Raw genomic sequence first — 72,089 nt, 5'->3', positions numbered from 1 at the left:
TAGATATCAACAATTGTTATCAAAATGCTGAACCTCGATTGTACACCGTTATCCTAAATTACTTATATTCTAGTGTAGGATTAAAGAAATTATTGTCCAGTATTGCATCAAATCAGGGCTATTGTTAATGGAGCCAACATAAAGAATACCATAAAAGCGCCACTATGTTTGAAATGTGTATGCATGTGGCATTTTGTAGCGATTTGGCCTCAACGAGAAAAACAGCCTGTAAGTCGGCATTGTACATACTACAGACGCCTGCAAGACGGTGAATAAACACACTTTACAACATGATATGGAATATTGTTAAAAACATGTTGCTTTAATTTTATCCTACTGTCAGCTGACGTGTTTGTTAAACTATGTTTATAATTGGTAGTTCGATTGTATAATATCCATACATAGACTCAACCAGTATCAAAAACATCTTGGAGACTCGGAAGCGTTAACAGTTTGAGTTATGATGACTCTCCGCTCGTGCAGGTTCAAACTATTTTTTTTATAAAGTTGGAAATATAAAAATGATTGATAAAAATTAGTGCCTCGTTTGCGGTTGGGAAGTTAAAAGGCTTTTGAAAACAAGTCGACGGTCACATCATCAAATGGATAAAATTTGTGGTTGTATTTAACATACAACATACCTCCGTTGAATATTAATGTGTTCACATAATTGACATGATTTGTAAGTGACTTAAAAAAGGCACATGGATTTGACTTTATTAAGATTCAAAAATATTGTAAGGATGCGCTTGGCCATTGCATAACAGTATTAGTTGAAGGTAAGACAGTTAATGAAATGCGTCTAATAAGTGTTTTAGCTTTCCAGTTGTTGTGCATGTTTTGCCTTTTTATGCATGGAATCTGTGAAGAGAATACATTAAAAGTTCTGATCTGGTTTCAGCTAGATAACAACAATATTTACAATTGGTGGTTCAATTGTATAATATCCACATATGGACTCAACCAGTATCAAAAACACCTCTGATCTGGTTTCAGCTAGATAACATTTTTATAGGGATGTGGCCTCAACGAGAAAAACAGCCTGCAAGTCCGGGATTCTAGATACTACAGACACGGCAAGACAGTGAAAAAACACATTTTTAGTATGGTTTAAAATATTGTTAAAAACATGTTGCATTTATTTTTTTTCCTACTTTCAGCTGACGTGTTTTTTTTTTTAACTTTGTTCATAATCCGTGGTTCATTTGTTATTATCCACATATAAATCCAAACAGTATCAACCAAATCTTTGAGATTCGGAAGAATTATCAGTTTGAGTTATGATGATTTCCGCCCATGCAGGTTCAAACAATCTCATTTTCTTGGTTGAAGCTATAAAAATGATTAATTGAAATTAGTGTCTCCTTTACAGTTGGGAAGTGAAAAACTTTTTAAAACATATTTTGTAGAGCTTGTTATGAAGCCAACGGTCAGATCATAAAATTCATGTATTTAAATTTGTTGGTTGTATTCAACATACAATATTTACATTTTCTTTCTTTCCCCCTTGCATTTGAGTGATATTTACGCATAACACAGAAGACCCAATCAGCAAATTTGGTGCGTATGAATACAGCCTTCCTTTAGAATTTCACGAAAAACAATACTGACTCTCCACGAGACTTCACGCCAGATCACGACCCGATATTAACCTACGCTGAATAATATTTCATTGATGTAAATACATTTTATTAGTAAGATGAATTCAATTGATTAATTTCTTAGTAAACCAAAAGTATATTCATCAAACTACAGAATGAAAAATAAAATTCTTTTATAAATTATCAAATCTTTGTGCACTATTTTTGTCAGCATGATTCGGCTGTTCCAATGGCTCTTCCGTTAATTGCACATCACTGTTTGAATAAGGCAGAGATTTTAGAAAATAAATTATGTTTTCGGAAAGAGAATAAATGTTAAAAAACGTAATCCGTGGTTTAATTGTATAATTTCCACTAAAGACTCAACCTATATCAACAAAAGTTTTGAGACTCAGAAGTCATAACAGTTTGAGTTACTTTGCCTCTACAGTCAGGTTCAAACTATCTTGTTTTCTTAGTTCGAACCGTAAAGATGATGTTTAGAAAATAATGTCTATAATACGGATACGAAGTCAAAGACTTTTGAAAACATATTTGTAGAGCTTGTTATCAAGTCAACGGTCACATTAACAAATATTTAAATTTGAGGTTGTATTCAACATACAATATACTTCGGTTAAGTGTTACATCTGTCCTTATGATTGACTTCATTTTTGAGTGACTTAAAAAGGGCACCTGAATCTGACTTAATTATAACCTGGATGGAAAAATATCATGGAGATGCGCTTGGCCATTGGTTAACAGTTATATTTGAAAGTGAGTCTCTCTATTAAATGCTTGTAATAAGTGTTCTTGCTATCGTGCTTTTTTGTCTATTAATGCTATGAAATATGTCAAGGAAACACATTAAAACTCTGATCTGGGGTCAGCCAGGTAACACCAATTGTTACAAAAGCGCCGCCTTTCTACTGTACACCCTTATTCCCAATTTCTTTTATTTCAATGTATCAAATCTGGGCTATTGTTTATAGAAGCTACATAAGGTATATCATTAGGTCTATACTGTGCCTTTGCCATTTTCATAGACATGCAGCCTCAACAAGTAAAACAGCTTGCAAGTCTGGGATTGTACATACTACAAAAAACCAGCAAGACTGTGAAATAAAAACACACTTTACAACATTGAATAAAATATTGTTAAAAACATGTTTTTATCCTACTGTCAGCTGACAATGTCATGCTTTTTAACTATGTTAATAATCCGTAGTTCAATGGTATAATTTCCACAAACAAACTCAACCAGTATTAACAAAATCTTAGAGACTCGGAAGGGTTAACAGTTTGAGTTATGATGACTATCCACTCAGTTTCAAAATTTTATTATCGTAGTTGAAGCTGTAAAAATGATCGATAGAAATTAGTGTCTTATAGGCGCTACTGTATGGGGAATTTGTGTGCCTCCATGAAATGACTGTACCATAGGCGCCTTCAAGACAGTAAAAAAAACCACATTTTACAACACTGTATAAAGTACGGTTAAAAAAAATTTTATCGCAAGCTTAAATAACTTATTTACTTTGAAAAATAAAAGCTCCTAAAATCATTTAGAAAAAAAATCTAAATACAATTTTTTTCAAAACAGATTATTTATCTTTCAACGATATATTAGCTACTTTGAACACCGCAAAAAAATTTTACCTATAAAAATCATTTGTATTTTTAAAAAAATATTTTAACAAACAAATAGAAATAACCTATTTTCTAATCTTAAAAATATTGAAGACGAAAAAAATTGACGAGAATTTTTGTTGTAAAAATGGTAGAAAAAAAAAATGATAAATCAATGTTACAATTCCAAAACCAATTATTCATCAAGGTTTTAAATAAATCAATTAATTACTTATGAAATTAAAAACCATTAATCAACAGATTAATTTATTAGTCAATTGGACAAGTTTATAACAATACCAAGTTCAACAGTTTAAAGGAATAACACTTAAGAAATGTGCTTAGATGTCCTCTATGCATTTAAAGCACACTTGATCCGCTCCCGACGCAGCGTTTTAGATCTGACCCACATTCGAGTCGGATATGACGTGTTTTGTTTTGAAGTATATTTAGCAAACAACAATGAGCACAAATTTATCGATTAAGTCTTAGAGTCGGATAAAAAGATGCATTTTTTTTCACAGAAAATTAATAAGAATGATTAGAATACATGACATATTAACATAATAATTATCACATTTTCCTATGTATTCTGTTAATGATTTTTCGATGTTGTTAATTGCAAGAGTCACAATTAAATCACTCATAATAAGATATTTATGTTTATGTTGAGCGTTCGGCGTAGGTATGAAATTAAACACTAAATTAAATAATGTCAATGTGTTTATTCAACACACAGTTAAAAAGGCCCACAGTGGTTACTAGTTGACCACACATATTATGATTTTAATAATTCATTGCTGGTGATAATAAACATTTAAGGATTAAATGAAAATTTATCGTTTAGAAAATAGTTTAATGTTTTCATAGTGAAAATGTGTACTTAAAATAGAATTATCCTAACACCCCCCCCCCCCTCCAACGTGTTAATAAAGAATTAATAAATGGTCAGTCAGGAATAAGGCCGGAGTGGTTTTCTCCCTTCGTTTGCACCTATGTGATAGTTAAACTTAGGTGCAAAAATTCAGTAATAACTTCTAAGGACTTAGGTGCAAAGAAAATTGTATAAGCTAAATCATTTTTTTGTTAATTTTCTTTTTGTCCGAAATTCAGATGTTTTTTTCTTAAAATCTTCTTTTCTCCCGATGTCATCATGAATAATCTCTTAAAAGATACATTTTCCCTATGAAAACAACCATTGGCACCTATGTGACAACTCAGACGGTTTACACCTAAGTGACAAGATTCGGTTATATATATATATATATATATATATATATATATATATATATATATATATATATATATATATATATATATATATATATATATATATATATATATATATATATATATATATATATATATATATATATATATATCGTGCGATCACTTTTGTCTTCAGTCTGTACATTCATGATGATTTTGAACTTTGACAAAAACAAGTAAATCAACTGAGATATATTTGTTACATGATGAATTTCAAAGATATATTTTTCAGGAGTCATTTAGCAATTCTTCTAATTTAGATATCAAACTTTGAAGTTTGGATCTTTTTTTATATAATGATATAATTAATTTATGAAACGGATGCGATAGCTGCGGACTTAAACTGAATTGAAAACGTATTAAGTGAGTATATAACTTTTTGTAGTTGTTTATAATCGTGAATCATAAATGATGTCATCTTGGTGTACAAGCAGCAGGCAAAAATGGACAGGAAATTTGAGAATAGACAAATATATGGGCACTGAACGATATGTTGACAATGATCATTCATCACATGGTGTTTATATTGCATTTTGTTAAATATTTTTAGCTTAAGTATATATGATATACAAATCATGGCATGGGTTTTTTCTTCAGAAAATTAAGATGTAAACGCGTATCTTAGTGGCATTTTCCTGCAAATAATAAACAACATTTACAACTGCAAGAGTTCATCTGTTACAGTTTTTAGATTACAGACCCAAGACGTCCAATCTTAACTGTTTATGCCTGAGTTACAAAGGTTACATCATCAGAATACAATGTAACAAATTCATATCCAGACTTACAAATAAACATGATTACATACTTGGACGTACAAGTTAACATATGTCTTGCATTTTAAACACGATAAGACTTCCTAGTCTTACAAATGTTTAATGTATACAAACAACACCGCCAGCAACGGATATTCCTCGTTTCTATAACAATTCCGTATCATTTATTTGTACAGTATCTAAATTATAAAGTTTACTAAAATTAAGATTCTAATCATATCTAAAAGATGGTAAACAAACCCAAAAACAAAAAATTAGCCCTTTGTTCCAAGTATTTGCATACGAAATCGTGTCTAGAGACGCTCTACTGTGCTAATTGGCTACATAATCATATTTAAAGATTAACAGAACTTGTGAAAAATTGATTTGTATAACTATCTCTCTCTTTCTTCTCTTAAAGATTCTACGTAGTTTACAGTACAATGAACACATTGTGCATTTTTGCTCATGTGCTGTCTTAAACAAGATAATTGTTATTAAAATTATGACAATGAAAGTTCAAAAATTAATATGATGAGAAAACCCGATCAGAATAAACAAAATGATGTTGTAACACAAAAATATTCTTTATCGCATATGTCACCACAAATTCAAAAGGGGGAGTAAATTAAAAGAGATATACAGTCATGTGACGTTCAATAAAACTTTATAAGCCAAGTCTTCCTCTTTATTACACGCACATCCTTTTTTCTTGGATCAGTGTTGCATTCATGGTCGATGATTGTTGTAGACACAGAGACTAAAAGACTGTTACTAGTTCGTGTTTGTGCTTACCAACTTAGTAAATGTGATTAAGTTGCCCATTAAAAATAAAAATGTACTCAATATAACCACATCCGCTACAAAGAATATAGACGATGTTGTGAATATAAGTATCGAAGAAGGAATTGGAGATGATTCAACTTTTGAAGAAACTACTTTACGACTCCTGTATATTGAAACAACTTTTGAAAAAGTGTTTGCTTGTGCTACTTTTACTATTGCATTCTTTGGGGTCGTTGGGAATCTTGCTACAATATGTAAAATCATACGCGATCCCAAATTCCATACTCCGACATTCGCCGCGATCGGGCTGTTAGCTTCTGCAGATTTTCTGTCGGTCACATTCTTAAGTTTTATGAATTTGACAAACCTTCCGCTCTTTTGGCTTTTTGGTTATTTCATATCGGACATTGTTTATCTCAGTTCTTATCTTCATGTGTGTTTACTGTGCGCTGTAAGATATTTAATCACAGTGTACCCCCTATAAAGCAGACGACATATCATTGTAACAGCGGTGTGTTTGTGTTCACTCACAATATGAATATCAAGCGGAATAGGTTGGGTTGCCAAGAAACTGATGAAAATATTAGGTACAATAACTGTTGAAACGATTATTGTCGATACCTTTATACTGTTAATAGTTTGTTCTATAATTATCCTGTTACATGTAAAAAAAAATCAGAACATTACGAAATTCTCTTGCTGTAACAGATCAAACACAAAGAAGAATGAATATTGTTGTCACAGTGATCATTAGTATAATTATTATTTGTATTGTTTCGCTTGTCTAATATCGTAACCGATATTCTAGTTTTGATATTTGTATTTCGAGTGTCTTCTTCTCCATCATATGAAACACGTCTTTACAATTTCTATATTTATACTTTCATTGGATGCTTAAACTTTTCCTGTTACCCTTGTATACTATTTCTTTCACAAATTATCAAGAGCGTCTGATCTGATATTATATATCCTTGATCTGATCATTTAAAAGATATTGATTTACACAATATTGATCACTTTGTTTTTAAAATAAAATGAAATGATTGAGATATTTACCTTTCAAAAATAAATTTTTATAATATAATAAAAGAAAAGTAATTTTTTCCATAGGGAAAACAATAATCCTAATGGAATTTGAAATTTTCCTGTTGGAATACAAGAACTTCCAACAGGAATTTCAGTTCCGACAGGATTTGATAAAATCCGATAGGAGATATTAGTTTCCTATAGGAAAACTGCCTGTTTGAATCAAATTCCCACAGGAAATACCATTCTCCTACAGGAAATATAATTCCTCTAGGATTTTTAGAAAATATTATAGCATTGTCAATATTTCCTGTAGGAGAACATTTCACCTATGGGAATTATCATTTTCCTATTCGATATTAATTTTTAAAGGTAAATATCTCACCTGTCAGGTGAAACACACTAAAAACAAAAGTGGTAATATATTTTCTAGACAATGGTCTATCATATTGTATGCGCGGCTATGTTAAGGCTGTCCGAAGCTAAATAAATATCGAAAAATGATACTATTTTAATTATCGAAAAATGCTTTAACCGAGTGAGTTTCTTTAAACTTTTATTACATAAGTTAACAGTGGCATCCAACACTATATTTGATGTATTTTTGTGACGTCATATATTTTTCTTAAGCACGTGACGGGTGTATTCTAACACGGTAAATAATCTATAAAAATCGCATCGGCACAAGTGAATAATGACATTAAATCAAAAATATTTTTATGAGAAATCCTTCGATAGGTAATGTATTTTGCAGTTCTTGCTGGGGGTTCATATAAATATTTCCTTTATTTGAAATATTGTCAAAACATTTCGCACCGCCATCGAAATTAGGCACATTTTTACCTTTTAGGCTCGATTTACACAAAATCGGGTCAATCGGTAGGTTTCCCCCAGCAAGATTTACAGTGGTACTTATTTTCTCTCCCGATTTCACGTAAAATATACTTAGATTGATTTTATCTTTCACTTGTGCCAAGCCGTTTTTTATATGCACATACATATCACCATTCATTAGATTTCACGTAGCAGGAGGAGTCTCAAACTATTAGTTTATGAATAGTTATTTACCTATTACGAAGCTTTAAAACTGTTGTTTTTTTTATACTCCATATCGGTGATATTGAATTTAGTGTCACTAGTATTTACAACAGTGTCTATGTAAAGGAATGAAGCGGTTTTATAATGCACAATGAATATCACTTATTACGTTACGATACATTCCCTAATAACGATCGAAAGGAATGCAGATCGTGACGTCAAAGTTAACTATGACGTCATATCTTATGAAGTACAGACAAGTGACTTTCTACATATCGCTGTGAAATTAATCGGGCAGCCTTAACATAGCCGCGTGTATGAATTTTTCCGAAAATGCCTCTTAAGCGGATGCAAAAATGCCATCTTGGCACTGGCATAATTATCCGGCACAGTGTTACATAACTGTTTACTAGTTTAGATGAAACACCCAACAAAGTCTATCAAACATGTTTAAACAGGAATTGTTTGGACTCTTCCGGTGAGTACTGGAAGTGACGGTTGACAAAATAAAACCTGTTGAACACATTTTCAATCAAACGTCTATCATTTATTAAAAACAATCGTGTCTCAATCACTGACAGTGACTAAAATCTCACGAATTTTAATTCTTTGAATAGGAAATTACCTAAAATATATGATATATCTCACTGGAAGTAAAATATGTTTGCTTATATATCATTGTCTAATTAATTTTATAAGATTGTATACTGATATTTTCATTCCATGAAAAAAAAATATGACGGGAAATTGCCACGAATCAAACAAAATTATGTTAACAGTAATGCTTACTCACGGCTATCAAGGTTTGGTTGTTTAAGTCGTCAACGTTTTCGACATCTCGAGGAGTCATTAATTTTTTGTCTCTTGCAGGAAACGGACAAAAAGGAATGCTCAGTGAAAATGACAGTTAGTATTTTTTGAAGATTAGACAACTGTCCTTTATTAATTTTCAAATTTACTAAAACTGTTAAAGAAAAACTATTAAACTTTCAAACAACTTAATTTGTTTGAACCCTTCTGGTGAGCACCGGAAGTGACAGTTGATAAAATGAAAGCATTTAAACGCATTTTCTATCAAATGTCTATCATTCTTGTAAGTTTCGTATCTTTGTCACTTGCGCTTTCTGAGATCTTGGAGGTAAAATATTTGCTTTGAAAAACGCTATTTGAGATATTTGCGATATCTCATCGGAAGTAGATTTTTTTTGTTTATTTAACATTGGATAGATGACATATGTAAGAATTAGTACTTATACTTCAATTCTATAACAAATAAATTAAATGCAAACAAAAAATTAATTGCTTCTGGTGACGACCGGAAGTTATGACGAACATAACAAAATAATTTATAGACATCTACAAGTATAGGTCTATCATCCTAAAAAGTCTGAATGCTCAAGTCCTCAACATTTTTGAGATTTCAATGTCACAAGCTTTTGTCGTGGGAGAAGAAATTTTTGAAAAATGAAAAAAGCAAATGCAGAGATAATTATTTTCCATCATTCCTGCAAATTTCAAGAAAACTTGACCTCCTATCGATACCTGCCAGACCCTGACAAGTTTACAAGGTACGCAGAACAAAAAGCAAGTCTTCTGACAAATAGAGATTGTATTATGTCAGATTACATCGATTCAAGTATACAGGATAAACAAAATTCAGTGTTAAATTGTTGATATTAGACAGTCATTATTTTGAGAGGGTGATAATCTTTTCAACATTGTTTCTAATATGAAAGACAAGCTTTCTACTGAGACAGTGTTTGCAAACGCAGCCATTGCAGGATTTCCTTCGTTACAGAAAACAAAGCTGAATATATGTCATAATACCTTTATAATAGGACTTATGAAAATAAAGATACTTGTTTTGTAAACAACAAAACATGTTTGTCACAAAGTATGTAATTCATATGGTTTTAATATATCAATAAGAAAGCAAAACTTCTTTTGATACACGTCTTAATAAACATTGAAAATCAAAAGTGCAGTTTAGAATTCAACTAAGTGTTTACGAAACAAGACATTAATCGACAACAAATGATACATTAATACAATAAATTATATGTACACAGCATACATATCTAATAATATGTCGTCTTAAGAGCTATTTACACCTTCCTTTACAACTCTTATGATATATATACAGAAATTGCAGAAAAAATATGAATATAGCTAAAGTGTCGAAAGGTTATTTTTGTATAAATAAAAAAGAATATATGAGCGTAAAAAAAGGACTGTTCAAGCCAGAAATATCATGTGGAAGTTGAATATAAAAAAAAAAGTTATGCTATATGTGTCCCAAGTCCGATGCAAAAAGCATGCTTAGAAGAGTGTTTCAAAAAAAATATTAATTGTATTGCTGCATTATATAAATTAATTACAGAAATCAACGAAATGGAGATAGTCTGCCCCGCAACAAAGGCACTCGGTTCTACCGGGCATTATCTCCTGGTTTATCTCGTGCATCTTCAGGACAAGGTACATATGGCTGACCTACAGGTTTCAAATCTGAAACTGACGGAGTAAAGCACACCTGTTCCACAGAAGCAACCCTGTAAACTCGCTCAAAATTATTCCCCTCCTCCAGCTGATGATTCACTCCCACCACTCCATATCCATTGGCAGTGTGTGCGCCTTTCCTCATGCAACAACTCCCTGGCACCCTTTATCCCTCGCATTTCTCGTTGTATTTTTCGTTTTCAGATAAATAACAACAGATGACAATTTCACTAATTATGCATTTCCTTTGGAACTACTTCTTTTTAATGTCCTGACAAGTTGCAAAAAGGCTTTTTCTAGGGAGAAAGCTATAGATATATGTAATGAGCACATTTTCTTCTGAAGCAGTGCACTGTTATTCACACCAACATCATTTACATTTTGCTGCACCGAAGCTTGACATTTATTTATAGTTAAATCGAGCATTTTTAAAGCACATGTTGATTGTTATTTCTTAACAATCAAGTCAAGAAGTAACACACTATCCGGTTTCTAGATTTTATAATTAGCTGGATAATAATCTGGACAAAAATGTGACATTCAATAAAATTACGTAAAGAAATATCTTTTGTAAAATATAAAACCATTTTTACTACATCTGTTCGAAGCGTTATAATAATATAAGTAATGTGTACTCTTCATTCCCCCCGAAATATACCGATGATCAGACAATCAAGAAAAACAAGAAAATATACATCTAGACACAGAAGAATACAGTTGACTCAGAAAGAGTTAATTAGTTTTTTTTTTTAAATTTAATTTTTAACAGAAGAGATTGAGTTAAAAGTTTCATAAAAAAGCACGAATGTGTATATGTGTGCAGATGATATCCGGTTGTTTGACGTTCATGCTCCGAGTGACGATAAATTTGCTAGATAATATTCGTAATGTACACGTGTGCATCGATTAAAGATCAATAAAAATGATCCTTGAACTATTGTTCATGAATATTTTTGATTTTCTTTTATAAAGAATCTTGAAAGAACACCAAATGTACAAAACTCAATATCTTAGATTCCCGAAATTTGAGACAATCTTACACATACTTTGCATCTACTCACATCTCCCGTATCTCTACGTGCAGGTGTCACTACATTATATATATATATATATATATATATATATATATATATATATATATATATATATATATATATATATATATATATATGTATATGTATATATATATATATATATATATATATATATATATATATATATATATATATATATATATATATATATATATATATATATATATCATATATATATATTTATATATATATATATCATATATATATATATCATATATATATCATATATATATATATCATATATTCAACTGTCTGAGATAGTCAGACAATATAAAAATTGTTTTTCATCTGATAACAAAATCAGCCCCTGTCGTGGGCGGAATTATTTTGCCTAGCCATATTTTGACTTCAACAATTAGTTGTGAAAATTGTTGGTCTTGATTCACTTAGGTACCCTAAATGAATTAGCTACCCTACATTATTTGCAATGATTTCACGGTGTCCAAGTTGTTAATTTTTCTTGGTTAGCCATGAATACAACTATTTTCTGACATCATACCTCTTCTTGGCATGGACATAAGTACGTGCATTCTTTATTTGTTCTCCAAAATTGCATTTTCAGTTGACAGCTCGCAAAATGCCGTCTGACTTTATCTTTATTACGTTCTTTTTTTTTTGAAAACAAACCTTAATTTACTTACTAAATTATATTAATGCATATTGACATTATATTCATGTTGGGCCAGTTCATGCCTTGACATTTTCCTACGATGATGTAGTGGAGGAGAATTATATTGTAAAGTCTGGACAAGTCAGATTTATTTAGTCACATTTTTTGCTATTTTTGAAAAGAAGTAGGTACAGCTTCAATTTTATTTTCTCTGTTTTAAAATCAAATCATCACAACGATTTAAAATGTAACATTTATTAACACAAGAATATCAATGAATTAGGCATCTATGAATAATTATCCATTTCCACAAGGGTATAGTAAATGTTACCGATGATGAAACTCACGTGTATAGAGTTTTGAGCAATATTTTAACATATAAATATATCTAGAATAAAATTACCAATGGATTTTTTTTTACAATGTATAAAAGAAGTCACCTCAAGAATAAATTGTGACTTTACGACAAAAGTCGCACGATGTAATAGATACAAGGAAATTGAAACAAAAAGAGAGGAAAATTTACAAAAGAAAACCATTACATATTTTTTTTTGTTATTATACATTCATGTATAATTATGTAATAAAGACATCATTAAACATTTGTTTCATAAATAAAATACAATAATAATAGCCAATTAAATTCTAAAATGATTAAGTTTATTAAAAAAATAACAATAAATAGAAAAAGAGGCTTTAGGTGATGTGTACGCAAATTCGACGACAACGGATCATTTTGATATGGGGTTACAAATTTATTAGAGAAAACATGAATGTTTAGTGCATAAAAATGTAACGTTAATGCAAATAAGTATAAATGAAAAGAAGTAACAACTTATGGATTGTTTTGAATAAGACAGATTCATTATAAAATAATGTTACACTTCGTATTAAGTTTACGTAAGACAATTCATTATATTGTAGACTTATTGTAATCACGCATAACTTAAGGATGCATCGATACTTATAAATTAAGACATTTTGAAAATAAAATACAAAATGACTGCACCAGAGTAACATCTTTTGTGTTTCAACACATGTGAGGTGATGTCTGTAAGTTATGATTGAATTTTAACTGATAAGTTATAATTGTGAAATTATTTTTCCATAAACAAGCCCGAAGTAGCAAAACTGAGAGTAAAGTGGTGGACAAGTTTTGGTGGATCAAGGTCAGATGTAGTTTGCATCCAAATATATGCTTGCAATGAAAAAATTTGGAATGATTACGTAAAGAACAAATATATTAACTAGTAACTTATTTAGAGTACTCTCAGAAGTTAAAATTTAACAGATGTTGAAAAAATAAAATGTGCCATTCCGTTTCTTGGTTGTGCAGTTTTAGTTTTGATGGATAGAACGACCCCTGGTGAGAGAATGGGATAGAACTTTCCAGGACGGGGTAACCAATTACACGGCTAAATCTTCGGATTTATACTTTGGATAAGACAACTTTCGTTTAAATCTGCAAATAGATGCATACTCTTGCATGCATATTCTTAAAATTCAATACATCATTATACCACAAAAAATAGAAGTAAACTTTTGATATAACGTTGTAAACTATGATCAGATTGGGTTATGCATAAAACGAGACAATTGGTCTGAATTATGGGAGATGGGAGGGGTTGACACCCTTCCCAAATGTTTTTTAAACTTATTTTTTTCTGAAATCCTTATTTGGCACAGTGATAAAAATTACAATGTAATTGATATATTTACTATACATTTTTTACTGTTTTGTGGTGTTGTGTAAAATTCACCATTGTTTGGTTCACGACCCCGGAAGTCTCATCGGAAGTCTCATAAGGTTACCTGGGGTTGTGAATCCCAAACCATGGTATAATTAACACAACACCACAATACATTTAAATATGTATGTTATATATGTTTAAAGCTATGATTGAACTATGAAATGGTTCTTTTGATCCGATAGTATTTTTAATTGACATCGCTATACATTTGTCTTAACGCAAAATAAAAATATCCCATTGATGGCCCTAATGTCAACATTACTATCCTTGCATCATTTTCAGAAAATGTGCAAATGTTTGTCACCCGATGGACTAGCAGTAATGAGAAAAATGACAATATCAAACCGTAAACCATCTCAAAAATCTATAAAAGGAAATGCAAATTCAAATCAAAGCAACACGGACCTCCAAAAAGATAGAGGTAGGATCAGGTGCCTAAAAGGAGTGAGCATCCTCTGCTGGCCGGTCACACCCGCCGTGTGCTCTTTGTCGTAATCGGGAAAAAAACACGAAAAAGTCCCTGGACTGTAGATATATCGAGTCGACTTAAGAATGAAAATAATTCACTCATTGCAGTAAGACTGGTCAAATTGGCATGATGTTAAAAATTGATAAAGATAAACTTGGATATTGTGCCTTAAAACATCTTAAGCCATGCAGCAGACAAAATTTAAAAAAAAATATGTTTAACAGAAGACGACGTTGTTTCAGAGTTTTGGAGGTTTCATGGATTTTAATTTAGATTCATCGGACGAACCTGTGTCACTTTTGAAACCCCGTTAACGACGGTGATTGAAATTGATTCATGCAATTCCACCAAACACGAAGAAATGTATGCCAAAGCTGTCGAAGGACCCCCTTGATGCGCTGCTGGTGAAGTTATACCAGAAGTAGCGATGTTTACCGCGGAGAAGGCACCCGCGTCTCTTATTTGGAATGATATAGAAACAGAGAGAGATGGAATTTTTTTTTGTATAAGCCCAAATGCGGTGAAATTTTTGCAAAACATCACAGTTTCCTGATCGGTGGAATTTATTGTCATATTGCAATGAGTAAAATATTATGGCATTTTTGAAAGATTATTGAATGGTCGCTTAAATACTTACATTTATATTACGTACTATAGTGATACCCTGTTTTGTATTTAAAAGAAGGTGTTTTGCATTAAAATATGTTGTCATGAAATGCTGTTGCTGTAGATTTATTTTCACGATTTTCCATTATTCCATATTGATAGCTTCAGTAACCCATATCGGATAATTTCTATGCGTAGAGTTTTGACTTATTTATACACATGCGCCTTTAACTTACTAGGGACAATGGAAGCATCCTAGGTTGATTTGACTTAAAGCAATATGAGCTGTAATTTTTAGAATTTTAATTAGCTGCAAAAACCTCCTGGTATTATAAGTATGCATATAGATTAAACTTTAATAAGATTTTTAAAAACTCATTAATTTTTGTAACTGGATCGATTTATCATCTAAGAAATACATAACATATGAATATGTGTACAAGGCGACAATAATTCATTTTTGCTTCAATTAAGGCTTCTTTACGACCTTTTCCACCAAAATATTGCTAACAGAAATTTAAAAGCCATGATATATATAGTCTTTTTAGTAGAAAATAACATTTTCGTAATAAAACCCCATAAAAATTGCAGTTCATTTTGCTTTAAAGAACGAAATAAAGTGATACGACACTATAGATACCTCTTTTTATTGTTTTGAAGTAATATCAAAAGCATATTGCAAAAAAAATTAAGATTTGTTTCACCCCTTTCCGCTCCTTTAAATACCCAGCCATGCAGTACGTGTATTGACCCACTAATTAGTTTTTGTTCAAATATAAAAAAAAAAATCAATTCCCGCGCTTGTGCGGGATATTAGAGAGAGAGAGAGAGAGAGAGAGAGAGAGAGAGAGAGAACATAATTTTTGTGCTAATTATAATACTTAAATTGAAGGTTTACCACTGAAATCCAATTGTTATGCTTTAGGTTTCTATCGTCTGCCATTTAGCCGGGTTTTTGTTTCAGGATTCCAAGTGTTAGGCCTGTGAAATAGAATATTTCACACGATGCACCGCGTGCTACTTGGCCCCTCCTACATAATTAAGTTAGAAGAAAATTATCGAAAAGGAAAAATTTCAAATTTAATTTTTAAAAACAATTTTTAAATAAGTGTTCCTTTTTGTAACTTTTCAACAATTATTTCCCATCGACTTCGTGCTTTTACTCATGTACGGGATAACAGGGTTCCTATTCATCTCTGTAGTATTTATTCTTTGATAAATTCTTGCATGCAATATATTCATCAATTTTAACGTTGTGAATAACTAGGTATTTTATCGTGTCCTCTTTAAAACAATTATGTGAGTGAATAGGTAAATGACATGTATCATGGTAAGTAACAACAAATACTTTAATAACTAAAGTTTAAAAAAAACCTGTCAATTTATACACTCAGTCCATCGGACACATATACTAATTTCATTATTTGTACACTGTTCAAGAATATAATTCAATCAAATACCAGTGAGTACAGTATAGTACATGTTCATATATCGCTCAGTTTGATTACAGAAGTTAAAAAAAACCTATCAATTCATACACCCACTTCATCAAACACAGAGATTATTTTCATTTTAACCAAAAAGTTGCCAACATTTTGAAAAGCTTGCTAGATCACATGAATGCAGTACAACGCCCAACAAAATGATAAATATCACCACACTATGCATATCCAATATGTTACACAATGTTATTTCAGGTAAGAGGAGCGATGGCGAGTTAGTGACCAGTGTGCAGGAAAACATAGAATTAATATATGATTGAATAAAAATCGGTCTCAAATGATTTTAAAACAGTTTATTTCAAAACTTAATTTATTTCTCCTCTTGTCATTTCTGCATGTGTTTTTTTAAAGTATTTATTCACCAGCGGAATTTAATAAGCCACAATTATCATAAGTTTATGACTTAAGAAAAATGCTTGTCAATATAGCAACTGGCCGAAAATTAAGACACCGAATTCGGAAAAAAAGAACTAAGCCGGAACGATTTTCTTAGCAATTTTGAAATCTCCAGTAGTGGATATGATCATAAAATAGGGATATTAAGCTAGAATAAATTAAATATAATAAGATATTGATTTTCATTTAATATTTTCAATTCCACATCTGCTCTCTCAGAATTGAACCCTTATTCAATTTTAGAAATTTGAAATAGCATTTATTTAAAACGATGCAAGCGAAATGTAGAGTTTGCAGTTGTCTAGGCCATGAGAGGAATGATGTTTTAATCCAAAGATTATCTTGCCTAGTTTGTCAAAAGCGCATTGATCACGTAAGAACTTATTGATTATGTAAACTTGATTTTTAAAAAAATCTAAAACCATTCAGGGAGAGGGGATGGGGTGTAGTTATTTCTATAATATGAAAACGAATAACCTATGTGTTCAATTCCCTGTAATTTTAAAAGTGTAAAATTTTCTAATTTGAAAATACAGTGTCTAGGAGTGTTTCATTTTCGAATAAGTTTTTAATTCAATCTCGTAAACCGGTTAATTCTATACGAAAAACAATCAGAGGAAAACAAACACAAACTTAACCTAACAGAATTAGAACAAAAAAACATAAACACATTTTTTTTCAAAATGTTGGATCTTTCCATTATGCATTATATTTATTTGTCGAACAAAACCAAAGCAATGCTACATATTATAACAACATGTCAAACAAGTAAGCAGTGTGATTTTTCAGCTCAGGTTGAATTGATTTGTTAGAAAAAGCAGATCTTTACCTATAAATACTTATCATGCATGTGCCAATATAAGATGACGTTAATGATACATGCTCTCTGCTATATAATTCTATACAAGAGCTCTTTTGATCTACATATGCTAAAAAACTATATAAAAATTGACAACCGATTCCTCAAATTGACTGTCTAGATTATTCAAACATAACATTGTCGTTAAATAAGTTCAAAATCGTTTATTCCTTCGATCATTATATGTCATACATTCAATAAAAATAATATTCTGATCATTTATATAATAAGTTGATGACAGCCAAATCCCGCGATTTCTGAACAGTCCAGAAATTAATTCTCCACAAACATGAATAACTTCTACACTACATTTTTTGCGATTAATTCACAGAGACTCCAAGTTGTTAATTTTTCTTGGTTAGCCATGAATATCACTGTTTCTCGGCATTGCACCTCTTGTTGGCAGTGACATAGATACGTGCATTCCTTTTTCACAGAAATTTTATTTTCAGATAGCAGCTCACAAAATGCCACTTGACCGCTAAATCCACCCGAAGAACTTGCTGTGGATACCTTCGAACAAAACGATAGTGCATGGCTATTAATTAGGCGGAACGAATTTATGTAAGACAACTAAATGGAAATTTACACATTCTTTGTTAAAATTAAACAAGTTTTAAAAGTTAGAATTCACTATCTGAAAAAAATGTTAACATTTTTCTGTTACAAATATACAAGTTTTGAACATTAGAATTCACTATCTAAAATAAAATTGATATGAGGTAAAATGGAAAACGCTGAGTTACCGTATCGAATTTATACAATTATACAAAAACAGTTTGTCCAACATGTTGATTAACTTGTCAAATATTTAAAATTCTAAATTGATTTCCTATAATTTGAGATTATTCATGTAGATATTATAAATTGAAATATAAATTTACAAAACAAAAAAGTTTTAAAAGTATAAATTTATTGATTTTTAACGGATATTAAGGTGGCATGAGACACCTGATTGCAATAATGAGGATTAAAATACATTTGAATTAAAAGGCATTCACTCTTTTAAATGAAGAAGGGTTCAAACTTGATACTACAAAATTGTAGTCAATGCTCTAAAACATTGCGATACGTTGTTAGATGACAATTCCGGGGAAAAAAGTTTATGAAATGATGCTTGATTTTATTTCTTATTTTTATCAGAAGTACGTCATAATATGGAGGTGTCCCATGATACCTTGCATTTCATTGTGTACGATGAGGGAAAGCAAATATGGCGAGTAATTACATTTCTTAGAATGTACATTCTCGACCACGAAGAAATAAAGTTTACCATACTTCCTCATTTCCCACTGTTTAATAATGTTAAAGCTACAATTTATACATTGAAATGATGTCTGATAAACATGTTTGATAATTTGTTGTTATGGCAGAGAACAGAAAAAAAGATGCTGAAACAAGTTGTTCAATTTTTTTTTTAAATTTTAAAATAAAAAAACAAAGAGACTTGGCTGAGTTGTAAATTTTACTGACCTGTAAAATTTTCTGTCCATGCTTTTGGCATGCTATGTATTCTCCAATAATTGTAATATTGTATGTCGCAGGACTTATTTGCAACCATGCAGTATTAACCTTCATCAATAGCAAGGGCGGTGTGTTCTCTAATACTGGCAGGCGAATACATGATGAGTAGTTTTTGTCGAACACATTATAAAGTTCAGATAAGATTGTTCCGTTTGTATCTTGAAATATCAATGGTATATTTAGTTGGATCATGTGTTGGACGACTTGATTGTTAGTTTCAACAATCACCAAATGATTATCTCCTATGTTTGCAGAATGTATACTAAGTTTTATACGATAAATAACATAACCAGATGTTTCTGGCCAAGAGTTTAGAAAGGTCATTCTCACAATTGCTATATTCTGAATGCCGGAGAGACCAGTTTGGTAATCTGCATAAATTATGTTGCAACGTATACCGTTACTATTGTCATGCTTCGTTATTGACTGTATTACAAGAGCGGGGTCGTTGTTTTCCACTTGCGCCCTAGTAGAAATATTCATATAAAAGACGCCTGAAGGGAGATTTAGAACTATGACCTTTAGAAATATAGATATTTCACTATAGGGGTATATTTCATTCTGATTTTCTCTGTATAAGTCGACGGTATATCTAAACGTTTCCTAGAAAAAAAAATGCATTTATAATACAAGACTTACAAAAATTAAAAACAAGGTATTGCTTGACTGGACCAAAGATGCAAAATATGGTGAAATATGGGTTTATCAACTTTTTCAATGACGCCGCGATGTTCTGTTTTATAATTCATCAGTAAATGTTGGCTACTTCATTTAAGCTTTGTGTATAATAAAATTTATCAAAAATAATACGCAATCGATTTTTTGTCATGAACTTAAGATCTTACGTTTGTAAATGATTCCTTTGGAGTCAAGATGACAGTAGTATTCCACAGATTGATTTTATCGATTAGAACACTTATCCTAAAGGTATAGTTGACACCAAGAAGGGCAGATTCCGAAAGAGTTGCTGATGCCAAAAACTCCAAAATATCATCGTCTGTTGTTTCATTTGTGTAATAATATTCTAAAATCCCATAAACAAATTATCATTTAAAACCACCAATTACAGAAGCAGCCTAGCAAATTAAATGGAAGTTCGCCAACCTCTTGATTGATATACAACGAACTTTATATTTTTTCTCAATCGTACACGAGGTTATATTGCAGTTATTCAAAAGTAGCACTGAACGAGTTAAATTTTCTATAAAAAAAATTGTTGGACAATGTGTCTCCATTACCTCGGTTTACCCACTGTTTTGATAAGGTGTGTGTCAAGGCTTCAGGACTTATGGCCATGTGACTGCATGCATCGATGGCGTACGCCGACTGTGCTCCCTTCCCACAAGAAAAGGACGATTAGGAAAAAGAAAGGAAAATCGAGATTATGAGTAAGTGAACTGATTAAACGTACAATAAATTATTACCGAGAAATTTAAGTGAAGAACAATTATATGCATTTAAAAATTTATTCAAACTGATTTTAAAATAAAGCATGGATAATTCTAGAATTTTGAATCGCTAATTGCGTGGACCCTGAGATCCACGCAGAAAATATATAAGCGAGGTTAAACCGGATGCTATGGGGAAAATTCAGCCTGCGCATGAGCTAGCCTGGTTCCTGTGCGTAGTGGGTAGCTCAGGGAACCAGGCTAGCACACGTTTATCTGAATCGGGATCGGGATTCCGTGCCATATGCACACATACGTTCAAAGGCGCTGTAATTGTAAAGTTGTCGGTAAACAGTACAGAAAAAAAAGCATTCCTTTTAAAGAAATGATTGGCATGTGATATGAACTATCAATATTATGAGATAAGTTAATGTTATGCCGAAACTACAACATGCATCAAATAGCATAATTTGCAATGTTTTGTTGTTTTCCGAACACACATGTAAGTTAACTTTTCTTTTATATAGTAGGCGAGGCTAGAGAATTTCCCGATTAAATTTTTTTAAGCATTTAAGTATGATTGAATAATTATGTCACTGTATAAAAGTTTAAATCTCAAGAAAAAAGCAAAATATGCAATTTTTAATTTACACAAAGCTGTCACTGCACAGTTAACAAAGTAGTGCGAATCGTAATGTGTGCGCAAATAGTAGAATTCACCGAATGCCTGATACTATACATGCCTGATACTATACATACATGTATACGTAATACAACGTACAAATTTAGTGGTTAAAAGCAGAGGGCTAGAGTCGGTGGAATCTCTGATAATCTTAAGGCTTTCATGTTTTCGTTGGAAACACATGCAAATGGTCCACGTATTGTAGTCCTTTTTTAAAGGACAGCAACTTGTATTATTTTAATAAACGATAGACATTAATATTCTATGGACATACTGTGTACAGATTTTATGTCAATGTATCTCAATACTTAACGCAATCAAAATAGTGTGTTATGTGAAGTGAAAGATCTCACTATCAAACCACCTTTTATTATGGTTAGCCAGGTTCTGCTGAAAGCAGAGTCCTAGCTACAGGCAGGCAAATCGCCAATGTTACTATAAATAGCACAAATAAACAAAAAAAACAAACAGCGTCAAGGTAAAGCTTCCGCTATGCCAAATAGTTACACAAAGAGCCACGTTTTGTCCAAAGTGTTGGCATTTTGTTTCTTTTTTTTTTGAATTTCGAATGAATTGTCTATCTTTTTTAGTTTTCTTATTCATAACGTGTTTTTAAAACATTACTATGCATTTTGGACACATACAATGCGCATGAATTTCCATGAACTGTTTTGCTGCGTGATGAAGAAACGGGGATTGAATATATAATGCTTGTTGCAAAATTCAAGGCAGCAACTGTTAAACTGTTTAACTTCTACTAGACAGACATATTTTTTGTTTATAGCCGCTTACAAAATTTGGTCGCTCTCTGAAGCTTTGCCGACATTAAAAGCATGAGAGAGAGAGAGAGAGAGAGAGAGAGAGAGAGAGAGAGAGAGAGAGAGAGATTTTCAGTCTTTACTACACAATATGCATAAAGACACACCAAAAGAGCCCGGCTTTCAGTACTTCAGTACTTTGATTTTTAAAATATATTTAATGATTTGAATGTTGTATGTTACATGCATAATTGTCATCAAATTGTTTAAGGTGTTAAAGTTAATATTAATGAATACCTACTGGTAAAAAGTTAGATCCAAAATTTAACAATTTGTTATACAAAGAGACAACAGACAAATATGGCGTTTCAGATTCATCCGAAATGATGACTTCAATATGGGGACTATAGAGAGGAATCCAACATCTGAATTTGAATGTACTCCGTTTATATCTCTCAGCTTGGATTATTTCCGGCACAGAAGGGAACAGTTCACAAGAAGCCGTTTTATTTAATTTCTGAAAGTAATAAAAATAGTGTTTCAACGAAAATATAAATCGAAAACTTTTTCAACTCTACATGTAATTATGATATAATAGTCCAAAAATAACTCAATTAAAACAATTTAGAATTTGAATTTTCAAAAGAATCTTAATAATTTTCAACTAAAAGCAAAAATTCAAACCGGACACCTTTTTTGAAGGAAAAGAAATAATACTATTATTACCAGTCAAATATTGAACAAAGACGATCATTTGGAAAAGAGTTGTATAAAAATCAAGCAATGGGAGCATTACCAAAACAGTTGGTATGACGGAAAATGTAACTTGTTTTGAAATTGTAAAGTTATCTTCCAGTATTTCCAAAGATGCTGTTAAACTTATGTTTTCGACGTCCTTCAAATCATTTGCATTGTGTAGAAATATTGTGAAGTTGCATAAATCCTGTCGATTTTCCACATCGTTGGATTTCGATACGTTGATTAATTCGTGTACGTTGCCTAGCATTGGAAAGCGTGTAAACCCATACTATATAAAAAGACATAAACGTTAAGTTGTAACACTGCCAACATTAACAATTGTTCAAGTTTTACCTTTTGACCAACATTGTTGATCTGATCTAGAACAGGATGTCGCATTTTCATACTTTTTTTTCATATATATTCACCTATACAAAAAGCTAATGAATCATGCAGATATATTAATTTCATTTTCTTTTAAACTCTTCATTCCTCCAATTGTTTGACATATTACATAAAACCCTGATGCACAATGAACAACGAAATTTTTTAAAAATTGTATGATTGAAGATGTGATATAAAGTTTTAAATACCAATATTGATAAAATGATTATACTAACCCCAAGACCTATTTTTTCCTTAATTTTATATTCTCTTGAACTGTTAACTGAAGATCCGTGTTTGCACGACACATGTGTTACATCAAAGAACTGTCCTGGATTTGTGTCCTTTAATTTGATAGTAATGTTTTGGTAAACTCCCTCTGGATAAATCGCCACAACTGCAACATGAGCTCTCATTCCGACATACAGTTCTGGATATAGCTTATCATCAGGAAAGGTGTAAAGCTCAAATGATACATTCTCTACAAACATTCAAAAACATTTGTGGTACTGTGAATGCTCCACAATTCACCAAAGTTATCTAAGAACCAGGCTATATTTCATGACTTTTACACACCCACTTATATCCCTAGGCACTTTGTCTAGTCTGCGTTAAATATAAAAATTACACTAGCTCTCATTCCGTTTTTTAGTTCTGGCTATAACTTATCATTAGGCAAGGTGTGGAACTCAAAGATTCATTTTCTACTAACATAAAAAAAAAACAATTTTGATATTGAAAATTGTTTATAGTTCACAACATAATCAATCTATGTACCTTATTGTAATTTAGGAATATTTGTATCCCAGGGTGTTTTCATAATACCGTATATCAGGTTTTTTCCGCGTGTAACCAATTTCCGCTTTGTTCGCGACGATTTTCGAATCGCGGAAAATATATCGGCGTCAATTTGATACAAAATGTTGTTCTTATAATATACTTCTCTCTTACCTTATGAAGTGAACAGGTATGTAAAAGTACAATGAACTGTGTTCAGTAAGTTTAGAGTAGAAATTGCGGGATCGGAAGCAAGCGCAAGATAATAGGTGTGTACATGTAAGCCTCATAGTTTATTTAATAATCCATTGATAAACTAATTTAAACGGTCGCTTTTCTTGCGTAAACCGATGTCTAATTATACCTGAGTTACTGGTATATGTAACGGTACATGATCTATTTATCTATGACTGTTTGCGTCTCTGAAAATAATTATCGGTAATTATTTAACATTAAGGAAATCGTGTAAATGGTTTGTCTGAAAAAAATTTTATTATAAAGAGCGGCAATTTAAAAAAATTTACCCTCTTACTTCACAGGGTTAACCAATCTTGAATTTTATTTTCACTATGACTTTGAAATAGTGAAAATTTGATTCGCATTAATTTTATATACCGTTCTAGGTTCTGAATCGCGGAAAAAACATGAAGCGGAAAAAAACCTGATATACGGTACTTCATCTATTTTCAGCTAAATAATAAAAGCCATCTTTCTTTCTAGATAGACTTTCAAATGTCTGAGGACAATCAAAAGCATGCCAAAAATAAATCATAGAAGGAGCTCTTCAATTCAGTTAACTCCATGTTAACTGGAAGGTCTGGAAAGGTGACTGAAAGCATAACTATGTCATTCTGTATTATTTAAATAATCATTCAGACACATTTAAAATGACCAAAAGGCAGAACTTCATCCTGCAATTATTTAAAAAAAAAAAACAGTCAGAAAAATAATATCTAGTAACTCATTTATCAACAACCAGACTCCAAAATCTCTTCGACAAAATACCCGAACATAAATAGGTATAAAAAAGGAATTTCAGAAATTTAAACTACTTTCAAGAATTTGCAGAGAGTTCCCTTTTATGCAAAGACGATTTGTTTGTAGTAAGGGTAAAGAAGATATATTTCAAGTTTGCAATATTTAGTTGCCGAAAATGTATTATCTTTTACAAACAGAGTAATATGTTAACAATTTTCATACTTTAAATAATAATACACTTTTGTAACAAATTAAGTCCATAGGTTTGATATAGTTAAATAAAACATCGACTTAGAGGCGCTAGAAGAAACTTGCATTCACAAAATTTGGCTTATAAAGGCTTTATTTACTTACCGGCTGTTGATGAATCAATGTAAAGGATTTCTGTGGAAGAAAAAAGTGTTGATACATTCGATGCTAAAGTTGGAGTGATTGTCGGTAAAATATTGCTTTCCTCAGACATCATATAATTTGATGGAACTATTGCTTCCGTGTTTGAAATTGGAAAAGTAACAGTGGATATAGTGTCTTCATTCGATGCCAGGCTGTTGAGGATCGTTAACTCAGGGGTTGATGAAATATGGTCATTTCCCAACGACACACTGTCCTCTTTTAAAACAGAATTGTAGGATATGGTGGCAGTTAATATACTGTTCTCCAGCGACATTATTGTCAATGATGAAACTAATGCAATCGATGTCAAACTTGAGACAGTTGCTGAAGTTATACTGTTTTCCTTCAAGATTGCACTTTGAGATATATTAAGTTCAGCAGAAGTTAAAGGTAAGAAAATAGCAGTAGACATACTGTTTTCCTCTTGTTTCGTATAGATAGATGTCACTGATTCAGAAAATGTTGAGAGTAGAACCACAGAATCCGTAGTATGTGTCGATACCACTCCAGCTACTGATGTGGTACGGGTAGACGTAGCTTCTATAGTTGATGGTATAGATGTTGAGGTTTGGACAGTGGTCGTGGATATACTGTCTCCCTTAAATGTTGCACTGTCTGGTACAGCTATGCCATCTATCACAGTGGATGGTATGCACAGTGATAATTCCAAAATTGTTATATTTACTAAAATTTAAAAAAAAAAACATACGAAAGCCCAGGAGGTTAATTCGAGACTTAAATTACGAAATTCAAGATTCGAAATTCGACATTCAATATCTAATCAATCAAATCATGGATCTGAAACCTATATCCTCGCAACATCAAATTGTTCTAAATAAAGATCATTCGTTACATTCTCTTACCTTTACAAATGAATAACTAAATTATTCTTATATTATGGTTAACTTAATCTTTTTTATAATTACCCTCACACACAGTATGAACAATCATATTATTGATAACACTATGTGCTTCGCGAATCTAGGTGCTTTTATTTTGCCCTGTGTGTATTCTCCCCTGATACATTTTTACCCGTAGTATATTCGCCCTTATTACGTAAAAACCCGTTCAACAGTTAACTATCCAAATGGGAATAGTTTATTGTAGTGTACCACATTGCAATGGTCGTCCTAAGAGAGAGAGAGAGAGAGAGAGAGAGAGAGAGAGAGAGAGAGAGAGAGAGAGAGAGAGAGAGAGAGAGAGAGGAGAGAGTGGGGGTACTCGTGTTAAATTCAAGTTTGATAGATATACAAGTATATTATATAGACGATAATTAGACCTTTTAAAGGAAAAGGGATAGGAGGTGGCAAAGGTAGGGTAGACCCCTACTATCAAGTTCTCTCTCTCTCTCTCTCTCTCTCTCTCTCTCTCTCTCTCTCTCTCTCTCTCTTTACACACTCTTTTTCAATTCGGTTCTGAGAATTAAGTTCAAAATTTAAGTGTTGCTTACAAGTCATGCTTGTATTTATTGTTGAAACCGGGGTGATAGTTTATAATCAGATTGAAATATATTTTAGATAATAAATTTTCATGCACGGATCAAGAGGAGCGAATGTCAGGGGGTCTGGACAACCCCCCCCCCCCCGGGAAAAATTGAAGCTTATTAAATTTTCATATTAATGAAGTTATAGAAAATAGGCCTGCGAAAAATAATGATCCGCTTATGAAGCTCTCTGCCATAACGGCATTTTTATACAACAGGGGTGAATAAATCCCGAGTTTAAAGTATTGATGGTCAATATCCCAGGATTCAAACGTTTGAGATTAGAATGCACACATGGTGAACAAAATCACTAAGATCCGCAAAACACGTTACATAATAACTAGCTATGTATTGTTTAATTATATATCCTGTGTAAAAATAAATACGAATAATTATTTAGTTTGAGAAAACGTAGCATTTATTTGTACAAAAAGCATGTTTGAATGATTTTTATTAAAAAAAAAAACAATTTTAATATCGCTAGGATACCGGTTTTCAGATTCTTAATTTGATTCTTAATTTGGATATCGAATTTTGAATATCGAATCTTGAATTTTCCTATTTCTTATTTCGTATTTCGAAGATCGAATCTCGAATGAGCCTTCTGGGCTTTCGTTAAAATAGTACGTATCTCACACAAGTGTGTCACGGATGAAAATACGTTTAAGCATACAAATATTCAATCAAAACAGATTTATATTTATAAAATCCAATTCCGTGGTTTTAAACTACGCATATGACAAATTTTTTTATGAGGAAAGGTTATTCGTTTATTACAAAATGTGTACAAATTTATAAACAAGGCTAGTAATTTCTCCATCGAACACAAAAACAGCAAGGAGACACTGTAAAGTCAGTAAATATGGCGCTCTACAGATTTTAGCGCTTGTGGTGCAACTGGACCGCTGCACTTTAATTTATAGTGCGATGTGGCAACGCACTTTGAAAAAATTACGCACTTTGAAATATTTTTTCACAGTGCGTTTAATTTGGGATCAAATTAACTAACTTTGAAAACAAAATGCATTGTGCATTAAATTTTGGACCAAGTTAACCCTCTTAGAAATTTTTTTTCAAAGTGCGTTAAGATGGTACATCAACATTTTTTAGTATCGACACTCTTTACGCACTTTGGAAAAATATGTATGAATCACAAAGTCTTAAATTGAATTTCTAATTTGTTGATAGTATGATGATTTTTTAACACTGGTGAATCTATACTTTACTGTATTTGAGAACGGGGATGGGGTGGGGTGGGGGTTAACCAAGATACCGGTCAATCACCAGTGCATCATTTACTCATTTTTTTCTTCCAAAACATATGATATTCAGCAACTTAAATGCTTAAGAGCGGAAAAAGAAATATGCTCTGTTCAGACTGTTTTAAATTAAGTACATGAAGTGATATTGAAAAAAACGAGCTGGCCAAACAATATTATCTCCATTGGTATGTAAAAGAATCTATAAGAGTTTCAACATTTTGTTTTCATTTTCTAATCAAATAAATCAATTCAAAATAAAAAATAATTAAGTCAACAAACATTAAATTATTACAAACTTAAAAATGAGCATTAGGATGTGTTTTTTTCTCGCACTGATCTTCTAAAATATCATATTGTTTTTGATAAACATAACTAACGTATCCTTTTATCACATTATGTTTTTCTTGCATAGCTCAATATACCAGATGAAGAAGTAAATTTCTTGCATACTCAAAATAGAAAAAGGCAGTTGCTTAGCAATGAAGTTTATGTCATATTTGGATTATTCGAATCTCCTGAATTGTTCTTTGTGTGTAAATTGTCGATAATGTCATGAGAAAAAATTCTCATCTAGAAATTGTTTATCAATTTAGCTGAGAATTCTTTTTTTAAATTAAGCTACACAAGGTTAAAACAATCATTTATTGTATATAAAAGTATCAATTATTTTTACTAAACCCTGAACAATTTTTGTTCAAAGTGCATTAATATCAACGATATCAACGCACTTTGAAAAAAATAAATTCTCAGTTCGTTGACTTGGTCCCAAAATTAACGCACAAAGTTCGTAATTTTTCAAAGTGCGTTGTAACAGTGCGACAATAGTTGTCCATACGTATTACACGTACTTTAATTATTATGTTTGAAAACAACAGCCTAAGTTATTTTTACTACTTAAATGGCTATTTTGGAGTTTTGGAATAACGATTCTGGTTGTTTATAAAAACGCACAGTTATCTCAGTTAAATAATAATAGATACACCAGTTCAATGTTATTGCTTATAAGTCTGTATTATTGAAACATTTGAAAATTGACATCTGCCCTGGTCATATCTTTTAAGTGCTTGATTTCAAAATGTGATCAAGCGTGGCAAACGTCTACACTGAAAATACATGATTGAGTATTTTTTATCTTTAATCGGCTGATGTAAGTAGTAAATAGTAAATTATATTACCTCTGTGTGTTTTGTTTTTATGTAAAATTATCAACAATTCCCTCGAATTATTCGATTTTCCTCGTGTTATGTCTTGCATTTGGAAATCTTCTTGTCCTATCAAAGTGAAGTACTATCAAATTCAAAGTCCGATAAATCAAATTTGTTTGAGGACAACAAACAGAGCAATGTCGATTATTGCCGTTGTTTATCTATCTACTGACTATTAGGACAAACGAAAGTTTATTGACCAAATTGACAGTTTACCTCTGTACGTGAGGTAGAAATCAAAGTATCATATGTGTTTACGTGCTAGAGCGTTCACATAATCACATCCAGGTGTTGTTTGATCAAACAATAAACAACGTTTTGTTTTTTTCTTTCGAGAAAGGTTCGTATATGCGTTAAAATGAATTTGTTTTAGCACCTGTCTTTGCGCTAATTATAAAATACAAATGCAACAGGTTTTCTTGTTTAACGATACTAAACGGATACTTAACCTTATCAAAAAAGTTTGTTTTGATACAAACATAGCCTTCCATCTGTAAATGAATATGTTTTTATAAGACGCTATTGGAACATGTAATGTACATGTATCAAAGTGGCGCTAACATAAAAGAGAAGTTCTTGCAGCTGTAAGTTTTGCGTGGAAATCATGACTTGCTCGAATGTTTGAGACTATTTGGAAAAATGACAATAACAAACTGTCAACCATCTCAAAAATAAATAAAACGAAATACAAATACACGGAACTCTAAAAAGATAGAGGTATGATCAGGTTCCTTTGGGGAGTGAGATCCTCTGCTGACCGGTCGCACCCGCGCCGTGTGCTCTTTGTCGTTTTGGAAAAAATCCCGGAAAAGTCCGTAGACAATTAGGTGATTTAATAATTAGTATGAAAAACGTCAGTCAGGATGCAGTCCAGTGGAAGCATGTATTTGCTGACAAGGTATTGCTGTTTTATGAGCTTGTTTGTAAGTAGTTTGCCTCGCCTTAGAAAGAGCATGCCGTTTCGTATCGAATTAATCGAGAGACAAAAACACCATATGCAGGTATTGGAAGTATTTTGCTATATAAGTAAGGAAAGTTGACAATAGAAAAATTCAAGTCATCATGTTTATCATAAAGTTTTATTTTTAGGTTACCATCGATGTCCATTTCCAGTAAAATATCCAAATATGAAACAGATGATGCAGACTCTGTGGTATCATTTATTTCAAGTTCACTTGAATATTTTCTCTAATATAGTGAATTAATTTTTATTCACGTATTAAATAAATGTTTATTCAGAAAGTACAACTTTTAGCAGTGCAGCATATCAGTATATAAATAATAATTGCTACAATTCACAAGAATGAGATATTTTGATTCCCTTGAGTCTAAAATCAATGGGGGTTCTTGGGTATTGGAGGAGTTCACACCTCCACAAAATTAGATCTTTACCTATTGCCCTGGGCAGTGTTTTATGCTGTATAAACATATGAAACATTATGGGACATTTAATTATTGTATAAATGAAAGTCCATGCCAAACATGTATAAAATCTATTTATCATTATAAGAAACCTTTTTTTAGTTTTAAACTTAAAAAAGTAATTGAGATGTAATTGAAAAGTAATTGAAAATACACAATATTTCTTGAATGTATTTAAATACATTCAATTATTTGTAATTGAAGACAGACTCAGTTACCAATTACTTTAAATTACTTTGAAAAATGAAATTAATTACACTCAATTACAAATACTTTTTTCAATTACCCCAACCCTGCAAAGTAAGCATTTTTACGACTGTATATTTTAAAAGGCAGTCGACCAAAACATAAATTTAGACATAAATTTGACACAAACGGCGATCTCAACAGTCATTTCTTTACACAGCATTTCTTTATACTTTAGTGTACCTTTAAATGTTTTTGTTATAATTGATACTACCTCAGAACCATCCCAAATGGTCACCTGTTTTAAAAATCACAGTTAAATGAAATGTCCACATTATATTGTATATACATTTGAAAGAGGATGAATGTAAACAATCCATCGGGCAAATTAAACCAAGACACATTAAATAATGTGATCAGGTGGCAAATTTAAAATGGAAATTGGAACAAAAATTATTAGGTTTTTAAATCGTAAAGAAAGAATACTCATAGTTGTAAACATATTTTCGGGAGTTTCTAGCAAACTGTACTTTTTTTAAAAATACGCTTCGCAAAATCACCCCGCTTGCATTAGTCAAAGAGAACTGTCAAATTCAGTAATGAGAATGGTACCTTTAGCTCAAATAAGGTTAACAGCGTCATTTCTTGAAGGTTTTACACATGTAGAATCAAATAAAATTACTAAGATTTTTCTAAGATTACCAAAGACGTTAACCATGATTACATCAATTTGAAATTGTTTACCAAAAAGGAGTTATATTTGTGACCTGATCAGTCTATCGCAAATCAAAAAAAAAATTATAATAATACATAAATAAAAAAAATGAATAAATAATTCGATAAAATCGCCCATATTGACGCACTTTGGGAAAAAAAATCAGGGTTTTGTACTAAATACTAGATGCGTTTATACATACATGTAGCATGATGAATTTAATCTTGTTTAGGCAAATTGGATAAGTTAAAAATAGAACCCATGGGACTCTCACTGAAAGAGTCATATAAGCTAACGTAGTTAAACAATTTATACATTAAAAAGCATTTCTTTGGCTTTGTATCACTCAAAGAGGTCATAAACCCCATAAACGTATTGTGTAAAATCTCACCGTTCATCTTTCATCTTTTAATTATGTTAATATGTGTGCAGCAAATGTACTCCTTTAAAATTATCTTTCATGTGGTACAAGGCATTGAGCAATGCCAGAAAGGAAATGATCATTGTATTACATATTTAAAATTGTTATATTTAATGTGCTTCGGAACAAACATAAGGAGAAAACAATACTAGCATAGTTACGTTAGTTTTGTATATCAAAGGTAATATGACCTTTTGTAGAATATCAGTGCAAGGACAAAGAACATACCCTTAGTTAATTACATTTAAAAATTCTTGTTCAATGTACTTTCTCATTTTTTGGGAGTTGATTTTAATCAACTCTCCTATGCAGTTACTCTGGCAAACCGAAAGTGAAACAGTGTTTGGACCTAAGCACAAATCATCACCGCTGACAAGTCTTAGTTCTTGAATATAATAGAAAAATTCGATGTAATGTATGCTGAAGCATTGTTTTTCAAGGAAACTTATCTATATAAACACTTTGAAAATAGTCAGATTTTTTGTAGTCTCATGTATTCCTACGCCAGAGTTTAATATAGTCTCGTTCAACCAAACGCTTGGCTCTCTCCGTAAATCTCCGACAAACAGAGAGACTCTCTTGCTTGTCGGAGATTAACGGAGACAGCTGAGCGTCTGGTTGAACAAGACTGGAGTTCAATATCAATAGTGTTTGGATCCATACAATTTTTAGAATTGCTTCGATTACTAATACATAGTTTAAAATCTATCTTTAAATATTACACAACATGATTTATATGGAGTTTCTCTAAATTCTTGTCTGAAAAGTTTAATCAAAATTCATATTAAAAAAAAGTGCGTGATTTGAATACCGACTAGAAACTAATAGCCACGCAAGATAAGTTGATTTTAAAATAAATGATAATCGATAATGATATGCTATGGCATGCTATGGTACGATATGAGGATTGAGATTCTATAAGATTGTATGCTATGATATGAGATTTCAATCTATGGTATGAGATTTCAATGCTATGCTATGAAATTTCAATGATATGATATGCTATGGTGTATGTTGTAAAAGATGCTTGAACTGACTTATATGTTTGGGAGACATCGATGAAGGATGGATACCTTTCTTTTGTAATCACGATAACACGAACATGTTTCGAACACGTTTTTGTAACCGAGGTGCAATTATTGCAGCAATCATTCTTATGATGTAAATATTAAATTATCTCACTTTCTGGAAAGGAGTTCAATACCAGAAGATGATGTTCGCATAAATTGATTTTGATCATAACGACAAAGATAATGCACCGAAATTTTTTTTAATTTTTTTTTTTTATTAATTTATTGTTATTACTACCTCTTTTAAAACTTCACAAACCACACATTTACTGGCTTAAATGCCGTTTGTTTAGATATTCATTACATGCGTATATTGATTAATTAATCAGAACTACAACTATTAGATAGCATATTTTGTCATTGATAAACAGACTGACTGCACACTTATCAAACTTGAAAGGTTAGAAAATTAATTTTTTAAAGCTTTGCTCGGGGTTTCTGCATAATAAAATTTACCCTGTGTTATAAAAGTCATATTGAACACCAACATACAATTAAAAACACTAGGTAGATCCAAATGTATATAATTGCTTTATTGATTTGAAGCATTAAAATTCATAGACTAGAAGTGGGTTTACCATGCTATGATATGCTATGAGATTTGAAACAAAACACATCAATACACATCAGAGTTTCAAACATATTGAAGTAGAATAAAATGAAGCCAAAGTTTCCCACTAATGTGCAATGTGAACATTTATTCTTTAAAAAAAAAGCATTTAAAACCCAGTTAAAATCATGCTGTTTAATATGCTATGGTATCATTTGACGAAAGAGAATCTATGAGATTTTATGCTATTGTATAAAATTCCTATGACATGCTATGAGATTTCAATTCTATGCTATGTTATGGAGTATGTTGTAAAAGATATGCTTGAACTGACTGTAGCATATCATCAAAATTGCATATCATAGCATAGCATAACTTTAATTATAAAAGATTGAACAGCACCGTTTTGCCATATTTGCTCGACATTTATGGTTCGACATTTCGATGTTTGCTAAAAAGGCTGATTGAATCTGTTTCAAATGGACAAAATAATGAATAAAAAATGATCATTGACAAATAAATAAGTAGTTGGGATTAATATTGATTTATATTGCATTTATTCTGGGGGTTTTATGACTCAGTGGATGGACGTCAACTTATATCTGTAATAAATGAATTATGCATGAAAAATAACATTGCTTTTAATATGCATGATTGCATGTCTTCTTTTTTTAATTACATAGTAATGAAAAATTTCGAATAAAATATCTATTTCGTTAAAACCTGGCCTTTCCAATTCTTTTATTCAAATTAGTTTAAGTCTTATAGGCCCAAGTTTACAGAAACCATTACTATGTCCTTGCAAACAGCTCTTATTATAAGTAATCAGGACATATTCTAGTTTGCTTATGTCAAATGTACAGATAGAAGTGAAAGCAGGATTGGGTTCTGTTAATATATTTTACAACATTGTCAGATATGTTAATTATCAGCTAGTCCAGGATATCTTATTTATGGCAATATAATGTATAATGAATTAAATAAAAAAGAATTCAGCATTTTTTATCAAATGTTAATATATTTTAATAGTAAATGTATATAATGCCAAATTATATAACTAAATTCAATCACTTTGTTGTAAGAAGACTTGATTCTTATTAGCATGTGCCTATGTGAATGAACAAAGAAATAAAGAAACTTTGTCAAGCCAAAAAAGTGATAAAGCAAGGTTAAACCCGATTGAATAAATTACTTAATAATCACTTAAGCCCACAGAGAAATACACAGAAAGACACCCCCAAAATATATGTTCGAATCAGTGCTTTTACCTAATTGTAACGTAAACAGTCCAAGGTTTACTCTAACACAATTTAATTTCATCATGTATGGTCAATGCTGTACTTATGTTGCGTTTTCTATTCCATATATCATAATTATTTCATTGTTAGATGGCTAGGTTATAATTAAACATTTTATTATTTATCGTGAGCGCTCTGACTCTTGGTGCATTTTTTGATTTTATAAGCGGATACTGCATTACAAGATATTGCTATACACCCCTTAAAATTGCTTTTTCCCCCTACAATAAGTGAAAATAAAAGGTATGAGATCATAGTGCTAGTCGTTAAAACATGGACTCTTTAATAAGCAAAGCTTACTCCCGAAGCCTGTATTTGTATAATTTTGAATACTCTCCTACTACACCTCACAACTAATGCAAAAAGGAAACATTTCAAAATTAATTAAGATTAAAAACAACAAATATGAGATCGTGAAATGAAAATTCACTGAACAAATGAGTACACTAACGATCTTTACTCATAAATTAAGACATTTTGCAAATAAACTACAAAACGTCTGCACCAGAGTAACTGCTTTCACCTATGGTATTTCAACACGTGTAAGATGATGTCCGTGAGTTATAATTAAATTTCAACTGTTAAATAATTATTGTGAATTCAATCAAAGACATAATTTCATTTTCGATAAACAAAAATGAGAATAAGCTGCAGGGGGGACACGCTTTGGTGGATCGCAGTCAGCGATTGTAGTTTGTATCAAAAAATATACATGCAATGAAATGATATTGAATAATTTTTAAACAACGAATATATCTACTGGTTATTTATTTAGAGTATGCATAGAAGTTAAGATTTCACAAATGTGTTGAATACATCAAATGAGCCAGTTCGTTTCTTGAATACGAGATTTTAGTTTTTTAGTCTCTCTCTCTCTCTCTCTCTCTCTCTCTCTCTCTCTCTCTCCCTCTCTCTCTCTCTCTCTCTCTCTCTCTCTCTCTCTCTCTCTCTCTCTCTATATATATATATATCTGTTGAGAAAATGGGACGTAACTTTCCAAACAGGGGGAAACCCAGAACGCTGGTTGACTAAATAACGTCATGGCAAAAAGTGATAGAACGAATTTATCATGAATCGCCGAATGATATCTTCGATTACACATCTATAGATAATACAAAAAAAGTTTATAAATAAAGTGGGATTTAGAGCGATTTTAGTTTTGATGGAAAGAAAACTTATCTAATCGGGGTGTCCCAGAAACGCGGGTTGACTATAATCGGTCCCAAAATATCCTCGATTCATATTTTACTAAACTACTCGGTATTTATAAATACCTCAGAGTTCAGACGATGATCATTCAAAAGTATGAACATTTTCCAAGATTTTTTCTTTGAAACGCCGCCACTATCTCATCACGTTTCCATACACGGCTAAAAATATGATGTCTACGAAGATTTTGTATTGAAGCTGACCCGAATGATAACGTTGTAAAATAGCGCGAGGTATTCTGTGTGACTTCCAAATGGAAACAAATATGTAAACATTTCCAATTATAAATCTCCGTAGAAACGAGTAAAAACGTATGCTGTGTGAATGAATTTATCTTGGAAATTTTCATTTGTATCGATTTCGATTGCACTTGATTCACAGATATGTATATTTTTATTAAAAATCGTCCAAATATGCTGCATAAACATCTTGTGACATATGACAATCAACGTCATGGCGGAAAGTGTTGGGCGAATATTAATAACTTTGGATATGACAACTTTGGTTTAAATATGCTAATATAAATGCCTAGACTAGAGGGTTTTTTTTTAAAAAATGTCATACATTTTTATACCAAGACATGTTGGTAGTAAAGCTTATACATTAAATTGTAAACAATGAACAGATTTGTTATTAATACAAGAGGCCAATTGTCCTTAACGATCACCCGAGTAGCATATAACCCATACACAAACTTGTCGAGGAGTCTCATATATGCATTTAATTAATAAAGTTTCATTCTGGAGTATACAAAATATAAATTTGTAATGACGACCTGCCTGGAATCTTTCAAAAAGAACTATGAAACCAATAATTTTGACGAAAAACTTAAGATCTGGCCTACAAAATCATGAATTCATTTTTTCTTACAGGTGTGTGGGAGTAAAGAAGATGAATTTTAAACTTTATATGCATTAACACCTATACATCCATTTTGGCCCCGCCCTCGAGTCCAAACTCATACTCCAGGGGACATGAAAATAAAACATTCAGTACAGGACTTTCTGGTAAACATAATTATAAGTCAGTTTTTTTATACAGATGTGTGAGAATAGAGAAGAAAACGTTTAAAGATTATTTGCATAAACCCTATATTGCCATATTGCCCCTCCCCCATGTCCTGAACCCCTTACCCAGTGGCAATTTCACAATTTTAGTAGAGGAGTTAGTTGACATCATAACCATGTATTCAGTTTTTTGCCCACTTGTGTGGGAGTAGAGAAGAAGATTTTTTAAGATTTAAAACATTTTTACTATATTGCCATATTGGCCCTACTCTAGAGCCTGATCCCCTAACAAAGGGGTCAAGAATTTCACAGTTTTGCTTAAGGGCTTCAAGGACATTATAATCAACCATTTAGATTTTAAGAAATATTTATGAGAGTAGAGAAGAAGATTTTCTAAGATTTAATACATTTTAACTATATGGCCATATTGGCCCCACCCTAGAGCCTGAACCCCTGTCCCAGGGGTAATAAATTTTACAATTTAGGTAGAGGGCTTCATGGACATCATAATCATGCATTTAGTTTTTAAAAAATATATTTGGTAGTAGAGAAGAAGATTTTGTAAGATTTAATACATTTTTACTACATTGCATATGGCCATATTGTCCCCCCCCCCCCCTAGAGCCAGAACCCCTGACCCAGGGGTCATAAATTTCACAATTTTGGTAGAGGCTTCGTGGACATCGTAACTATGCAGCCTTTTTTTTCCTCACATGTGTGGGAGTTGAGCAGAAAATGTTTTTATTTCATATTTGGCCCCACATGTGGAGCCCTGGGGGTGGTAGAGCCATGAATTTCACAATTCATTTTGAACTTACCAAAGAGATGCCTCACACTAAAACTGGTAACAATCAGCCCTTTAAGTTTTAAGAAGAAGTTCAAAATGTAAATTGTTAACGCACGACGCACAACCACGGACGAAAACGGAAAGCAATAGGTCACGTTAGTTTACTTACTGGTTTAAATTTTTAAAAAGGTTTTTTTTTCAATCCTGCAACAATAAGAATTAAGTCCACGTACATACATAAAATCAATTTTAGTTAAGTCCCCCCCCCCACCCCCCCTTCCCTCGTCCGCTCCTCCAAATAGCTGCCATGCAGTTAGTTTTTCATTTTATTTGAAAGATTAAATTAAGAAAACGATTACCAAAAAATTCGGACACAGTATTTACAACAATGAACAAAGAAATATATGGTTAAACATATTAACATTGTATCATAATACTAATGTACAAAGTGTTTATTCCCCCGACTGCGCGCGGAATATCAGCTAGAATTATACATGTTTTAAAAACAAGGGTATAATGCTAACCTTTTCAGTGTATACATGTATACGAATATATTAACTTAAAACTCATTCTGTTGACGTTTAACTCATTTTGACATCCTTAAATAATTGATTGACTTTAATTGAATTTCCTAATCCAAACTATCGATTTTCCTTCTTTTTTTTTTTTGTCGTAGCATCAAATATGCTTTGCATGTACATAATAATACCATGAAAATATGGTTTATGGTTTCGATTTGGTAAATTTAAGGTTGTATGGGGCACTCTATATTTTGACTTATATCCTATCGAAATAAACAATCAAGTCGAGTATAATTTTATAGATGTTTTCCTTGCAAATATTATCACCTAGCAATGTAGCCTTTCAACGAATCTGTATGTCATGAGTTCAAATCCCGCTGGGGCATTAAAAATGTTTACCTTTTCCAACATTTTAGGGGAGCTAGATTGTCCTGGCTCTTTTTAGACATTATTGATTTTCATTAAAAAAAAGAAGAGTTCCTTATTAAAAAAACAGGAAATACCCAAAAGAGATAGGGAAATAATAGCGCAAATTATTTGGTTTCGTCAAAAACAATTTTAAATTCAATATTTTCAAACTAAATCATTTTGATAATGTTATAATACAGGTTTGCAAAAGCACAATTTCTGCCTATAATCAGTTTTCAATATTTTAAGTTTGAAGAAAAAATGCCTTATTAGATCTTGGTGGTATCAAACCTACAACCAACAAAATGGTAGTTCTATAAGGTTCCCTAATGTGCGGAGCTTTAACCACTGAGCTACTAGTATTTCAGTCACAACAAATTGCGTTGTTTCAAATAGTATATATGTATGATACACTGCCACGAAATTACGAACTTATATTACTTATCTTAAAAGTTCAACTGTTGGAATGACAAATGATCTATAAAATGATAATTTTATGTATAGCGAGTTATCTCTCCGCGTTTTTGATCACTGGAATCGGTTTGTTTTTCCATTAGACCTTCATTGGGTTACGGCAAAAATCTGGAGCAAACACCCACTCAATAAGATAAAGGACATTCTAAAAATATTACACTATCTGTATACACTTGTAGAAAATTTGTTTTAAAACAATTGAATACTCACCACAGATAAGTAAAGATAATCCGTGGAAAAAACAAAAATGTTTTTTATCCATTTTCGTTGAAGACATACTTGATCAGATGACATGAATGCGGTGGAGGAATGGATATCACTAGATCAAAATTAATATTGACGGATATCGTTGCGTTTTAGCTCATCTAATATTCAAGCAAACGACTGTATTTTTTTATTTACAACAAAACAATTTCTAGACTACCGTTTTAATCTAACTTGCGCACTGATGTGAGTAAATGTCAGGGGATAGTTTCGAACGAATTGCCTCATCAATTTTTAATAAAGCGTTCACCTTCCGTTTTCATTTTTTCTTTAATGGTGTATTTATATGTTGCTATAAAATGCTGAATTTTTAAAATAAAAACTTAAACCTTTAAATGTCATGCGATGTTTTGATGATTTGGTAGTATTATAGCATTTTTTTTTAGCCTGTGGGACAAGAAACCAATAGACACGACGCTCGCTCGATCAACTTTATCTATTAGATCACATATTAATATAATTACATAATTTTCAATAATTGTCCCTGCAATTAAAATAATTGAGAATTTTTCATCATTAATATAAAGCAGACCCTGCTTGTGCCCAAAGAGTGTACATCATTTGACAGATACTAATATTCAAGGAATGAAATTAGTATTATCACGGGTTGGAAATTTTACTGTTTTACCACGCATTGATAATTGAAATATATTCGCAAATATATACTAGACGTAAATACCACGTCATAAACATTGTTTCTCAGTGAAATTATCCATTACAAATATTTACCTTTCAATCTGTAGGGACCGAGTATGATGTAAATGCGAATATTTGTGCATTTAAAGGTTATCAAAAATTCATTTGAAATTTAAAAACTAATCAATGGTGTTCAATGCTCAATGAGGTACAGCATGCTTGAGTTTCTGATAGACAGCATCTATGTAGTTTTTAGAAATAAAGTCTTCCAACAATCTGTTAGAATTCCCATGGGTACAAATTATGCCCAATTGTTAGCTGACCTATTTTTGTATTCTTATGAAGCAGAACTTGTACATGAAAAAAAAAATTCACTCGCTGTGGCCTTCAATTCAACATTAAGGTATGTTGACGACGTATTATCAATTAACAATTGTTATTTCCATACTTACGCCGACTCGATATATCCCAGTGAACTTGAAATAAAAGATACCACTGAGTCTGCGTCATTCATTTCATATTTGGATATTTTACTGGAAATGGACATTGATGGTAACCTAACAACAAAACTTTATTATAAACGCGATGACTTCAATTTTTCTATTGTCAACTTCCCTTACTTATGTAGCAATATATCTTCATCACCTGCATATGGTGTTTTTGTCTCTTAGTTAATTCAATACACAAGGGTATGTTCTTCGTGTGAATAATTTCTAAGGTGAGGCAAGCCACTGACAAACAAGTTGATAAAACAGGACGATCAACAGTGTCGTTTGAAGTCACCTTTTCGTAAGTTCTATGGTCAATGCAACGACCTTGTCAGCAAATGCAATCTTCCACTGAGTCGCATGCTGACTGAAGTTTTTCATACTAATTGTTAGACCATAATCATCTAGTTGTCTATGGACTTTTCCGTTTTTTCCCGACTACGACAAAAAGCACACGGTGGGTGTGACCGGTCAGCAGAGGATACTCCTCCTAGGCACCTGCAATTATCAGCTGATCCTACTTCTATATTTTTAGAGGTCCGTGTCGCTCTGATTTAAATTTGCATTTCGTTTTATGAATTTTTGAGATGGTTAACAGTTCGTTATTGTCTTTTTTTTCATCGAAAAAAGATATAATTTAGTTATCGAAAAAAACGTTATAACCGAGCATATTTCTTTAAGGTAAGGTTTGCGGCTTTCATTTTCTAGAGGTTGTACCAAAGTTACATACCATTTTGTTCACTATACTAAAGTATTTTTTCTCATGAAATTCAAATGAATTTTGTCCGTCCCGTTTTATAACTACAAAAAGGTCAAAGTTCATGATTTCTAATTTTCATCTTGATGAAATGTAAACAATTTCGTGAAAATATGTACATTTTATATTTGACTATTATGGGGGTTATTTATGCTTAAAATGTTCGAAAATAATATCACTATTAATACCATGATTCACTTTTATTAATATCTGATGAACTATCTAAATATAGAATAAAATGCAACAAAAGTCTTAATTTTGGACTACTATTATGTAAAAGAAAACATCTTATTTGAAACCTTTCCAAGTCCACCGATTTCAGGAAAAACGTATCTTAGAATATGTGTAATCTGATGTTTCTAAAATACTATTCAAAACCATATGATGCGGATTTCGTTTTCGTGAAAATTGATAAAATGCCTGTGTCCTCTTATTTTTTCATTGAAACTCAAAAAAACCCGCGAAATAAAAAAAAACCTGAAATGAATTATGACGTCATATAAACTTTGACGTCATAACTGAAATAAAAGGGTAGTTGGTGTTACGTCACAATGAAAATATGTGAGTTATCTCCCTGTAACCGCAAACCTTACCTTAAATGTTTATTACAAAAGTGACCAGTAATATCAAATACTATATATATGTGACGTCAATTTTATTTTCCAAAATAATTTAATTGGCTCACCATATGGTACATGCAATTACAATAATATTAAACATTGTACAATAGAAGGGATTTGGTCATACGTCACCCCCTTGTATATATGTAATTATATAATTAAGATCATTGCATAGACCTTTTTTAAATACAAAAAAATACAAAAAAAAAATACCAAGAAAAAAAGATTGCTCCTAGATTAAGAATGAAGAGAGAAAAAAAGAGACAGATTGATCAACGATATGGAAAGTAGTCTGACGTAATAAACTTCAAATCTTTAACTACAATTGTCGGTACATTCAAAATTTATAATTCACAATTACTCATTTTTATAAATGTTACAATTTGGCTAGTAATGGCTACCAGATTTCTAAACAATATGCATTTTTGGTTTGTTGAACATAGGTAACTTTCTTTGGCATGAATCTTATTTTTCATATAGTAAAAACAGTAAACTGAACTTGTCTGCCAGGTGATTCTGTAAGAGGTAAATGGATAAAACATTTTCCAAGCAAAATACAAAAATTTAGTGGAATATAGTTGATATCATAACAACCAAAAATAGCATCTTTCATAATCAAATGATTAACAATTTTCATATGTTGTTTCCATCAATATATTAAGTTTTTCCAAAATATCTTCGATATGTTATGTTATTTGCAGTTTTTGCTCGGGATCATATAAATATTTCGTTTATTTGAAATATTGTCAAAACATTTCTCACCACCATCGAAATTAGGAACATTTTTACTTTTTAAGCTTGATTTAATTGTACATATAAATTAGGTCAATTGGTAGGTTTCACCTTACAAGATTCAAATGGTTACTAATTTTCTCTCCCAATCATTTGTCAGATATACTAAGATTGTAGTGATGTTTCACTTGCGCCAAGCCCTATTTAACATGCATATACATACCACTACTAATTAGTTTACACGTCGCAGGGGGAGTCTTCAAGCCATTAGTTTTGAATAGTTGTTACCCTAATTCTGTAGCTTTAAAACTGCTGATTTGTCGATACTTTTACCAGTGATATTGAATAAAGTATCACAAGTATTTACAACAGCGTCTATGTAAAAAAAATAATCCAGTGGTTTTATAATGCTCAAGAAATGTCACTTAAAAGTTAATCATGCCGTCATATCTTACGAAGTACAGACAAGTAAGTGACTTTCAACAGATCGCTGTAAATACAATAGGGTAGCATTAACAGACATGTACCAGCGCAATTTTTGTGAAATGTAATTATAGTATATTAGCCCCCGAGGGACGAAATATTGCCTGACGCGAAGCGAAGCGTCAGGCAATATTTTCGTCCCTCGTGGGCTAATATAATCAGTTGCCCGAAAACACAGTCAACATTTGTTTTGTTATATGAAGAAACAAACCAAAAATTAAGAAAGTAATTGAAAACAGGTCGCCGTTTTTTCAGCTCAACATAAAATTCACGTATTCAATTTTGCGCTAAGTTCATTTTATAAATATCTTCGGCAATCAACGGTCAGTTGTGATATTCCACCTCCCGTAAGAATTAAGTTACAGATGTTCTACCTGATTTTACTTCAAAGTAATTTGCAAATCCTTATTTCCGTTATGATAGCAAACCGTCGCATTGCGCGACCGTTGTTTGCTTTATTATGACGTCACCTTGTATTGGAGTCGCGAAGAGTTATATACGTCACCGTTTACGAATTAATAAATCAGAGGCGATCAATTGAAATAGAGGGAATATTCCTTAGATATTATTTCTATATTAAAAATACATTGACCGGTCAATATTTTTCGGACGAGCTTATATTACATTTATTGACTATTCGTCTATATAGATTTATATAGTGAGAATATATTAATGAATATCACAATAAAAAATGTTCACCTCGATAAATATGATGAGAATATCTTTTATCACGAGCAAAGAATGCAGACACATTTTGTGATAAAAAAAAAAAACTCACCGGAAATAGTTCATTCTTCTAATTTATTTCCATTCAATAGCGTTCCTGTGACAAAACCATATTGATAAAAAAAAATCATGATGTTCTAATGCCTGTTTTAAAATTTTCAGGTAGTTTTGTATTAAGTAAGTCTTTTTTTTAAGAGGGTTGATTTAAAAAAAAAAGACAAACTGTAAACATTCTTTGTTAAGACACCTTAAAGTTTATCATAGACCTTTTGTCTATGACTTCCCCATACTAAAAGACGATGCATATGTTTCAAATGAATTAAAACTATAAAAATAATGCTTATTACTTCAAATTTAAGTAGCAGGTAAATCCATTCTTAAAATCGATAGCTTTGGCATAAAGATTTTATTATCTGTTTAAAACTTGGTAATAAAGAGGAAACTAAAATTACTTTAATTTATTAAAATGCATTAACTGACTATAAATGACCAAGTATATTCACCGAAACATAAAATGTAACGTTCAACAGATTTTGATTTTATTTGCTCGCTGTACATAATTGTGTACTTCTATTTTTAGGTAAAAGAATAAGGATGCAGAAGGATGTCGATGTGGAAAAGTCAAACATTTACAAAATATATGACTGCATTTATTTGTATCTGAAATATATATTTTTAGAGTGGTTCTGTTTAAATTTTGTTTATTCAAATTCATCTTTCTTATTTATTTTCTTGTTAAACGTACAATTGTGAACCATGACAAAAAATGAACTATTTCTTAGTTAACTTAACTCAAACATGTAAGATAGTTTTATACAAAAAATCAACTCGGTAAACCATGAAAATCCATTTCGAGTGTAGACCTGCACACTGCATAGTTACGTAATATGCATTTATGGGATTATCTCGGTAAAAGAGTTCATATCAAAAACTATGTTAAAGTACATGATCATTAATGCATTGAGAGAAATCCATAAGTCTTTATAATTCTAAAACAAAAATTGTGATTTATGGGGCCCTGGTCAATGTCGAATAGTTTGTTTTTCTCATTAACACAAATTGCCTATCAACGGATGTTGATAAAAGAATTTACATATCTGGTTAAGGGATTTCAACAGCGTGTTTTATATTATGGTGTCGATTTATTGATTTCAGGAGAAGAAATACAATAGAGAATAGTCAGGACATTAGTAATGAATATTTAATGAATTGTCTAATTTAGAAATGCAGATTGGAGCAGTGTAACAGTTTTATTTCCGAATAATTAATAAGTCATGGCGACTCATCAGTATAGATCAATGTTGAAAATTAGCTGATGAAGGTGATACAATTCTATTTATTTTTGTTTTGTTTAAGTATTGTTTTGTTTGTTTGTTTGTTTTTTTTTAGATACCTATCAATGATTTTTGTCCAACAACCATAGCAAAACTGCATGAAACACATTTCACTTTCATAATAAACAAGTGGACATTGTCATTCTTCAGCTTTTTAAGACATTGAACTGATTGGTTAGACAATATATGCTTTATTTAATTCCAACATCAAGACATATCATATTTAACTTAATGTGGCACGTTGTAGGGCCTATTTTCGTAACTTTAGGTCTAATCTCTCTCTCTCTCTCTCTCTCTCTCTCTCTCTCTCTCTCTCTCTGAAATTACGGGCAATACCAAAGTCCCTGTTTTTATAAATTCTACACAGCATTTACAAACAAAATTCACATGCCTCCACAGTCAACCTTGATATGGGTTACATGTATGCGTATTGCATTATGTGTAACTCCATTATGACAACTATATAAGTAACGTCCAGGGCTTGGTATTCACTGCTTGGATTTAACTATAGAATAATAGTTCAATTTCAATGTTCTATCCTAAAGTAACAAATGAAAAAAAATCGAAATTTCTTTAGATATAAACTGTATCTGATTTTATGGTCAAGCAGAGAATTACAAAACAATTAATTATTAATAGAAACAATTTAAAGAGATAAGCTTTAAACTGTTGTTTCTATAAAAATGATCATGAGTCAAACGTCTTAAAGTTTTTGTGCAGCTTTGACTGGAAATAAATGTCTAGAATGTCCACAGACCCTCCATAAAGCGGCATTAGCAAGCTCTTGAACTTCTCTTAAAAATAATGTCAACATTAATATAGGTATTGGGATTGCTTTTTCCTATTATTTAGTACAGAATGCTAAGAAATTGTTTCATTCTCTGCTGAATCCATTTCGACCCGGAAAGTACGGAAAAAAATGTTATAAGGACGACGGATCCCATTCACTTCTGTCTACAATAGTGAATTTCATGAAAGTTTTATATGCAGTACAGGTACTAAAAATATACCAAATCAATCAAAAAATTACCAAAAAATCGAATTTAACTTTTAATAAGTACTATTTCAAAAAACAAATGTTTACATTTATTTAGTTCTCTAATAAATTGAACATAGCATTACTGTTAGAGAGAGAAACAATTCTACAACAGATTTCAATCCAAATTGAAAAATAACAATTTTATGATGATTTTGAATTATTAATACCGGTATGTTATACCAAAGGGCGGTGCGTCGTTATTTTTCTTGAATTTTTCATAAGAAATACTGCGCAAACTCTAAGAAAAATGGTTATTTTAGGACGGTTTATGAAATAAAAAAAAAACCATTAGAATATACTTTACAATATTTAATAATGAAATTCTTTAAAAATTTAAGCTCTAGGACAGTTTTTTAAATTTTATTTTCAAACCAAGTTTTGCAGCGGTTCGGAATGTGAATGATTGTTCACTGGCTCAAATCTAGGTAACTAATATATGCTAATGGTTATGAATAAGAGCTCAGCAATTTTATCACGTACAAACCAAGTTCATATCTCGGCGGCAAACTGCTGTTTGTTAATCATATTTATGTTTTTGAGAAAGGTACATCATTCAGAATCATAAATATAACGGTTTTTTTCGTTCACAATAATGCAACCGTCAAACAATTACCGCGTGCAAATGTCACTGTACTTCATAAAAAGTTCACAGAAAATCGAACGTTTCGCTATTGTAAAGATTCGTTTATATAAGGGAGTATATTTGCAAATTCAAATTTATGATGTTGCATGTTAAATAATCAAAAGGTCATACACAACATGCAGTGCAGAAAGTGTGTATTGCTGACGAAGAATAGCAATGCATTGCGTCATATGCGATTTTTTTTTAGATCTAGTGATTGTAACGTCTTATCTAGAATTTGATGTTCGTAACAATCATTCCATTTCGGTGTTTAATATATCTATGCAAAGCGAATTTTGTCCGTCGTCCTTAAATCAATCATGACTCGACGATGGTTTTAACTTCTCTGAAGGACACTCTGAAATCATTTACAAGATCTTGATCTTGATATAATTATCTGGTCTGTTATTCATACGTCATACCATAAACAACGGACCAAGAACCTTACTAACTACTAATATTTTTTTTTCAAAAGTACAAAATACTAAGCAGCTGTAACAATAAATGATGATGCAAATAATAAAGAATATTGTCACAAGCTCCATCATTTCTCTAAGTTTAATCATAAAGTTTAAAAAACTATTAACTCTTCCAAAAATCACTCTTTTTGATTCGTGACATAATTGAACAGATTTTGTTTCATTGTGAAATTGGATGTTTTTCATTTCTTCAAGTTTTGACTTGCCTAACTTAAAAAAATCACAGAAATTAAAGATTGTTTTCTCATTTTTGCAATGTACATGGATAACTTTATTGTAACATGAGTTGGTGTCGTTGATTACCACAGTAATTATATCTCTGTTAATCATAAAAAAGTCTAAAAACTTGTCTTATTTATAAATTAATAAATATAGGTAGAAAACAGAAAAATATATTGATGTTCAAACAGTACAGATAAATAAATAATATCTTCAAGAATATAAAGGTGGCTGACAGTGCCCTGAACCAGGATATGAAATCAGCAGAGGAACTGCTTGACTATTGTAAATAGCACGATACATAGAACTATGTATTAAGTAAAATGGACGAACGAATATGCAAATAATGGGTAAAAATGACGTTCCAAAAATTATTTTCAGTAAACATGAACCAAAGTTATGATCCGCGGTGTACAAGCCCTATACTAGAGCCAAATCGTTTTACAGTGACATAGTGTTTTGAAAATTGTAGTTCTTAATCTACTGAGGTACCTTAAATGAATTAAGCTACACTTCATTATTTGCAATGATTTCACAGTGTTAAGTGTTTTTTGTTAATCAAAATCTAACGATTTCCTGGCATTCTAACTCTTGTTGACATCAACATGGGTATGTGCATTCTTTTTTCTCAGATATTGCATTTTTAGTTAACAACTCGCAAAAATATAATCTGGCCGCTAATTCCCTCTGATGAGGTTGCCGTTCACACGTTTGAACAAAATACGGCATATTAAGGATGACGTTTACTCAGAATGAAAAAAAAATTCCACTAATGATAATGAAAACCCAACTATTGTGTGTTATAGATCTTACATGGTAGTGTTATTCTTCACTTTCAAAAAAGTAGGTCACTGACCTACTTTTTGAGTTAATGGCCATTGAATATTTTTTGAAAATTTAAGAAAAATCCATAAAAAAAATTACACTATGATTGAGATTTTCTTAATTTTGAAAAAAATACAAATTGCTTAGCTCTTTAACAAATGAAATACAGTTCATGAATGGTAGTGACATTAAATGGATACAAAACATTAAGTTTTAATTTACAATTTTTATATATATTCCAGTCCGAATTTCCTCTATCAGTTTTCAAATTACTACCCATTTTTTATTCAATATAACAAAAAACTGAATGATGATAACGCTAAAACATTTATAGTATTAAACTAAGTATATTGACCTTTCTCTGCTGGCATTAAATTTATATGAGGTCAATGATCAAAATTTTGAGATATGGTGTCTTTTATTATTTTTAAGCATTTTTCAATATTTTTTGTAGTGTGTGCCATACGATTATCTAAACGAAAAAGCAAAATAAAACCAACAGAAAATATGCAAAATTATGCTGACAACCAAATAAAATCTTAACTTCAAAAATTAAAGTACTACCAAAAATATTTCAGTGGAAAACAAAATTTGAAAAATTTAATCCGCATTTCCTTTGTTTTGCTAAAAGTCAAACTTTGTCAGAGCCTAATTCCATAATTTAGTAAACATATCGATTGTTATATCAATAATAATTCATTTCATAAATAATTCTTGTATTTAAAACAAATTGTACTTTATATGAAATTGAACTTTTTAACAATCCGGATTTGAGAACTCAAACCCTGAGTAAACAACATCCTTAATGGAATATATTTTCTTTACCGTATTATTTCTTTTGACACAAACCAATCCATTCATAAGCGACGAAGACAAATATGTAACATGCTATGAATTTCATTGAAATTTGCCTATGATATAAAGTAGATGAGAATCATATTGTAAAGACTGGACAAGCTAGCTTCATTTAGTAACATTTTTGGCTATTTTTTGAAGTAGGTATGTTTTCAGTTTTATTTTCCTCTGTTTTGAAATGATTTTTAAAAACATCACAAAAATTGAAATGTTACATTTATTAACACAGGTATACCCATGAATAATGAATCTATATATAATTACCCAATTTCACAGGGGTAATTATCGCCTATGATAAAACTTGCGTGTTTAGAGTTTTGAGCAAGATTTCAACATAAAATTGTACTGTTTGGATTTAAACGTGATTTTCGCACAATATATATTAGAAGTCTAAAATAAACCGTAATTGTAAGATAAAAAGCACCCGATTAAATAGATATAAGACAATCTAAACAAACTGAGTGGAAAAAGCTACAAATTAAAACCATTACCGTTTTCAATTTCTTGGTGTGATACATATAATAATGAAATAAAGACATCATGAAACATTTATTTCATAAATAAACTACTAGTAGTAATGGTAGCCAGTTGAATTCTAAAATGAATAAATTACTAAAAAGAAAACGAGGAAAAAGTAAATGGTGCTACGGGTGATGTGTACGCACATTCGACGACAACGGATCATGTTGATATGGGATTACAAATTTAACTAAAGAATGCATTAATGTTCAATGTATAAAAAAGGTAAAGTAAATGCAAATAAGTATAAATTAAAAGTTGTAACATTTTTTATTTGTTTGAACAAGGGAGATTCATTATAAAGATAATGTTACACTTCATATTAAGCTTTTCCTCGCTGTAGTATTCTTACATATTCTTACATGAAATATATTTATCACTTTTAACATTGTTGATAATCAGGTATTTTGCCGGGTCCTGTTTACAACAAGTTTGTGAGTTAATAGGTAAATGACATGTATCATGGTAATGAACAACAGATACTGTAATAACTAAAGTTAAAGAAAAGTCAGTCTATACACTTGGACCATCGGACACATTTACTATTTTTACTATATATACACTCTACAGGAATATAATTCAATCAAATACCAGTAAGAACATATCCTTAAAAAATACAGAAATTGGCAACTGATTCCTCATTTTGACTAGCATATATTCTTCAAACAAGACATTGTCCTGAAATAAAATGATACTATTATTTCCAATATTAATATATGTCATACATTTTAAAAATAAAAAATATTATTCTGTTTATTTATATACATATAATATTGGAGAATCACATCCTATGACTACTAAACAGTCCAGAAATTAAATCACCACAAATATTAAGTTATAAATTAAGTTCTACACAACATTATTTGCGATTAATTCACAAAGACTCAAAGATGTTCATTTTAATGGATTAGCCATGAATATCACTGTATCCCGGCATTGAACTTCTTGTTGACATTGACATACATGTAGATATGTGCATGTTTTTTTCTCAGAAATTGTATTTTCAGATAGCAACTCACAAATTGCCACCATACAGCTAAATACACCCGATGAATTTGTTGTGGATACCTTCGATCAAAAGTGATAACGCATGGTTAATTATCAGATGGATGACAACAGAATGAATTCATTGTTAGTGTTTCATTTATATTCTTTGCAACAAATTTAGTTAATAAAGTGAAAAGCAGTTCATATGAATACGCATTGAATACGCATTCTTTGTTAAAAATATACAAATTTTGAAACGTATAATTTACTATTTAAAAACTGAAATAGGGTAAAATAGAGAACACTGGATTACCGAACTGCAATCAATTATACAAATTATACAAAAATACCACACCCCACCCCCACCCCCAACCCCCCAACCCCCCCCCCCCAAAAAAAAAACCCACACACAGACACACAGTTCGTCCTACATGTTATTTGTCTTGACAATTATACAAAATTCTAAATTGATAACCATTACCCTGAGATTACCAAGACAGATGAATTAAAATATAAATGATTCAGGCAACTGTACAAATTCAACAGATTTTAAAGGTACATATTGATTTTTTACGGACATTAAGGTGGCATGGGACATCTGTGGATACTAATTTAGATAAAGGTACATTACAAATTAAAAGACATTCACTCTTTTAAATCCACGGGGATTCAAACTCGTGACTTACAGATCTGTGGTTAACGCTCTAATACGTTTTTGAAATGATGCTTGATTTTATTGTTAATTGTTTATCGATAATATTAGTGCTCCCATTCATACATTTAAATGATGCCTGACAAAGATGTTTGATAATATTTTGCAATTGTTGAGAAGAGAAATAAAAACTGTAAAGACATGTGCACAAATTATCAACCATCAAAAACAAAGAGAATTGATCTAGTTGTAAATTTTACTAACCTGTAAACTTTTCTGCCCATGTTTTTGGCATGCTATGTATTCTCCAATAATTGTAATATTGTAGGTCGCAGGACTTATTTGCAAACATGCTGTATTCAGTTTCATCAGTAGCAAGGGTGGTGTGTTCTCCAATACGGGAAGGCAAATGCATGATGAGTAGTTTTTGTATAATACTTTATAAAGTTCAGTGAAAATGTTTCTGTTTGTGTCTTGAAAAACCAATGAACTACTCATTTTGATTTTTTGTTTGATGATTTGATTGCTAGTTTCAACAGTCACCAAATGAATACCTTCAATTTTTGCAGAATATACAACAAGTTTAATGCGATAAATAACATAACCGGAAGATATATTCCAACTGTCTAGAAAGGTCATTCTTACAGTTGCTATATTCTGAATGCCGGAAATCCCAGTTTGGTATTCTGCAAAAATTGGGTTGCAACGAATTCCGTTACTTTCGTTATGTTTGGTTATACTATTTATAACAAGAGCGGTATCCGTGTTTTCCGCTTGCGCCTATGTAGAAATATTCATAAAAAAGACGTATGACATGAAGAAATATAGATAAATTACTAGAGGGGTATACATCATCCAGGTTTTTCCTGTATATTTCGATGATATATCTTAATGTGTCCTAGTAAAAAAAAATCAGAATACATTTATTATACAAGAACTTGCAAAAAATTGCAAAATTAAGTATCGCATGACTGGACCACAGATGCTAAATATGGTGAAATATAGGTTTTTTAACTTTTTCAATGACGCAACACTGACTGCAATGTTGTTGTTTTTTTGGTTTTTATAATTAGCTAATACCTTAATTTTGGCTAATTTAATTATTCTAATTGTATGACAAAATACACATGTATATTAAAATCAATATGCATAGTTTTTTTTATTAACTTTAGATCTTACGTTTGTTGATGATTCGGAGTCAGGGCGACAGTAGTATTCCCCGAATGGATTTTATCGATAAGGACACTTAGTATAGGTGACACCAAAAATGGCAGATTCAGAAAGCGTCGCTAATGCCAAAAACTCCAAAACATCACTGCCCGTTGTTTCATTTGTGTAATGATATTCTAAAGTACCATATAAAATTAACATTTGAAACCACATAGTACGGGAGCAGCTTAGTACATGTAAGTTCAATGCAAAATCGCCACTTTTTCAATTCCTATACAGCGAACTTCAGTTATTTTTCAACCACAAACGAGATAATGATGCAGATATTTTAAAGATAACACAGAATTTCTGAAATTATATATGAAGAAAAAAAATTAAACATTGTAAATCCATTACCTCGGTTAACCCACTGATTTGATAAGGTGAATTTAAAGGCTTCAGGACTAACGGTCATGTGACTACATGTATGGACGGCATACTCCGACTGTGCTCCCTTTCCACAAAGAAAAAGTACGAAAAAAATATATTATAAAAATCAAGACTAAGTGACCTGGCGTCAGGATTTTGAAGCAATCTTGGACTTAAGTGAAAAATTGTATACGGTCTCAATATATCTTGATTAAAAATATTGAGAAAATGTAAATGCTTTTATAAGTGTCTTGATATAAATTTGTCAATTTCACATTTTAATCTTCGTATTATAATAAACAATCATTTTATGCCTGAATGAATATTTGACTTAAATCTGAAACTGCTTCATGATCCTGACGCCTGTTTGATCTTGTTTAGCCAAATTGGATAAATTAATAAAGAGAACACATGAGACTCAAATTACTGTCATTTGCTAACCTAGTTCAACAATTTAAACATCAAAAACAGTTCTTTGGCTTTTGATCACTCAAAGAGGTCATAAACTGTGTTAGATAGAATTTCACCGTTCATCGTATAACCATCTTAAAACATGTATGTAGGCAGCAAATTTACTCCTTTAAATTGATTTAACATGTTGTCTCTTAAAAAGCCATTTTGGATCTCATCTAGTCTGATAGTTTTGCATCACATATTAATTCTAGTAGTATATTTATATTTTACAATGCCAAATAAACTTAATTGAAAAAAATTGTTTAAAAAAATATATTTTTACATTTTAGATTTTTACAGAGTTTAGTAAAGGAATATATTTTGTGGCGGAATGTTTTCAAGATGGAAATAAACAATTTTCATAACTCAATAGTTTTAGTGTACTGTTACTTTAGCTTCCTAATTTTCAGCTCAGACCAAACTTCTAGATAGTTTGTATATTACGATATATTTTTGATGTTCTAAAACATATTTAAACAACGCGTGTAGGTTAAGGCAACTCTGAATTAAATGACCGTCAAAATTATGATCAATTTGAAAACTGTTTATTTTTTATGAAAACAGTGCGGAATATTAATACCAAGTGAATGTGTTCACCATGATATCATTTTTCTACTTCGGAATCGACTGGATCTTTGAAGCTGCCGTGCCATGGTATCACGTGACAGTTAAATATAGATCAGTTTTTTACCTAAACAATAAATCAAAAAGTGTAACACTACCCCGAAGTTCATTTGTATGTTTGCTACAATAATTCGATCGGCAATTAGCTCAGGTTTATTAGTATTACTACTAGAATCCTATTGTTCATCGCATAAAATAAATATTGTAAATATTTATCGGAAACCCTCTCAACTTCTATAATTTTATTGAAAATACTATGTATTTTTCATTTAAAACAACGAATCACAGGATTCTTGCAGCACTTTTCAAGTATTTTAGGTCATATGCTTTTGATATTTACCAAAGTCATCTTTCATAATATCCGGGTAGTGTTACACTTTTACCTTTTTTGTACACACTGACAGAGGAAAGGCTGGTGAAGCCATATAAATGTCGATCTGCTTACCTTATAACACTCGCTGATTAAACAAATTGCCCATGCCTGTATTATCCTGATTATATCCTAACTGACACTCATCTAAATCTTAGGTATCGGTATTAAATAAGTATTATTTCGGCATTATTTACACTGCATTCCGATGATTTGTCTCCCCACATGATCCTCCCTATTAAACATGCTTGTGACGTCATCAATGATAATTATACGTAATAGAGAGAAATCGAAGATATATTCAGTTAAAAGAGTTTTAGTGATATTATATTTTATGCCTGTAGTTTTTATAATTTAAACCAGAGATAAAGTTAAAATCGACATGTTTCTGAGTAAAATATGACATCATGCTGCTTATTGTGACGTCATTTCGATAAGAGGAATTTGATAACTGAGAGTTGACTTATCATACTCGCGAATATTTTGATATTTCTATCGATATATTTTGGCATATTTAGCTTATATGCCATAGAAGTTAAAACAAAATTAACCCCAATTTTGGCCTAAAATTAGCTTATATCACGCTATATCTCAAATCTCTGATATGTGACTCTTACTTGTTTTATTTTTAAATGAAACATTAAATGCATGTCTATTTGTATGCCAAGTTTTGGAAAGATGACATTACTATTTTTTTTTTGTGTCATAATTTGATTACTCTTAAATTTTGTTACACCTGTTGTTGTGATCACTGTGTACTTGCCTTGGAGCCCACCAGTAAAGCAAGAGTTTTTAAACTTTGACTTAGATTTTACTTTTATAGTCACTACATGTGTTTAACTTCATACTGTATAAAAATCATAACTGAATAAAAGTTCAAACTATAAATATTTGTCTGATTTCTTTAAATTATCAATTTCCATGTCAAATTTCAGCAAAAATTTCAGGCTAGTTATCATTTCTGTTTGGGGCCCTATACTTCCAAAAAATGGTATGTGACATGGGTAAGAAATAAAATACATGAACCTTTTAGGTCCTGATCTTTATATCCAAGTGGTTTTTGGATGATTGGCATTACTATAATCTCAGGAGCAACCATCCTAAAAGATATTTACCTTTTCAAACAGTTTAGGAGGGATTGATTGTCGTGGCCATTTTTGGACTGTATTTATCTCTATTAAAGAAGATCTCCATATCAAAACATGGGAATATATTACCTAAATGTCATTGTTTAAATGAAGGGTGTCCCAGAATTTTGGATATCATTTGAAATTCGTATAAATTGAATAATATTTAATCAACAATTGTGACTCACATTAAAAGAAAAATCGTCTACATTTTCCCCACAAAAAGTTACCGCGAAAAGTGTTCTTTTCTTTTATTTAATCATAATGTCACAAATTTGCATCATATTTCTATGGATTATGAATTTTATTTAAGATGAGTCGGAGAGAAGGCATCTTCTGTTCTAAAACTGTATTATCAAACTAAGAATGATAACGTTTAATGAATAATTAAAAAGATTACCATGAGGATAAACAACCCAACCAACGACATATTCTTTAAGTAGTGAGAAAATTTGAGAAATGAATTCCTTACAGTGGCTGACTGTTGTAAGGAATTTTATTCATCGACTTGACGATGTCATTGATAAAATATAACGTCATTTGGAGCACTCTTTTTAGATTTGTTGTCATTTTATAGACAGTGCTCAATTTGTCAAAAACTATAAATGTTTCTGAAATCTGTTGGGTAACAATTTACATCAAATACATTAATTCTATGAATATGATATGCATTTTAGGGGGTTTTTTTGTTTGTTTTTTTGATGTTGTTTTTTTTTTAAATCATTACCTAAATATTAAGCTATGTGTATTGGGAGAAACGTTAAAAGCTGCTGCCCATGCCCTCCGATTTTCACAACACAAACTACAGTAGAAAATGTGTTTTAAAAACAATTGGTGAATACTTACCACATGTTAGTAACGATAATCCGTGGAAAAATCGAAAATGTTTCTTTATTCACTTTGATTGAAGACATACTCGGTCAGATGGAATGAATTCGGTGGAGAACCTGAATCTGATATAAAAAAATGAATCAGACAAATAATCACAAGGATTTTGGAAAGGATATTCAATTTAGGTTGTCACATTCAATTCTATCCAAAATCTAAATTCGGCGCTTTTGTTATACAATGTTTAGTTGAAAAGATAAACCCGCGCCTATTTTCTGGAAAGTAACCTTTTAGTCATATAAATGAATATTGTTTAATTATTAACCTTGTTTTTATATTTCTCCCAAAAGACCCAGTTAAAACGGAATTGAAACTCAAATAAATATTGACTGATGCCATATCTTTGTTGTGTTACGTTATCTATTATTTAATCAATTGATTTTCTGTTATTCAAAATAGAACAATATCTTTACAAAACGTAACTGTTTTAATTTAAGTTGCGCACTAATATGAGCATTGTTAGGAACCAGAGGATGCCTTGGGACGCGAATTTTTATTGAACGCCCACATTAGCATGTCATGAAATGTTTTTTTTTTAAATGCATTTAAAGCTAATATAATTAAATAAAAACCAAAGTATCACTTGTTTTTGGCAAAAGATTTGACCTATAGGGTCGAATTAGTTTTCTGTCTTTACAAAATTATATCGCTTTTCGTTCCCCTTCTTGATTTTAGTCCATACACAGTCAACTCTTGGGTTTTAGTCCATACATTTCTTAATTTTAACTCTTAGGTTCTAGTTCTCATAATGTAAAGATATTGAAAAAGAAGTTACGCAATCGTTGTCCGAACAGCATGAATTATGGACCGTTACTTTATAATCTTGATTTTTTATTTTTTAGTTTACTTTGATTCTTTTATTCAATAGATATACTTTGTTGCGTTTATTTACAGCCAGTGGTATATTATACATGTATGAATAGTGCCTGTTTAGGAGGGTAAGAGTTGAAATTGACACCCCGAGAAAACCATTGTCAGCAGACGCGAAGCGGAGGTTGACAATGGTTTTCGAGGGGTGTCAATTTCAACTTTAATTCTCCTAATCACGCACTAGTTTTTTTATTATACTGAATGAAAACTTTTCTGATTTTAATAGGAGTGGCGTGAATTCTATCATAATGGCAAACCGTACACGCATAATTTTCGCGTATGTAACAATTTGTTTTATTATACTGTCATGTTCAGTTTTGGTTTATTTTTGGGGGGTGCTCAACGCCCGCATCTGATTGATCACCAAACACCTTAGCTAATACCGATTCAACTTAAAAGTCACATAACCTCATATATTGATAAATACCTCTCTACATTCTGCTTATGATTTTCTACAAACTGCTAAAAAAAATTGCAGAAGTTTACAAATTAAAGTATCACTTTTGAAGTAGTGCATTTCGTCTAATTGAAATTCCTTTGTTTTTAAAATATAAAACAAAATCACAAGCAAAGAATGAGCTGCATCCCTTTTACAGTACTTCTTCCACAATTTTACCATTCTTTCCAATCTTATAGATGTTCTGGAAAAGCACACTCAGGCAGCAGATTTCGCTCGGAATATTTTTTATTCACGTGTCACCTGTCTCGAGTAATACAGAGTGAATGATTCTTGTCCTCGAACAAATCGTGCTTACACTAAGGTATAGTTACGGTTGACTGCGTTCTGTTCAGTACATACACTTCAATTTGAAGAATAAACTTGCATCAAAGGAATAAAATCGGAGCAAAATACAAAATGCACAATCCTGTTTGGGAAAAAAGGTGTTTATACAAACAGAATCTCTTTTAAAAAGGGGGGGGGGGGGATCATGCCAACAGGTGGATTCGAAACAAGATGCAAAATAGATATGCGGTTAGTGATAGCAGTGAAACCAACTTAACTATTTGAACTGTTCAGGTGTGACACGTAGAAACAAACCACTATAATAAAAATAGGTTTAAAAAGATTGTAGGTTTTTTAAAAAACGTTCCCATTTTTAAAGGCTGACGTTTACTTACATAGAAATAAAAATCAACCAACCATAATGAAAACCACCTACTGCATGTGATAAACCTTTGACTGAAGTGAATTGTTCAAAAAATGAAGGCACATGAGTAAACGGAATCCTAAATGTCATGCAATGTTTTGGTAGACGAGAGGACAGGAAGTCAATAGACACAACCTCGCTCGTGCAAAAATATCTTTTAAAGTTTTAAGTAGTAATAAACTAACGACCGTTTGTCAATTGACAATGCTGAAATGTCACTAAAATCGTCACCTCCTGTCCGAGTTTTCTTAATCTTTCTTCAATGCATGTTAAGAATATGAAGACTGCTTGTGAATAGACGTATTTGCATAATAAACAAAAAAGACAAATGACAGCGGTTTAATTACCGGTAACCAAGGACTAGTATGGCATCCTTGGTAAGGAAAAAGAAACCATTTTTCATGTTTGCTTTTTTAATCACCCATATTTCTTTAATCAATAAGTGGAAGTTTGCAAGCTGAATTTTAGAATTTCTGAAATGTCTAAATGAAAAGTGTCGATTTCCAAGACAATTAATCCCATGCAGACAAATCTTGACTTCGTGTAACATCGTGTACGACTTAAAAACCCCAAAGCAATATTACTATCCAAATTCAAAATAACCATTACAACTGTTTTTGAATCATGACGTTCAATTACAAAGTCTTAATGTTTCCCTTTAATAGTAAACTAAACTATAGAGACAGATAATAGCTTTAGTGTAAGAAGATGGGTGGATAAGGCGTGTAAAACCTATGCACGGACGGAAAAGATACTGAAAAATTTAAATATCAATAAATCTGATATTTTTAAAAAATATATTCAAAGCAATAAATATTTAACATATCCTCCATTTTTGACCTTTTTAAAATATGTTCAATATTTGGAATATGTTGACTCAAACAGGCGTATACGTATATCAAAACTTCCAATAGTGTCATTTTCTTTACAACTTCAAGGTCTTTTCTTTTATATAGTGAGTCTTTGCTCCATATTTTCCTCATAGTCTAAAAAGGTTTTATGGAAAACAAACCGATTTCAATCAACAAAAACGTAGAGAGATGACCCACTGTACAATAAAAATTTCATTTTGTATCTCAGCAATTGAACGTTTTGAAAAAATAATTCGTCCGTAAAGGCACTCGTAATATTCAAACTACCTATTTTGTTGTGTGTGAAATGGCTCAGAGTTTAGAACACCAGACATTAGCTAACCTTACATAAGTAGGGTTTTTATGTTGTGGGTTCGATTCCACCAAAATTTAAGGTAATATTTTTTCTCTATCGTTTGTTAAACATAATAAAACCTGAATTTATTTGAAAATTGTGCTTTTGCAAACTTGTATTATAATAAATTTGAATTGATTTAATTGATAAAATAAATTCAAAATTGTATTTTATGATGAAACCGAATGGGCATTTGCCCTATCTTATCTCCCCATCTTCTTTGCGCCATTCACTTTGATAACGCTTAAAAAAGACTGCTGGTGAAAACAATGTTGGATTGTATTAAAAAATGTTTTGTGCCTTTTTACTACGAAAAAATCTTTTAAAAAACTCAAAATTTTATGTGCGAAAAATGCCTAAAATGTGTTCCTGTGTGTTCTATAAAACATGAAATCCGCTGCCCTGGACCCCTCGCCGTATTTGGTGCCTATACTTCTTTCTAGCTCTAGCTACGCCACTGCAATCCGAAGATTGGTATGCATGCCCCGGTTCAGATTGATTTATCTTAAGTATTGAATCTACTTAAGGGTTGCAACCGATGATAATTTATATTGAATATAATTTTGTTTAGTGTCAAGTTTTAAAAGATTTATAAGATAATGTAATGTAGTATTTTATCAATCTTTATATTGACAGTGAACTGTATTTAAGAACGTAGCTGCTATGTAGGGCTATGTACACGTAGCAGCTACGCTGTTTAACGGAAGCTAACCTTGTCACTACGTAGATTTAGCCAAAATATCTTATTGTAGATTCAAGATGGCCACTTTAGTTACCACTTTGTAACAAACAATTTCTTTTTATTTAGTGATGTTTTGTTCATCCGATAAGTTTTAATAAATTAGGTCTATATCTGAATCCTGTGCTTTCTCACAGGACTGTAAAATTATGAATAATTTCTTTTCATCTAGAGAGTTATCAAATTGCATAGTTGTACATTTATGTCCAGATAAAATGTTTAAATTTGCACTAAAAACCTTTTCAAGACAGCGTTTTTGCTTCTATATGTATTTTTAATATGTATTTAGAAACTGTTTTCAAGAGATTGCTCCCACACTATCATATTTGGGAAAACCGTTCAATGAACGTACATTTGCCACAGACAATACTATGGATAAATATATTCAATCTATACATGTATCAAAACACAAATAAACTGAAGGTAAGATACAAATTTACTTATATTTAATTATATAGAGTATTATAAAGCCCATGAAAATTTGAACCCGGATTATAAATATCGCTGTAATATACCGAATGTTTCTCTTTCACCTTTCTCCAATGAAAATGTCAACTCGTTCAAAATGTAATATTATATAAATAGTGCCTGTTTGGGAGGGTAACAGTTGAAATTGACACCCCGAGAAAACAATTGTCAACCGATGCGAAGCGGAGGTTGACAATGGTTTTCGAGGGGTGTCAATTTCAACTGTTACCCTCCCAAACAGGCACTATTTATTTTATTATACTGAATGTCTTAATTTTTAAGAAAATTTTACTGCTTTTAAATAGGAATAACGTGAATTCTACAGCGAACCGTGCGCGCATAATTTTCGCGCATGTAACTTTTTTAATGTTACCCGTTGCTAAGTGCGTTGCTAACGCTGAGGGTAATAGAAAATATTATTAACTGCGTCTTAACCAATCAGATTTCAGTATTTAACATGAAAGTATAACAATTACATTTACCGAGTATATTTCCCTGTATTTCTTACGAAAACTTATTATCAATTTATTCATAGCTTTATAGAACATCTGCAGAAACTGATAGGACTAAAGCCGGTTTGAATAATCAATTGGTCGAAACCAACACCGACCTAAGAAAAATCACGGAATCCACGAAATAACCATGATGATGATTCCAGACTCAAAGTTAAATAGAAGATGATTGGGCTGTTTCATTTAGTTGCATACTGGAGGCATTAACAGTAATTAAGTGATTTTTACTTACCTTTAGAGACAATCTATTAAGTTTTTGAAAGAAAGATGTAAATAATAACAAAAAAAAACTTTTTGATGATTCATGCGGGTAATGAAGGTACATGTAGCGATCATTGTAGAACAAATTTAGACCCCGATACGCCGTTATAAATATATTTTTTTGGCAGCGTCGCCACCTTCATATCCCGCATTAATCACCAAAGAAGGCATTTTATTGTTAAAATGGCTGCAAAATATTGAAATCCCACCTCAATGTTTTTAATTTAGTGTCGGAGCGGGGACTCAAAATATTCTGGGCGCGACAGATATAATAGACCGCAAAATATTAAGAAAAAATGATATCTTTTTATGCTTGTACAAGTACTGGGTAATTACTAGTATGTCATGCTTAATTTTTTCCCGATTCCATAAGGCTCGTTAGATCAAAGCTATGTCTATTACAGCACATGTGAGCGATTTACATGTATATATATCTTGAGCCTATCGTTGAACAGTGCATTTATTAAATATCAGAAATACTTCAATTCACAATAATTATGCACTCTAAAATCATACATGTATGTGGGGTGATAAGAGACAAATATCAAAGGTAACATTTTAATGTTCTTTTCTTGTTTGTTACAAATACATGTACGGGTGCCTGTCCTCAATTACGTTGTTTCCACTTAAATATGAAAGTTACTTTGGCACCATCATAAAGAATAAATGGCGTTTAACTTTAAAAAATTATAGGACGACGAGTTATTTCTCTTTGATTAAATGATGAATTATACAATTGTAATTTACTTGTGGTAGTGCAGAAGGATAAAACGTACGCTCAACTTGGACCTTGGGTCACCCGAAAATAGTTCTCCAAAATATGAGTGTATTAATGAGCACTTATAAAACTCTTTTACAAGTAAAGATAAGAATGTAAATCTACTTTCTTTTTTTCTATATCCATAGGGAGACCACAGGTCACCTTACGTTCTAAAACAATGTCGTTATCATTTTGTTAATAATCAATACGGAAACAAAAGTCACCTAACAGCTGCCTAGTGGCAGTTTTACAATATTGAGATTCATCAGAAGTGATCCACTGAAGGGAGACCAGGGGTCACCTAATGTGTAATATCAATGGGGAGATGTCATCCTGTTATTTTATGACATTTTACAAGATTAATATTTACTGGAAGTAAATCATTTTAGAGCGACCGGGGGTTAAATTAAGTGGAATGTTCGTTTGAGACCAGAGGTTACCTTAGGTCCTAAATATGAAGAGAGAAAAAATAATTTTGGTAATTAATAGAGCAGGTGTCACTTTAAGTGAAATATTCATAATATGCCTAGAGAGGTCATATTATATTAGAACCTATGAATTCTTTTAATCTATAGGGAAATTAGAGGTCCAGGCAAGTTATATAGGAAGCCAGCACGCCCCCCAAGTCCCCCACGGTTCGGATTTTGAAGACTTTGGGGAACTTTTTTTTTTTTTGCTTGTCAAGATTTTTAAGATTTTTTGGATGAGTCTGCCCCCCCCCCCCCACACACACACTTTCAAAAACGATGCTACGTGCCTAAGGTCACCTTTATAGATTTTTAAGGATACAGATTCATCAGAGGCCATTCACTGTAGAGAAACAAGGGATCATTATAAATACGATATCAATAGAGATCACCTTAGATCCTGAATCAAGTGTTGTTATAATTTTGGTAATATACTGGAATACCAAGTTCACCTAATGCCATTTTTGAAAATGGATAATCACTAAAAGCTCGCCACTGTAGGAGACTACCTTTCCCTTAAGTGGAACTTCAATAAGGAGACCTAAGGTCCTAAATCAATGAAATAATATCCTTATTAATCTATATAGGGAGACCATTGATCACATTAAGTGTAATATCCAAAAGGAGACCAGAGGTCTGACCGTTATGCATTTTTGAAGATGGAGATTAATTCACCAGAAGCAACTGTAGGGAGACTAGTGGTCACTTTTTTTTTTAATTGCAATTGTTTGTAATTACATTTTGTCACATTCATACATACACAAACACACCATAGATCATAAGTAATTATACTATAAAGTTGATACAATCAGGAAAAAAAATATAACTTCTGCTCTAGATCTTGTATATATTAAATATTTCAGAAAAGATTTTCCCATTCAGACCATATTGTAATATGTTTGTAAAAAGAAGAATTTCTAATTGCTAGACAACTTTCAATTTCATATATAAAATGTAAATGACACATTATTCCAGCAATGTTTGGGGGTTTTTTTTATTACAAAGACATTGAAAAATATACTGTTTGGTAAATAAAATTAGAAAGTTAATGACTAAATTTGACTTTGAGAGAGGATCCTCTCCGAATAATATATTGATTACATTAAAACCAACTCTCTTTGAGACAGTATTGTAAATATGCATACTCAAACTATTCCAGATAGCAAGTACAGTAGGACAAGATGTGAAAATATGTTCAATGGTTTCAACTTCACTCTTGCAGAAAGTACAAGTGTCATTATCAACTAATTTAGCTTTTTGCAAGTAAGCTTTAACTGGAAGAAGACTATGTAATGTTCTATATTGTAACCATTGTATAGAAGAGCCTTTTGTGACCTTGAAACATATTTTAAACACATCCTGTAAAATTAATTCAGGATATCCTCGTTGTACAATAGTGGAATTCCCTCTTATTAATTAGTTTGTAAATAGGCTTGGTACATTTCTTGTATAAAAGAATTTCAGCACAATGATAAGGAACAAAAGGACCAATAATATTGTTGTAGGTTTCCTTACAGAACTTTGATGTCCTCTTTGTACAATAGTGGAATTATCTCTTATTAATTAGTTTGTAAATATGCTTGGTACATTTCTTGTATAAAAGAATTTTCAGCACAATGATAAGGAACAAAAGGACCAATAATATTGCTGTAGGTTTCCTTACAGAACTTTGAACTTTTTACAAACTTTGCTACAGCACTGATCATACTGTTGTATTGCATAAAACATATTTCAAAATTGAATTTCTTTTCAAAATCAGATTTTGATAGAAATGATCCATTTTCATATAAAAAGTCTTTCACAATTTTAACACCTCTTCTGTACCATTCTTAATAAATCACAGACTTTTTATCCACCTTAATTTTAGAATTAAACCAAACTGAAGCATATGTTATGTAATCATTTGAAATTTGACTTTGGTCAAAATGTGTATTCAATACAATAAGCCATGACTTCAGAACATCTCTCCAAAAAGTGTTGGTACAGTTGTTCAAAAGATTTTCAATAACAGCATCACCAAAATCCAAAAATCCAGACACAATATCTCCAAACACTGCTTTAAAAAAACTCAACCAAGATTGTCCCCCCTGCACTAGTCTTTGTATCCAAGAACACTTTAAAGAAGCTATAAAATTATTCAAATTCACCATATTCAGACCTCCTGCAAAGAGGTTTTGTGACACGACTGAGCGTTTAATTTTATCACACTTGGATTTCCAAATAAATCTAAAAAAAAATCATTGTTAAAAAAATTAATTGTTTCTATTCTTGGATTTGGTAATGAAATAAGTAAATGGTTTATTTTTGGAATAATAAGACTTTTAAGTACAGTAAGTCTTCCTATGGGAGTAAGAATTCGCCTTTCCCATTTTTGGATGAGTGCAGAGATTTTTTTGGAATTTGAATATTATAATTTAATTCTGGAACTTGTTCCCAGTCAACAGAAAAATGAATACCTAATAATTCAAATTCAGTGGCTTCCCAATCTAATTTCCATCTAGAGTGATGAAAGACTTCAGATGAAAATTTTTTTGAATTTTTCAACCAAACCATATAATTTTTGTTTTTGAGTTATTAACTTTCAACCCCGATATTTTTGAAAATAATTCTAAAGTTTCGAGAGCATTATATAAAGGATGAGGCATGTATCATCTGCATTCTGGGATATTTTATGTTCTCTATCATACACAAAAATGCCTCTAATATCTTTATTTTGTTTAATTAGTACAAATAATGAAAAGATATGGGGCTACAGAGTCAACCTGACGACATCCTCGCTGTATTTCAAACTGTTGCGACAGAAAGCCGCTTTGGAGAACAGCGGCTTTAAAATTTGTATTGAGAATTTTTGATGATATGAATTCCAAATGCAAAAAAAGTAACACCTTATAAATGAATGACCATGGAATTAAATCGAAGGCTTTTTCAAAGTCAATAAGCATGAGTAATCCAGGGATATTCTTGACTTCTGTATAAGACATACGATCATAAATAAATCGGGTATTTTCACCAATGTATCAACCCTGTATAAAACCAGTCTGAGTATTAGAAAAAAGTAAATCCAGAGTAGATTTTATCCTTAGACTGACACATCCAGATATTAACTTAATGTAAAAAACATTAGGTGGTCACCTTACTTCGAACACCAATAAAGAGGTAACCAATTAAATAATTTTGTTAATCTAAAGTGAACCATTTATAATGACACCAGAGTTCATCTTTGGTCCTAGATCACTGAAGTAATATTTTTTTGTTAATCTATAAGGAGACCGGAGGTCACATATTAAGGAGGCTCGATGGTCGTGACCATTTTTATATTAAATTGATCTCCTTTATTATAAAATTCTACAAAAAGATATAGAAAAATATTCAACTTTTAGGGTTAATATATATATATATATATATATATATATATATATATATATATATATATATATATATATATATATATATATATATATATATATATATATATACCAGGTTATATATATGGAATTTTTCTTGACCAAATAAAAGTTTATAGATTAAAACATAATTTATAAAATTTCAGGTAGATCTGATGCTTTAACGTTCACCACCCAACTCTATCTTTAACAAAATGTGAAAAGGAGGCTGCACCAGAAGGCATCCACTGCATGTAGAGAATTCAGGGGTCACTTTAAATAGATTATCCAAAGGAAGACCAGAGGTCACTATAGGTCCTTTATCAATGTTGTTATAATTTTATAATTTATAATTTATAGGAAGACCAGGGATCACATTTTGTCATTTTTGGAGATGGAGGTTCACCAGAAATCAGCCACTGTAAGGAGCCTAGAGGTCACCTTTGGTATTAAATCAATCAAATAAAAATGATGTTCACCTATAGGGAGATCAGAGTTCATCTTATGTCATTTTACAAGATTTTACTAGGTGGCGAGCTTCAACATAATTCAGCCACTGTAGGAAGACAGGGGTCCTCTTAAGTGGAATATCCATTAGGAGACCAGAGGTAACCTTAGGTCTTTAACCAATAAAATAATTTTGTTAGTCTAAAGAGTATGGGTCACTTTAAGTAAACTTTTCAAAATTACACCAAAGGCCATCTTAGGTCCTAGATCAATGAAGTAATAATTTGTGAATCTATAGAAAGACCAAAGGTCACCTTAATGTAGTTTTGAAGATGGATATTCACCAAAAGTCATTCACTGTAAGAAGGCTAAATATCAAATTACATTCACAAGGAGACTAGAGGTCAACGTGGGTCTGATATCAATGGAGTAATAATTTTTATTTATAGGGAGACCAGAGGTCACCTTATGTCATTTTATAGTATGGGGAGTCACCGGTCATTTGATGCATTTTGCAAATTGGAGATTAATCAGTCTTCATCCATTCATTGACTACCTGGTGTTACCTCAGATTATTTTACAAGATGGAGATTCACTAACTAAAGGTTATTCACTGTAGGATAACCATAGGTCAGCTTATGTAAAAAAAAAAAAAGAATAATTGACGTCACCAATGGTTTTAGATTGATGTTGTAATTCTTTGAGTCAATATTGAGACCAGATTTAATAAATAATTTAATACACAAGGTGAAGATTTACCAAAGCCAGAGGTTACCTTATAGGGGCATGGTCACGAATTTGGTCAAAAATCACTTTTCCTATTTTAATATTTACAATGCTTCAGTAAGGCATTCTTAATAAGCAACCGAAATTTGAGTGTAATTTTTTGAATTGTGAACAAGTTACAGAACTTGAACTTCTTTGCAAAGTAAACAAAGCGTTTGTTTATATTTTAAATGTTAAAGTGAAAATTCGAATTTTAGACCTCAAATGAATGTGTTAAACGTTAGAAACTGTTTATTTATGCTTAAAATAAATTAAAAGATAGACAAATCAGGTTTACAATTTTTTTACTCGTATATTGAACCTATGTAAACAAAAATAGGGCACGAGCGTTGTTTACATTACAAAGAATTCTTAGCTCTGTATCTTGCTTTTAACTCCACAATTACTCAATTTCATTTGATCATTGGAAATGCATGTCTAAAGCATTCTAAATAATAAAAAGAGAAAAAATAGAAAAATAGAATTTGACCAAAATCGTGACCATGCCCCTTTAATTGAAATATGCCTAGGGGACCAGAGGTAACCTAAGTTTTTTTTTATCACTGTTGTATTAATTCTTTATATCAATACGGAGACCTCGGGTCACCTTATGTCATATAACAGGATGGAGAGTCACCAGTTATCCATTGCAGCGTGCCCACAGGTAACCTTATATTATTTTACACAATGGAGAGTCACCGGTCAACCACTGTAAGGTGGCCAGGGGTCCCCGTATGTCATTTTACACAATGAATAATTGAAATATGCCTAGGGGGACCAGAGGAAACCTAAATTTTTCGTATCACTGTTGTATTAATTCTTTACATCAATACGGAGATCTCGGGTCACCTTATGTCATATAACAGGATGGAGAGTCTCCAGTTATCCGCTGCAGGGTGCCCAAAGGTCACCTTATATCATTTTACACAATAGAGAGTCACCGGTCAACCACTGTAGGGTGACCAGGGGTCCCCGTAAGTCATTTTACACGATGAATAATTGAAATATGCCTAGGGGGACCAGAGGTAACCTAAGATTTTTATCACTGTTGTATTCATTCTTTATATCAATACGGAGATCTCGGGTCACCTAATGTCATATAACAGGATGGAGAGTCACCAGTTATCCACTGCAGGGTGCCCACAGGTCGCCTTATATCATTTTACACAATGGAAAGATACTCATCGGTCAACCACTGTAGGGTGACAACTCTTCAGTGGATGATTGGTGACTCTCCATCATGTAAAATGACATACGGGGACCCCTGGTCACCTTACAAAGGATGAACGGTGACTCTCCATCGTGTAAAATGATATAAGGTGACCCCTGGTCACCCTACAGAGAATGACCGGTGATTCTGCATTGTGTAAAATGACATAAGGTGACCCCTGGTCACCCTACAGTGGATGACCAGTGACTCTCAACCGTGTAAATTACATACGGGGACCCCTGGTAACTCTGCAGTGGATGACCGGGGACTCTCCATCGTGTTAAAGGATATAAGTTGACCCCTGGTCACCTTACAGAGGATGACCGGTGACTTTCCATAATTAAAAATGAAATAAGTGGACCCCTGGTCACCCTAAAGAGGATGATCGGTCAATCTCCATGACCCCTGGTCATCCTACAGTGGATGACCGATTGCTCTCCATAGTGTAAAATGACATAGGGTGACCCATGGTCATCCTACAGTGGATGATCATTGACCCTCCTTTGTGTAAAATGATATACGGTAAACCCTGGTCACCCTTAAGTGGACTACCGGTGACTCTCCATCGTGTAAAATGATATAAGGTGACCCCTGATCATTCTACAGTTGATGACCGGGGACTCTCCGTCGTGTAAAATCATATACGGGGACCCCTGGCCACCCTACAGAGGATAACCGGTGACTCTCCAAAATAATATAAGGTGACCTGTGAGCACCCTACTGTTGATTATTGGTTACTCTCCATCATGTTACATGACATAAGGTGAGAGTCACTGGTCATCTACTCTAGGGTGACCAGGGGTCACCTTATGTCACTTTACAGGATGGAGAGTACCAGTCATCCACTGAAGGGTGTCCACGGGTCACCTTATGTCATTTTGCACAATGGAGAGTTACCGGTCTTCCACAGTAGGGTGACCAGGGGTCGTGATGATTTTGTAAATCAATATATACGGAAACTGGAAGTTGGCTGATGCATTTTGCAGATGGAGATTAATCAGTCTTCATCCATTCTTTGACTACCTGGTGTTACCTCATCAGATCATTTTACAAGATGAAGATTCACTAAGGTTATTCACTGTAGGATAACCACAGGTCACTTTAAGTGAAAAATGAATAAGTGACGTCATCAATGATTTTAGATTGATGTTGTAATTCTTTGAGTCATTACAGAGACCAGATTTAACAAATATTTCAATAAACAAGATGAAGATTTACCAAATCCATCCAACGTAGGGAGACCAGGGGTCACCTTAATTGAAATATGCTTTAGGGAACAAGAGGTAACGTAAGTTTTTTTATCACTGTTGTATTAATTCTTTATATCAATACGGAGACCATGGATCACCTTATGTCATTTTACGGGATAGAGAGTCACCAGTCATTAGTGTAGGGTGCCCAGGGGTCACCTTATGTCACTTTGCACTATGGGGAGTGACCGGTCATCCACTGTAGGGTGACAAGGGGTCACCTTATGTCATTTTACAATATATATAGTCACCGGTCATTTACGGTAGGGTGACCAGGGGTCACGTTATGTCGTTTTACAGGATAGAGAGTCATCAGTCATCCATTGAGGGGTGCCCAGGGGTCACCTTATGTCATTTTACACTATGGAGAGTGACTGGGCATCCACTGTAGGGTGACCAGGGGTCCCCTTATGTCATTTTACAGTATAGAGAGTCACTGGTCATTTACTGTAGGGTGACCAGGGGTCACCTTATGTCATTTTACAGGATAGAGAGTCACCAGTCATCCACTGAAGGGTGACCACGGGTCACCTTATATCATTTTACACTATGGAGAGTCATTGGTCATCCATTGTAGGGTGACCAGGGGTCACCTTATGTCATTTTACAGGATTGATAGTTACTGGTCATCCACTGTAGGGTTACCAGGGGTCACCTTAACAGAAATGTCATGAGAGAAAGAGAATTCGCCTTCTTACATGTATTTCACGCACAAATGTCGTGATGATTTTGTGAACCTTATGTCATTTTACACGATATAGAGTGACCGGTCATCCACTGTAGGGTGACCAGTGGTCCCCTCATGTCAATTTACAGGTTTGAGAGCTACCGGTCATCCACTGTAGTAATTGAAATATCATGAGAGAAAGAGAAGTCACCTCCTTACATGTATTTCCTACACAAATGTCGTAGTGATTTTGTAAATCAATATGGAAACTGGAGGTCGGCAGATGGAGATTAATCAGCCTTCATCCATTCTTTGATGATTTTACAAGATGAAGATTCACTAAGGTTATTCACAGTAGGGTGACCAGGGGTCACCTTAAGTAAAAAATCGATAAGGGGACCTGAGGTCACCAATAGTTTTAGATTGACGTTGCAATTCTTTGATTCAATATGGAGACCTGAGGTTTAACACAATATCAATATACAAGGTAAAGATTTACCAAAACCATCTACAGTGGGAAGACCAGGGATCACCCTCAGTGAATATCTAAAAGGCAACCAGACGTCAACCTGAGTCTAAAGACAATGTAATTTTAATTTTCTTAAAATGACATGAAGTCCAGATGTCAACGTATGTCATTTACAGAAACACCCATAAGGAGACCAGAGGTCAGTTCATGTCCCCTATCAATTAAAGGATTATTTTCCTTTTCTATAGGGAGACCAGAGGTCACCTTATGTCATTTACATGATAGGTATTCAGCCATGGTAGGGAGATCAGGGGTCACCTGAAGTAAAAATATGCACAAGGAGACCAGAGGTCACCTAAGGTCCTTCATCAATAAAATAATTTTGATATAGAAACGGTCAGCTAATGTCATAACAAGATGGATATCCCTAGAAGCCATCCACTAAAGGTCACCTTTGGAAAGCGATATCTGTCGTTATAATTTTGTCAATTAATAACGGAAATCAGGGGTCACCTAATGTCATTTTACAAGATGTAGATTCAAATAAGTCATTTACTGTAGGGAGAGCAGAGGTCACATTTAGTAAAATATCCATGAGGAGCCCTGAGGTCCCCTTATGTCCTACATTAATGTAGCAATAATTTTGTTTATTAATAGGAAACCAGAGGTCCCCAAATGTCATT

The 72,089-nt window shown here is 31.9% G+C and overlaps 1 protein-coding gene and 1 long non-coding RNA gene across 2 annotated transcripts; both read right to left on the bottom strand.

Moving 5' to 3' along the window:
- Nucleotides 1-17,549: 17,549 nt before the first annotated feature.
- On the bottom strand, nt 17,550-39,871 carry LOC105341591 (uncharacterized). Its single transcript, XM_020072593.3, has 9 exons — nt 39,718-39,871; nt 25,450-26,172; nt 23,577-23,821; nt 23,015-23,245; nt 22,520-22,735; nt 20,629-20,725; nt 20,236-20,414; nt 19,340-19,993; nt 17,550-18,379 (listed from the first exon to the last, which is right to left on the bottom strand). The coding sequence occupies exons 1-9, from the start codon at nt 39,782-39,784 to the stop codon at nt 18,167-18,169; spliced, it is 2,625 nt and encodes an 874-aa protein (XP_019928152.3). The 5' UTR covers nt 39,785-39,871; the 3' UTR covers nt 17,550-18,166.
- Nucleotides 39,872-52,929: 13,058 nt separating this feature from the next.
- On the bottom strand, nt 52,930-56,921 carry LOC117682526 (uncharacterized). Its single transcript, XR_004596864.2, has 3 exons — nt 56,743-56,921; nt 53,311-53,407; nt 52,930-53,090 (listed from the first exon to the last, which is right to left on the bottom strand). It is a non-coding gene; the product is annotated as an uncharacterized lncRNA (long non-coding RNA).
- Nucleotides 56,922-72,089: the final 15,168 nt, after the last annotated feature.

This window comes from Magallana gigas, chromosome 4 (assembly GCF_963853765.1).
Source record: "Magallana gigas chromosome 4, xbMagGiga1.1, whole genome shotgun sequence".
Taxonomy (NCBI): Eukaryota; Metazoa; Mollusca; class Bivalvia; order Ostreida; family Ostreidae; genus Magallana; species Magallana gigas.
Note: the sequence above shows the minus strand (reverse complement) of the source record. Positions and strands in the feature narration are given on the sequence as shown.

Coding starts and splice junctions, on each gene's coding strand:
- LOC105341591 (XM_020072593.3), bottom strand. CDS start 39,784: ATGTCTTCAACGAAAATGGATAAAAAACATTTTTGTTTTTTCCACGGA. Junction 23,246..23,576: donor AGGAAAAAATAGGTCTTGGG/GTTAGTATAATC, acceptor CTTTTTATATAG/TATGGGTTTACACGCTTTCC. Junction 18,380..19,339: donor ATGGACAGAAAATTTTACAG/GTCAGTAAAATT, acceptor TTTTGTTCGAAG/GTATCCACAGCAAGTTCTTC.